The following is a 72089-nucleotide window of genomic DNA, read 5'->3' as shown; positions in this document are numbered from 1 at the left end:
AGAGGAATGAAGATTAGCCGAAGTAAAACAGAATATATGTGCATGAATGAGAGGGGTGGTGGGGGAAGAATGAGGCTACAGGGAGAAGAGATTGCAATGGTAGAGGACTTTAAATACTTGGGGTCAACCGTCCAGAGCAATGGTGAGTGTGGTCAGGAAGTGAAGAAACGGGTCCAAGCAGGTTGGAACGGGGGGAGGAAGGTGTCAGGTGTGTTATGTGACAGAAGAGTCTCTGCTAGGATGAAGGGCAAAGTTTATAAAACAGTGGTGAGGCCAGCCATGATGTATGGATTAGAGACAGTGGCACTGAAGAGACAACAGGAAGCAGAGCTGGAGGTGGCGGAAATGAAGATGTTGAGGTTCGCTCTTGGAGTGACCAGGTTGGATAAAATTAGAAATGAGCTCATCAGAGGGACAGCCAAGGTTCGATGTTTTGGAGACAAAGTTAGAGAGAGCAGACTTCAATGGTTTGGACACGTCCAGAGGAGAGAGAGTGAGTATATTGGTAGAAGGATGATGAAGATGGAGCTGCCAGGCAAGAGAGCTAGAGGAAGACCAAAGAGAAGGTTGATGGATGTCGTGAGGGAAGACATGATGGCAGTTGGTGTTCGAGAGGAGGATGCAGGAGATAGGCTCTCATGGAAAGGATGACGCGCTGTGGCGACCCCTAACGGGACAAGCCGAAAGGAAAAGAAGAAGATACTAACGAGGAGTCTTTTGCCCTATCTTCACCTACTGTCAAGCACATGTCAATGCACCTCAACGCCTCGGCAATTCCAGCGTGCAAGGCGGTTTTGCTGGTCCTGCTAACAGTTTCGGTCGTGGAGTGGTTGTTCTGTTCACCAAACACACGTAAGGTCCCTGTTTGGAAACAAGGCTGATGGGTTTTTTTGTTTTCCCGCAAAGAGAATCAAAGAGAATCGGGGAATCAAACCCTGTTCTTCCACATGACAGGCGGAGATACTGTCCACTATACTAACGAGCAGTCTCTTGCCCTACCTCCACCTCGTGTCAAGCACACATCAATGAACCTGCATGCATCGGAAATGCCAGCGAGGCGGTTGGCTGGTCCTGCTCACACATGGCACGAAAGCAACCGTTTCAGTCGTGTCGTGGTTGTTACGTTCGCCAAACACGCGTAAGGTCCCTCTTTGGAAACGAGGCTGATGTGCTTTTTTGTTTTCCCACAAAGAAGAGCCCCACGAAAAGCTGCATAGCACTGGAGGTCAACTCCCCGTCTGGGAATCGAACCATGGTCTTCCGCGTGACAGGCAGAGATACTGTCCACAAAACTAACGAGGAGTCTTTTGCACTACCTTCACCTAGTGTCAAGCACACGTCAATGCACTGAACGCATCGGCAATGCCAGCTTGCGAGGCGCTTTGCTGGTCCTGCTAACAGATAGAACGAGAGCAACAGTTTCAGTCGTGGAGTGGTTGTTATGTTCGCCAAACACGCGTAAGGTTCCTGTTTGGAAACAAGGCTTTGCGGCTTTTTTGTTTTCCCGCAAAGAGCCCCACCAAAAGCTAAAGAGCACATGAACTCAACTCCCTGTCTGGTCCACTATACTAACAAGGAGTCTATTACCTTATATTCACTGATTGTCGAGCACGTCACTGCACCTGAACGCATCGGCAATGCCAGCGAGGCGATTTGCTGGTCCTGCTAACATATAGCATGAGAGCAATTCAGGGATACTTACATATTATTTGACGTGAACAAATGAGCGGGATTACTTTGATAAAAGAAAGCGTAAACCCTCCAAGTCTGTGTGTGTGTAATTTATGGCATTTTCTTACATGGATTGTCTTTGTGTATTAAGAACATAACTCTTGTTATGGTTGTTATTGTTTTGTTATGACTAGCATCAGCATCAGGGGTTGAGGTCACTAGCAGAGGGGTTATTGAGGGTCTGGGTGACCCCATGGTGGCAGTGAAGAGGTGGTGCTGGTCTTGGAGAACATGGAGGAGGAGGAAGATGTGGTGCTCTTATTGGGGGAGAAGGAAGAGAATGGAACAGGAAGCAGCAATAACCCGACCGGTAGAGATGCCATGTGTAAGGCTGCCGTACTGGGTAGGCAATTGTATTACGTAGTGTATACAGCAAAAATGATGAAATCACGGTGACTGGTCATTCGAAGTTTTTTTTTCCATGCGCAATATGTTGGAAATTTTCTGCATGAAGATCAAAGCCCAAATGGTGGAAAACAGGGAACGTTCCCATACCCGGAGTCAAACCCAGGTCTCATGGGTGAAATGCAGGAATCCTGACAACTTGGCCATCTGGGACATGCCTTCGTTGTGTTTTTTTCCCCCAAGGTCAATCGCAAGTTTTCTGCATGAACAGCAAAATGGTGGAATCCTGGTCAGGGTCGCAGGGTGCTGGAGCCTATCCCTGCTGACTTCAGGCGAAAGGCGGACGACACCCTGAACTGGTCACCAGTCAGTCGCAGGGCACATATTGACACGGACAACCATTCGCACGCACATTCACACCATTACAGTGTGAGCTGAATCCACGCTGCCCACACCAAAGTCAGGCGAGCGTACCTCTAGACCATCAGTGACTTGGTGGAACACTGGGTAAAAAATACTCTCATACTGGGAGTCGGACCTGGTTCCCTGGGTGATCCATGCCATAATACTGGAACTGAGGTAGTTATCATACGAGGTGACAAAGTCTAAATAGTAGAGAGCAGAAGCGATTCAAGGAACATTCCTAAAATTGTAGTCAAACCCGGGCTGCCAGGGTGAAAACCAGGAATCCTGACCACAAGACCATATAGTGGTGTGACTTCAACTTTTTATTTTAAAAATTCTTCACTTTCTTTCAAGCCCAATTTTTCGTAAGACCATGAAGCCAAAACAAAATAATTCAGGTTACATTCCCATACCGCGAGTAGGAGACCAGTGAAAACCATCCAATCCTGTTGGTGTCTCTACCACTTATTCATTCCAAAATTCTAATTATTTTTTTCAAGTGCAAAGTATTGGACATTTTTTGCATGACGATCAAAGCCCACATGGTGGAATTTAGGGGACATTCCCATACCATGAGTCAAAACCAGGACACCTGGGTGAAAACCACAAATGCTGACCGCTTACCCATATGGGACAGTCCTTTGTTTTTCTTTCCAAAATATTGAATGTTTCCCCAAGCGCACACTTAGATTTTATATATATATATATATAGGTACCTCTCAATAAATTAGAATATAGTTGAAAAGGTTTTCTTCAGTACTCATACAGTGATTAAACGCTGAAGTACTTTTCAGAGGGCAAATTCCAGCCTAATTTCTTCATTAAAAATCACTATTTCTTGAATGAATTCACTATTTCGTTTGATGTTATATTTGAGTTTCTCAATATGGGGAATTTTTTTTATTTGCTATGTGCTGCAATCATTAAAATAATACATATTTTAAATATGAACTACTTCACTCTGAGTGCGTGCAGTGTGCAGTTCATCTCTATAATTTCACTTTTTGAATTGAACTACCTAATAAAAGATTTACACTATTCACGTGTGAGCATGATTGACATGAACTCGTGAATGCCAGTGATGTGTGCGAGAATGTGATTGACATGCTCGCGTGAACGCATTTGAGTAGTGTTGATGAGAGCATTTGAGTAGTGTAAATGAGAGCATTTGACTAGTGTAAATGAGAGCATTTGATTAGTGTAAATGAGAGCATTTGAGTAGTGTAAATGAGAGCATTTGAGTCGTATCAATGAGAGCATTTGAGTCATCAATGAGAGCATTTGAGTAGTGTTAATGAGAGCAAGACTAGTGCGTATGAGAGTGTTTGAGTAGTCCTTATGAGAGCCTTTCAGTAGTTTGTGTGTGTGTGAAAGCATTTGAATAGTTAGTGTGAGAGTTAATCCTGAATAATGTCCCTAACGGCCCTTCATACTCAAGGCATTCAGCTCGCTATGCTTGGTGCCGAGCTGCCACACTCTGCTGTTCCACACCACACTTCTCGCTGGGAACAGACAACACATCAATAATAGAAACGGGGGTTTCATTTCTCTGTGGCTCATTGGTTTATGGGTATGATTCTCGTTTTGGGTTTGAGAGGTTCTGGACGAGCCCTCCTTCAAAACATTGTTTGTAATCTATCTGCTGCATTTTTAACTACCTTGTCGTACGGTGGCCCATGTGACAAGATATGAGGTCATGAGGTCCTCAGTGTGCTTTGTTGTTCTTGGGGTATGATTCTCACTTGGGGTGTGTTAGATAAATTGTAGAAGTTATCATTTATTTGCTTAGCTTGCATTAGTATAATGGACAATTTTAGATGTCTCGCCTTCAAAAAGAAGACTCAGCATCATCCGATGGAAGGGCGCCTGGACCAAGGACATGATCGGATGTGGTCGGGTCGTGACAGGTGTTGGTTCAATATTATGTGTTGTGTCTTATTACTTAGAATACTATGTCTGGGAAAAACCCTCTTATTATCAAATATTTTGTGTTGTGTCTTATTGCTTAGAACATTATGATTTGTAAATCCCTCCTATTTCAAATAAAAGCAGGAGCGAGGGGGGGGATTGTTTAGAGCGTGTTGAGAGGCTGTGATCTGAACAATCTCCCATCCAACCTCCTCATGAGAAAAAGAAACCAGCGTCTTCATTCCTTTTGTGTCTATTTTTTATAATGTTCGGTAAGATAAATCCAACATTAAATTGGTCCTTCGAGCCGGATGTCAACACACCCGAGGATTCCAGTTGTGGAGCCGACTTCCAGTTAAGAGACCGTGGCCACGGCAAGTAAGAACCTTTACGGGACTGGTCTTCGTCCTCCTCAACTGGGATCTGAAGGTTGACGACAATCCACAGGATTGAAGACGAGTGGTGAGTTAAATTTTAAAAAAATTTTTGGGGAAAAAAGGATTAAAGAGTGAGTGAATTGCGCGATGAAGAAGTCTGCGGCAGAACAAACCTTGTGTAATACTAGTCACTGGCAAGTGGTCAAGATGGACGACGGAATCCGATAAAATCCGTGGGGACGGCGGGGTCCTGTAGGTACTTAAATTCCGTATTTCTGTGTTTCCCTGTTTCCGTGTTTTCGTGTGTTTATAAAAACTTTATTAATATCGTGTGTATGTGTAAAAGTATGAATGTATAAGACGGGATTGTAAGTGACAACTGAGTTTGGAAGCAAAGGCAAGAATTCGCCGCCCCAATTAGGGTAGAAGCTTGAGAATTACCAAAACTCAGACATTTATTGTCACCCTGTCATTTTTGAATAAAGTCAGTATTTAGGTCACTCTAGGTGCAAATGAACTGACTTCCAAATTCACAAAAATGGGAATAAATAACAGTAAACCGGATCAAAAAATAGACCTAACGTGTAAAGATTGGAAATATGTTCAACTACAAAACCATTCCAAAATAGAACATTTAAACACGAAGATAACCAAATACGGTTTCGCTGGCCAGCTAAATTCGCAAAAAATAGTTCAACTTCAAAACGAAATAAAGTGTCGACACAAAAATGATATATCACAAATACAAAAAGATGGATTTGACGACTTACTCTTCTGGTTAAACTGGACTAATGAGGATGTGAAAAAGGCCGTAGCCGGCATCACACCTTATCAAAAACAGTTTAAAAAATGCTTTACATGCGAATTCGAAAGAACACATTAACAGATGGGTAGATAAACATTGGATAAACCTAGCAACTGGCCCTCTGGAGGAATATGTTAATCATGCCCTCCACGCAGAAAGAGTGTTAGACAAAAAACAAAAAGAGAAGATAGATGTCTTCCTCGACGAAGAAGCAGAAATATACTATCAAGGCAGAGAGAGAGATAATTTTAGAGGACACGGCAGAGACCGTGGGAGAGTAAGATATGGTAGAAATCGAAATTATTATGATAATACCATCTGTTGGTGCTGTGGAAACAAAGGCCACATTGCACGTGAATGCCCTAAAAAAGAAAAAAAAGAAAAATAAAAGAGAATACGGACAAACTACTGCATGACTAGGCCAGCCTGCTTCCCAACTCAACAAATCCTCTTGTGTAAACATTACAGAGAATGAGGAGGTGGATTTCAATTTACAGGACATTCTGAGTTTGGACACTGAAAAACCTGAAATAACCTTGTAGAATGCCCATTTTCGAAGTCCCGAAGTGCCCTGTGAATTTGTTGGGAAGAGACGGCTTATTCCAACTAGGACTTGTACTCAAACATGAATTAAACATAAATTAAAAAGAGAGGACCTCGATGTAACACTGGAAAACAGAGAAAGTACATTCTATTACACAATCGATATCCCAGACAAACCATAGTTAAACATGGGAAAGGCCCTGTTGTCTGCAGCCTTGCAGCTTATCACAAAAATAGAAGATAAAAAAGAATGTGATGAGCTGCAGTAATACAGAGAGCAGCATGCGTACCAATCCCACGCACATTGTTAAATTCATTAAGACCAGACGCTACTGTGTTTACAGTAGTAGACATAAGTAATGCATTCTTTACAGTACCAATAGAAAATAACAGTCAATTTTGGTTTGCATTCACATTTGAGAAAAAAAAAATATATATGTATATACTTTTACTAGATTACCGCAAGGTTACTGTGAAAGTCTAACTAATTATTCACAAGTTATGACAACACGCATGTCTTCTGGCATCTACAGATGGAGAGACATGCAAGGATTCATTGACTTTACTGCATCATCTAACAGAAGAGGGACATAAAGTTAACAAAAAATTAATTGCAATGATGTAAAAGACAAGTTAAATATCTAGGCCATAATTTAAGTATAGGAGGAAAGACTATATTAGAAGACAGGAGAGCTATAGTCTTAAAAAATCCTAAACCACAGACGAAGAAACATATAATAATCATTTTTAGGTCTGACAAATTATTGTAGAGCATGGATTCCAAACTATGCAGAAATTGTTGCACCATTGTCAAAATTAATGTATAAAAACAACCTTAAAATGACATCACCTGTTTAATGGAGTACAGAGGCAGAAAAGGCCTTCTGTGACATTAAACAACATTTGGTGTCCAGTGCTGCGCTAGGCCTTCCAAATTTAATGATAAAACATTCATTCAAATGGTAGATTGTAAAAGCTATTGCATGACCTCCATACTTACACAACAATACGGTGATAAACTAAAACCAATAGCTTATTTTTCAACTAGAGAGCAGTTCACCCTTAAGGTCCCACATACAGTGTCTGCTCTCACAACCTTAAATCCAGCCACACTAATACCCTTGATGAAGGCACGCAGCATGATTGACAGGAATTGGCTGAACAAGCTGCTGAATTAGTAGCATTAATCGAGGCATGCAAACTAATGAAAAATAAAGATGGTACAATCTATACTGATAGCCAATATGAGTATTCCACAACAAGACCGTAATTATTGTGAAAAACAAAGTGCAAAACTACAAAATGAAATTTACAGTAGCAAAGAAAAAAAAAAAAAAAGGGATGGTGGCACAGATAGATTGACACTTTACAGCCCTAAAAAATAGCAGAAAGAAACACGTGGGTTCATTTAACACACTGTAAAAGAGTCATTTCAGCTGAGTACTCAAACAGGGAAGGTGAGCAAAAGTCTGATAACGGAGCGGGAGCAGATGTGTAGATTCTGAAAACGCTTGCTGGTCAGTGAAGAAAAAAGACACCAACCCTTTTAGTGAGAACTCAGCAGAAAGGCACACCCACGTTGGTTATGAAATTCGCTAAGTTGTTACGTAGCAACTTTGGCTACTATGATGTTGGTTTTGTTTTTGTGGTACATGGGACGTCCCACCCTCAATGATAAAACCCATTTTTTAGATAGAAAATCACCTACCAACTGGACCAATATGACAAACCCAATAATAAAAAAAAAAATTTCAAATCATTAACTCGTATCAAAAGGAGTACAGCTGATGATCAAAATTGTGGACATGGCCTCCAAACGCGGCAAAATGTTTAATATTTTGTGCCCCCCAAAATCAAGCTGCTTTAATCATAATTCCATATGCGGCTCTCACCAATGATGCTCAAGAGAATGGGCAGAATTGGGGATTTGGATATGACTGGTATGCAACTATAGGCTTTGGATGGGAACACCTCATTGGTGAAACAAGTTATGATTGGTCCAGTTGGTCAAAAAGAAAAAAAAAAAAAAAAAAAAAAAAAAACAGCAAAAGAACATAGAAAGAAGTTTAACCTAAGCAAAACGGCTTGTGTTATATTGTGTATTGTATATTGTGTACTGTGTTATAGGAACAGTGTTAAACCAAAAATGCCATTGAAAACTTCAAAGAAAGGTGGACAAATTTTAATTTAATTTTAACAACATAACTACTGATGATTGGTTTCTTGTAAATCATGGGATCCTATATATCCCGTAAAAGAAGCAGATAAACACAAACCGATGTTTTATACTTTAGTAGCACCAAATAATTTCACTTGTATAAACATGATTAATAAAGGAAAAAAAATTAGGACCACTGAACGACACACAGTGTAAAGTAATCTTAAAAGTCAAACCAAATTTTGTGCCAGTGTCACGGAGCGACATCTGGTGGTGGTGCGGAGATGATAGACTGTTTGATAGTTTACCTAAAGATATATCTAGTTTATGCGCTATTATCACTTTGATATTGCATGTGTCAGTATACCCTATGCCTGTTCAAGATTTAATGGAAAGGGCACCAATGTTTTTGTCCAATCTAAAAACATATACAAAAAAGAGATTTGTCATGGCAGGGGCAAAATAATCCAACATACATCGATGCCAGGTGTTCCTCGTGGGGGTTCCTAATCAATACAAATTGGGTGACCAGGTTGCAGGAGGATTTGAGTCTTTCATATGCTGGTGGTGTACGATTAATAAAAATGTTGATGGGATAAACTACATCCACTTCAATGTACAGAGATTAGGAAATTGGACTCAGAGTGGGTTGAAAGCTGTCCACGAGCAGCTCAAGGACGTTCCAAAGACCGCATAGCTGTCGACATGCTCCTCGCAAGAGAGGGAGGTGTTTGCGGTATGTTTGGAGAACAAACAATACTGCTTCAGATGGCAGCTTGACCAGAGCCATCGATGGTCTACGGACCCTCAATCAACACTCCTTGTGGGACAGCTCGGATGGACGTTTTTGGTAAATATAAAACCCTAATTTCACCAATATTGATATCAATTGCTGTTTTTGCAGCCATTCTGACATTATGTGGATGTTGTTGTATCCCATGCATTCTGGCATTAATCAGTAAATTAATCACCACAGCCATAACCCCCATGGAGAAATCGTATGGAGCTGATGTATACTGTATGATGATAATGATGATTATGATGATAATGATGATTTTGCTTTACCTGATTTGTTACCTGATACAGATGATTACAATGTTTAAACTACAACATTCATATATGACAAGTTTACTCTGAGTGTAAATGTATTTGTTTCATAAAAATGATTCTACAGTTAAAAATCGAAATGAAGTGACTGTAAGATGATATGAGAATTTGTGCAAATACATGATAAACAGGAGGGAAATGTTAGATAAATTGTAGAAGTTATCATTTATTTGCTTAGCTTGCATTAGTATAATGGACAATTTTAGATGTCTCGCCTTCAAAAAGAAGACTCAGCATCATCCGATGGAAGGGCGCCTGGACCAAGGACGTGATCGGATGTGGTCGGGTCGTGACAGGTGTTGGTTCAATATTATGTGTTGTGTCTTATTACTTAGAATACTATGTCTGGGAAAAACCCTCTTATTATCAAATATTTTGTGTTGTGTCTTATTGCTTAGAACATTATGATTTGTAAATCCCTCCTATTTTAAATAAAAGCAGGAGCGAGGGGGGGGGATTGTTTAGAGCGTGTTGAGAGGCTGTGATCTGAACAATCTCCCATCCGCCCTCCTCATGAGAAAAAGAAACCAGCGTCTTCATTCCTTTTGTGTCTATTTTTTATAATGTTGGGTAAGATAAATCCAACAGGGTGTGAGCGGTTCCTCGTGGAAAAGGCCTCATTTTCAGTGCCGTCACACAGTGGCCCATGTTACAAGTAATGTCGTCTATTGTGCATTCTGTGGCTCGTTGGTCTAGAGGTATGATTCTTGCTTCGGGTGTGAGCGGTCCCAGGTTCAGTTCCTGGATGAGCCCACCTAAGGAAGCATCTGTGGTGGATGAGTATGCTGCAATACATAAAGTGTGTCCTCTCAAGGTGGCCTGTGTAACAAGTAAAGGGGTCATTGAGGATTCATGTTTTGGTTGATGGGTATGATTCTTGCTTAGAGAAGCTCAATAGTGTATTTTAAGATCTGTAGTTATCGGCTTCCTTGTCATATGGTTACCCATGTGACAAGTTATGAAGTCATCTGCTCTTCTGTGTGGGTTATTGGTCTCGGGCTATACTTCTCACGAAGAGCAGGACTGCAAGAGGTCCCGGGGTTGAAATCCCCTTACAAGCTCTCTTTCGAAATGTCAATGGCCAGGCATCCTTTGCATTTGAAACTCCCATTGTCACACAATGGCCAGTATGACAAGGGATCATGTTTTTAATTTCTATGTGCCTTGTTGTTCTTGCGGTATGCTTCTCGATTAGCTGTGGGTGTGAGAGGTCCAATTTTCAAGTCCCAGAAGAGCCCTTTTTTAAAAGTTGACCAGCAAGAGTTATTACTGCTTTGCCTCTGGTACTCTAAATTTCCTGAATCTCAGAGTGAAAGAGGCTTAATAATAAATAAATAATAATAATTGCAAAATGTGACTGCCAGACTCACATCTAACTGGTTTATGGGGTTGTTTTACTTTCTGAGCAACTGGGTACTGGGTTGGTGCCAGTGGTGTGTGTGGTTTCTCCTGTTGGTCTCGGCAGAGGTATGATGGGTAAAATGGAACCTGGAATACTTCTTGTACCACCACGACTCTGGGTCTACTTTCCAAAACCCGGATGAACCCTTTGTTTGAAGTCAACTCATAAAAATGTAGTACTGTTAAGGCCTCTTTACCCAACAAAACTCTTGACTGGTGACTACTTGTCTTTTTAGTGAAGGTTAACTGGGCACCTACAGATGATGTCAAGTAAGGAGCGGTATCTGTCTTTTTCCTGGACAGTTTCCTCCAAAGCCTTTTTGTCCTCTTGACTTTCCTTCGGGCGGCACGGTAACGACTGGTTAGAACGTTTGCCTCACAGTTCTGAGGTCCAGGGTTCAATCCCCGGCCCCGCCTGTGTGGTTTGCATGTTCTCCCCGTGCCTGCGTGGGTTTTCTCTGGGCACTCCGGTTTCCTCCCACATCCCAAAAACATGCATGGTAGATTAATTAACAACTCCAAATTGCACGTAGGTGTGAATGGTTGTTTGTTTGTATGTGCCCTGCGATTAGCTGGCAACCAGTTCAGGGTGCACCCCGCCTCCTGCCCGATGATAGGTGGGATAGGCTCCAACATGCCCGCGACCCTAGTGAGGAGAAGCGGCTTGGAAAATGGATGGATGGCTGGATGGACTTTCCTTTGTTACTTCCTGGATCCTCGCCTCCAGTTCCGTTCTGGCCCAGTCGCTCTGCTGCAGCCGAGTATGCAATGCTTGCTCCAGGGACGCCTCCAGGTGGGCACAAAAGTCCTGGAAGATGTGGAACAATTTGTGATAGTATGAGGAAAAGAGGGTCAGACCTGAGTTTGTTGCTGGTGCTTTGGCGAGGGCACCCTGCACAGCCATAAGGGTGGTATTCCACCGTGGAGAACAACCACAAAGACCTTTAGACTCACCACTTCTGCTCGTCTCCTGAGCAGGAAACAATGCTTTGAGACGAGACTTCAACTAATTTTACTCCCCCACCAAAGTCTCACCATTCTGTCCAGGCTAGCGTCCTTCTCGCTGTTTTGGCTGGGGAGTTGCTTCAGTGCATCTGTCATTTCCATGGTCTTGAATCAGATATGGAAAAAAAAAAATACTCACATCTTGTTGGGTTGGTTGTATGGTGGTATCTTGTCGATCAGTGCAATTAATGTTGAGGCCAATGTTTTCATAGGCGGCGGTGCTAAATAATCTTTTTCTTTGTTGACAATAAACAGCACCCATTGCTTTACCTGGAATTGAGTTCCAGTTTTTCCACATCCCAGCACTACATGGTCTCCCGTAGCTTGTCCTTCAGCTTCTGCTCCAGCACCGACACCTCCGAGCCACCAGAAGTGCTCTCCTGTGTGACCCGGGCCTCGAGATGGCGACAAGCCGCGCAGAACAGCTGGTCTGCAGCGGCACACTCGCCTCGCATGTCGGACAGTGTTCTGGAAGGCGCAGCAGAGCCATTAATGGTAGAGCTAGTATTCATTTCCCTGTACCTTTACCCAGAACCCAACGAGGCGAGAAGTAACTTTAACTGTCTTCTTTGTGCTAATTTTGTGGAAACTCTATGAAAGGGAATAGCGACTATAGATGCTATTTGTTAGCCTGTCCATGGCGTTTTGAATTGTGTGCTTGCATTAAGATAGCATAAACAAAGTTGTCTAATTGTTTTAAATACACAAAGTGTAATCCTCTTAGTTTAATGTTTAGTCTGACAGTAAACTTCAACTGAAAGTGGCATTAATAGCTTGAAGCCTCTTTTTTGGATGACTTGCTTGCTATTTGCCAACTTGCTTCTTATTGTGGAGTGAATTGATTTAAGTTCACCGCCACCATACAGAGCTCAAATCTCAAGTCTGCACTTGCAAGTCAAAGCCAAATAATTGGCCTCATGATGACTTGCATCTTGAAAAGAAAAGCTTTCACAAAGAGCACCAACAACTGAAAAGAAAATCCACTGAGTGAAATGGGTTAGTGAGGGGTTCTGGGTGCTTTTTGTTTACTGCGCACTCACCTTTCAGCGAAGGTCCTGAGTTGCGTGAAGGCGTTCCTCAAGGAAGCGGCTTGGCGCCACAAGCTTCTGACGCAAGCCTGCTCCCAACTCAGGCGGGAAGACGACGTCTGTGAAGGGGTGAGCGTATGCGTGTGTGTGTGGAGGGGGTGGGAGAGATGTTAGCCAGAGATGGCACCTCTCATGTTATTGTGATTCCAAACAGACGCTGTCCTGGAAGTGCGCTGGCACACACACAAGTCATCGGATTTCCCTGAGTAAACACAAGTCCGACGTTTACGGCAACGAAGGGGTCCTCTTTCTCCCGCCCCTCGCCACTTGTAATGTTTCCACATGAAAAAACAATGGGTGAGAGATAAAGCAAGAGTGAATGTTGGCTATTAATTGATTGCTAAGGTGAACACTTGAGAAATCCTAGGACATGTTGTAGTTTGTCCTATACTAACTTTCAAGTTTAGGCTTTTCACATTTATCTACTAGATAGGTTACTTGTTTCCAATTCAAAGCATGTACCAAAATTAGCTTTTTTTAACTTTTTTTGTTTTGTTTACCCTGCTACTGGTCTGTTTTCTTTGAAGTACACACTCTGCCTCGTGCTGTAAACTAATTCAATAATAAATATCCATCCATTTTCTGAGCCGCTTCTCCTCACTAGGGTCGCGGGCGTGCTGGAGCCTATCCCAGCTGTCATCGGGCAGGAGGCGGGGTACACCCTGAACTGGTTGCCAGCCAATCGCAGGGCACATACAAACAAACAACCATTCACACTCACAGTCATGCCTACAGGCAATTTAGAGTCTCCAATTAATGCATGTTTTTAGGATGTGGGAGGAAACCGGAGTGCCCGGAGAAAACCCATGCAGGCACGGGGAGAACATGCAAACTCCACACAGGTGGGGACGGGGATTGAACCCCGCACCTCAGAAGTGTGAGGCTGACGCTCTAACCAGTCGGCCACCGTGCCGCCCAATAACAAATATTTATCCTCACAAGGGTCGCGGGAATCTTGAAATGTAATATAAATGAAATATTAACTCGATTGTATTTATTTCTTTAAAATTATTATTATTTTTTTAATCAAAATTGTCCAAAATAAGATTATATTGTAAAAAAAGCTAATAATAAATATAGTTCATTGTATATCTTTTTATCTCAAATGATTAAAATTCCTAAAATGCAATTGATCTTCTCCTTGAAAAATGTATGTGAAATATGTATTACGATTTATGACATTTTTATTATTTTTTGTTTTTGAAATATATATATAGATATATATATATGTCTTGAAAACTTATTACATAATTTATTATATTTTTATTTTTAAATTTTTAAATCCTCCAAATGTAATTAGTTTAGGCGGCACGGTGGACGACTGGTTAGATAGTCAGCCTCACAGTTCTGAGGACCCGGGTTCAATCCCCGGACCCACCTGTGTGGAGTTTGCATGTTCTCCCCGTGCCTGCGTGGGTTTTCTCCGGGCACTCCGGTTTCCTCCCACATCCCAAAAACATGCATTAATTGGAGACTCTAAATTGACCGTAGGCATGACTGTGAGAGCGAATGGTTGTTTGTTCCTATGTGCCCTGCGATTGGCTGGCAACCAGTTCAGGGTGTACCCCGCCTCCTGCCCGATGACAGCTGGGATAGGCTCCAGCACGCCCGCGACCCAAGTGAGGAGAAGCGGCTCAGAAAATGGATGGATGGATGTAATTAGTTTAAAAATTGAAATATTACTCATATTTAACTGCATATATTTCTTAATTTGTATTAGTATATTTTGAGTATTTTTTGAAGATAAAAAGTCTGTAAACATGTTGGCCTTTAAAGAGTTAAAATTCATCAAATACAATAAAACTTAAGCTTGAAAGATTTAATATTTTTGATATTTTAGGTATTGATATATATATATATATTTATTTATATAATTTATGAAATTTATATTAGTAATAAATATTTATTTTAATTTTTTTTATAAAATACTCTCCAAATAAACTCTCCTTACATTTAAAATTTTTTTATTTTATGTCATAATGCAGATTTTATTCCATTATTGTATTTATATTTTTCATATTCATTTTTGTGCTTTGTTTAATAAAAAACTATGGCGTTATGTTATGTAAGCCTATAATGGCCATTAAAGTGTTAAATGTCCTCAAATATAATGAATCTTCATCTTGAAATATACATGTATTCCTTATATTTTATTATTAGATCCAAAGCTGGTAATGATTATTTGCTAAAAACAATAAAGTTTATCATTTTGAACATTAAATATCTTGTCTTTGTAGTGTCTTCAATTTTATGTAGGTCAAACATGATTTGCAAATCATTGTATTCTGTTTTTATTCATGTTTAACACTACGTCCCAACTTCATTGGAATTGGGGTTGTATTTTTTTGGTCGTCACCCTTGGTTTTCACCCAGACAGCCCGGGTTTGACTCCTGGTATGGGAACATCCCCTGAATGCTTTCATTTTGGCCTGATTTGATGATAACTTCAAAATTTGAAAATACAGAATTTCAAAAAGACTAAGTTGAAGCAAGACCAGCGAGTCCATGTGTTCCCTATGGTCTAGCGGCAAGGTGAGTGCTTTTCACTGGTCTACTACTCCTGGTATGTATCCTGAATTACTTTGTTTTGGCCTGATCGTCCTGCGAAATTTAAAATAAAAAAAAAATCCTGCTTGAAAGAAAGTATAGAATTTTTTTTTTAAATGTTGAGGAAACAGTTACATGAATCCCATATAGTCTAACGGTTTGGATTTGTGTTTCTCACCCCGGTGGCCCTGGTTTTTGGAAAGAAAAACAAAGGACTGTCCCATATGGGTAAGCAGTCAGCATTTGTGGTTTTCACCCAGGTGTCCTGGTTTTGACTCCTGGTATGGGAATGTCCCCTAAATTCCACCATTTGGGCTTTGATCTTCATGCAAAAAAAATCCAATACTTTGCACTTGAAAAAAATAGTTAGAATTTTGGAATGAATAAGTGGTAGAGACGCCAACAGGATTGGATGGTTTTCACTGGTCTCCTACTTGCGGTATGGGAATGTAACCTGAATTATTTTTTTTGGCTTCATGGTCTTACAAAAAATTGGGCTTGAAAGAAAGTGAAGAATTTTTAAAATAAAAAGTTGAAGTCACACCACTATATGGTCTTGTGGTCAGGATTCCTGGTTTTCACCCTGGCAGCCCGGGTTTGACTACCATTTTGGGAAAGTTCCTTGAATCGCTTCGGCTCTCTGCCATTTAGACTTTGTCACCTCGTATGGTAACTACCTCAGTTCCAGTATTATGGCATGGATCACCCAGAGAACCAGGTCCGACTCCCAGTATGTTCTAGTGGTACGCTCGCCTGACTTTGGTGTGGGCAGCGTGGGTTCAGCTCACACTGTGATGGTGTGAAAGTGCGTGCGAATGGTTGTCCGTGTCTATATGTGCCCTGCGACTGAGTGGTGACCAGTTCAGGGTGTAGTCCGCCTTTCGCCTGAAGTCAGCAGGGATAGGCTCCAGCACCCTGCGACCCTAACCAGGATTCCACCAATTTGGCTGTTCATGCAGAAAACTTGCAATTGACCTTGGGGGAAAAAAACACAACAAAGGCGTGGCCAAGTGGTCAGGATTCCTGGATTTCACGCATGAGGCCTGGGTTTGACTCTGGGTATGGGAACGTTCCCTGTATTCCACCATTTGGGCTTTGATCTTCATGCAGAAAATTTCCAACATGTTGCGCATGGAAAAATAAACTTCTAATGAGCGGTCACCGTGATTTAATCATTTTTGCTGGATACACTCCGTAATACAATTGCCTACTCAGTACGGCAGCCTTACACATTACACACGGCATCTCTACCGGTCGGGTTATTGCTGCTTCCTGTTCCATTCTCTTCCTTCTCCCCCAATAAGAGCACCGCATCTTCCTCCTCTTCCATGTTCTCCAAGACCAGCACCACCTCTTCACTGCCACCATGGGGTCACCCAGTCCCTCAATAACCCCTCTGCTAGTGACCTCAACCCCTGATGCTGCTGCTAGTCATAACAAAACAATAACAACCATAACAAGAGTTATGTTCTTAATACACAAAGGCAATCCATGGAAGAAAATACCATAAATTACACACACACAGACTTGGAGGGTTTACGCTTTCTTTTATCAAAGTAATCCCGCTCATTTGTTCACGTCAAATAATATGTAAGTATCCCTGAATTGCTCTCGTGCTATATGTTAGCAGGACCAGCAAACCGCCTCGCTGGCATTGCCGATGCGTTCAGGTGCAGTGACGTGCTCGACAATCAGTGAATATAAGGTAATAGACTCCTTTTTAGTAAAGTGGACCGGACAGGGAGTTGAGTTCATGTGCTCTTTAGCTTTTGGTGAGGCTATTCTTTGCGGGAAAACAATTAAAAGCCGAACATTATGTTTCCAAACAGGTACCTTACGCGTATTTGGCGAACATAACAACCACTACATAACTGAAACTGGTGCTCTCATGCTATCCGTTAACAGGACGAGCAAAGCGCCTCGCTAACTGGCATTGCCGATGCGTTCAGTGCATTGACGGGTGCTTGACACTATGTGAAAGTAGGGTGAAAGACTCCTTGTTAGTTTAGTGGACAGTATCTCTACCTGTCACGCGGAAGACTGGGGTTCGATTCCCTAACGGGGAGTTAACCTTCTGTGCATTTCAGCTTTTCGTGTGGCTCTTCTTTGTGGGAAAACAAAAAAGCAGATCAGCCTCGTTTCCAAAGAGGGACCTTACGCGTGTTTGGTGAACACAACAACCACTACACGACTGAAACGGTTGCTATCGTGCCATGTGTGAGAAGGACCAGCCAACCTCCTCGCTTGCTGGCATTGCCGATGCATTCAGGTTCATTGACGTGTGCTTGACACTAGGTGAAGGTAGGTCATAAGACTCCTCATGAGTATAGTGGACAGTATCTCCGCCTGTCACGCGGAAGACCGGGGTTCGATTCCCTGACGGGGAGTTGAGTTCATATTCTCTTCAACTTTTGTTGGGGCTCTTTGCGGGCAAACAAAAAAGCCTATCAGCTTTGTTTCCAAACAGGGACCTTGCACGTGTTTGGTGAACAGAACAACCACTCCACGACTGAAACTGTTAGCAGGACCAGCAAAACCGCCTTGCACGCTGGCATTGCCGACGCGTTGAGGTGCATTGACATGTGCTTGACAGTAGGTGAAGATAGGGCAAAAGACTCCTCGTTATTATAGTGGACAGTATCTCTGCCTGTCACGCGGAACACCGGCGTTCTATTCCCCGACGGGGAGTTGACCTCCTGTGCTTTTCGTGGGGCTCTTCTTTGTGGGAAAACAAAAAAGCCCATCACCCTCGTTTCCAAAGTGAGAGCTTACGCGTGTTTGCCGAACATAACAACCACTCCACGACTGAAACTGTTGCTCTCGTGCAATCAGTGAGCAGGACAAGCAAACCGCCTCGTTAGCTATTGCTGCGTTCAGTGCATTGACGTGTCCTAGACACAAGGTGAAGGTAGGTGAAAAGACTCCTCGTTAGTATAGTGGACAGTATCTCCGCCAGTCACGTAGCAGTCCGGGGTTCGTTTCCCTGATGGGGAGTTGAGTTCACATTCTCTTTAGCTTTTGGTGGGGCTCTTCTTTGCGCGAAAACAAAAAAGCCCATAATTATGTTTCCAAACAAGGACCTAACATGGATTTGGCGAACATAACAACCACTACACGACTGAAACTGGTGCTCTCATGCTATCCGTTAGCAGGACTAGCAAACCGCCTCGCTAGCTGGCATTGCCGATGCGTTCAGTGCATTGACGTGTGCTTGACACTAGGTGGAGGTAGGGCAAGAGACTCCTCGTTAGTATAGTGGACAGTATCTCCGCCTGTCACGTGGAAGCCCGGGTTTCGATTCTCCGACTGGAAGTTTAGTTCTTGTGGTCTTTAGCTTTTGGTGGGGCTCTTCTTTGTAGATTTTGTTTTTTCCAGTAAGAAGTGAATAGAGGAAAGGGTCACTACCCGTGGGCCTCACCCAATGAGTTGACAAGTCTTAATTGCACAATATTTCTCACTAAGAGTAAGATGTTAAATGATAGCAAGTCCACAACATCCGATGACCAGACATACGATAACAGAGAACGAGCTCCATATAGCAGAGGATGGTTTCGACCCATCAACCTCTGGGTTATGGGCCCAGCACTCTTCCAATGAGCCACTCTGCTCGCTAGCCATTGTAATTGGTATGTACTCTTTTACCGTCTGACAAATGTCAGGCAGCCGCCAGCAACAGGGCTGTTCGTGTTGTCTCATGGCTGGATCATGCTACAAGACACATTTGGTCCTTCCCGATGACACTATATCAGACTACTGCATTCAAATCTTGACATTTCTCGGGCAGACACTACTCGACATTTATTCCGATAGCACCCTATGCCGTCTTTTACTATCCCGGCTTTATCTTGTCAAATCAAACACTGTCCGAGAGTTGGAAGCAGAAAACGTGTCACCGGTCAACGCGACGGGACACACTCGTTACGATGGTGACGACAACAACAATGCGCCGCGTCAATGTCTTGTTTCTGTGTGTGCCTGTGCGTGTGAGTGACTGTGGGGGGACAAAATGTGGAAAAACCTGTTCGTCACTGGTGCTCGGGAGAGAACGTTCATTGAAGGATTGCTTGTGGTATGTTCACGTACTTTTCATAAGATACGGCTCACAAGCAGGCAACAAAACGTTATGTACCCTAGCAAGCGCAAGCACATACGGTTGCACGTAAACATGACGGCGTTCCGTCGAATCATGCCCTAAAGTTTCGGTAAACATTGGTTTGTGCGTGAGAAGAAATGTTAACAGCGCGCAGGTTTGTTGACAACGGGAGGTGATGCGCCGGTCAGAATACGCAATCATGGTCTCTGTCAAGTTGCGCTGTCGGAGAGTTGTTGATATGTCACACTACACGGAAGATATAAAAAAAGAATCCAATTTGGCAGACTTCATTTTGGCGTCGCAGGGCCAAATCATTTGCCGTGGCTTATGTCACACTACAAGAAGTTTTGTCACCATACTTCCCGTTCGGTCGGGCTTACATTTATCAAAAAATTCCCCGTCCAAAAATGGGGTTTGCAGGTAGTGTGGCTGAGCGGTCCAAGGTGCTGGATTTAAGCTCCTGTCTTTCAGGAGGCGTGGGTTAAAATCCCGCCACTTCCTTTTCAATATCGTTAATATCCTACCATTTTGTCATTGGCTCCGACAAGGCGTTTGGGACAATACGTATTTTTGGCCACAAAAAGGTCGAGCTGTTTGCCGTTCTGTTTGGACTGTTTGCTTGTCGCCGTAAAATATTAGCTCCCCTGAAAGTGTTTGCCTTCATGTCATTACCTTTGTCTTTCACGCTGAACTGTCGTGCCACCTTTATGGGTACTGACACAGTGATTTTAAATTGACAGAACAATGAATAAAGGACAAAAAAATGTTGTCAGTACAAAGTGAATTGAGGAAAGGGTCACTTCTCGTGGGTCTCAGCCAATGAGTTAACAAGTCTTAATTGCACAATATTTCTCACAAAGAGTAAGACGTTAAATGATAGCAGTTCCACAACATCCTATGAGCAGACATATGACAACAGAGAACGAGCTCCAGATAGCAGAGGATGGTTTCAATCCATCGAGCGCTGGATTATGGGACCACCAAGCTTCCGCTGAACCACTCTGCTCTCTAGTCATTGTAGTTGGTATGTGCAACAGGGCTGTTCGGGTTCTCATGGCTGGCTCAGGCGACAAGACACATTTGGTCTTTCCCGATGACACTATGTCAGACTACTGCCATCAAACCTTGCCGTTTCTGGGGCAGACAGTGGCAACACGACTCGACATTTATTCCGATAGCACCCGATAGCTTGAGGTATGTTCACGTACTTTTCATACAATACGGCTCGCAAGCAGGCAACAAAATGTTATGTACCCTAGCAAGCGCAAGCACATACAGTTGTACGTAAACATGCCGGCATTCCGTGGAATCATGCCCTAAAGCTTCAGTAAAAATTTGTTTGTGGGTGAGAATAAATGTTAACAACGGCGCGCAAGTATGTTGACAACGGCAAGTACGGGAGGCGATGCGCCGGTCACAATACGCAATCCTACTGGTCTCCGTCAAGTTGCGCTGTCGGAGAGTTGTTGTTGATATGTCACACTGCACGGAAGATATCCCCAAAAAAATTCCAATTTGCCAGACTTCATTGGCGTCGTAGGGCCAAATCGTTTGTCGTGCCTGATGTCACACTACAAGAAGTTTTGTCATTCCCGACATATGTCGGGACCCGATCTGGGAAATCGGCTGCGATAGGTAATCAGTGCGTGAATGTGTGTGCATGTGCATGTTTGTGGGGTGTCAGAGTTCAGGTGGGCAAAGGACAGAAGAGGAAGAAGGGGCAGAGCGGGGAGAGAGTTCAGATTCCTGAGAGGCCTTATGAATAAAACTGGGTCAGCTAGTCCTGGGCCGGAGACTCCGCAGTCTCCTGCCTGATGGCACAGATTTAAGAGGCTGTGTGATGGTTGGGTGGCATCCCCCGTGGTGTGGTGTGGGTTTATAGTCCGTAATGGTCTGAATACCACGCCACAGACTCCTGGTGTCACTGCTGTCACTGAAGCGGTGGGCGATCTTCCTGGAGTACTCCCTCTTGGCCTCCTTGATGCCACGGGACAAATTGGCCCTGGCTGTCCTCAGGCCCTCCTCATTCCCAAATCTAAAAGCCGTGTTGCGGACCTTCAGTAGTCTGTAGACCTCCCCCAACAGCCATGACTTCTGATAAGCACGGACAGTGATGGACTTCGTGGTGGTGACATCATCCATGCGCTTGCTGATGTGGGCAGTAAAAGTCTCTCTTTACCCCGAACTGCAAAGATTTTCGACTTAATTTGTCTCTTGTTTTCATTTCACTTTTTATAACAAACAAGTTATATGCAAAGGTTAGCTAACTATGCGTCCGTCCGTCTATTTATCTATTCATGAGCAATCAAATCTATCCATCTCTCTGCCCACCTATCTTTAAGGAAAGATAGACCCTCCAAACCCTGTTTGTAGTGTAGACATAAAGATATGTGCAAAAGTTAAAAAGCCCAGACTCCTTCATAGAGGATTGTATAGGAAAACAAACTATTATTAAAATGAAGTTTAGTAATTGGGTGAGTAATGATTTATCCGTGCTCTGTTTGGGACGATAAATTGAAATAGGTAAATTGGTTTGTTTTGCGAGCAAACCCGGATTGTCCATAACGAACACCATGTTCAAGCATAAGGGTGTCCACACGTGCACTTGGCACCAGGACACCCTAGGTCGCAGTTCGATGATCGACTTTGTGGTCGTGTCATCGGACTTGCGGCCGCATGTCTTGGACACTCGGGTAAAGAGAGGGGCAGAGCTGTCAACTGATCACCACCTGGTGGTGAGTTGGCTCCGATGGTGGGGGAAGATGCCGGTCCGACGTGGCAGGCCCAAACGTATTGTGAGGCTCTGCTGGGAACGTCTGGCGGAATCCCCTGTCAGAATGAGTTTCAACTCCCACCTCCGACAGAACTTTGCCCATGTTCCGGGGAAGGCGGGGGACATCGAGTCCGAGTGGACCATGTTCCGCGCCTCCATTGCTGAGGCGGCCGACCGCAGTTGTAGCCGTAAGGTGGTCGGTGCCTGTCGTGGCGGCAATCCCCGAACCCGTTGGTGGACACCAATGGTGAGGGATGCCGTCAAGCTGAAGAAGGAGTCCTATCGGGCGTTTTTGGCCTGTGGGACTCCTGAGGCAGTTGATGGGTACCGGCTGGCCAAGCGGAATGCGGCTTTGGAGGTCGTTGAAGCAAAAACTCGGGCATGGGAGGAGTTCGGTGAGGCCATGGAGAAAGACTTCCGGACGACGTCGAGGAAATTCTGGTCCACCACCGACGTCTCAGGAGGGGAAAGCAGTGCACCATCAACACTGTGTATAGTGGGGATGGGGCGCTGCTGACCTCGACTCGGGACGTTGTGAGCCGGAGGGGAGAATACTTCGAAGATCTCCTCAATTCCACCGACACGCCTTCCAATGAGGGAGCAGAGTCTGGGTTCTCTGAGGCGGGCTCTCCTATCTCTGGGGTTGAGGTCACCGAGGTGGTTAAAAAGCTCCTCGGTGGCAGGGGTATTCTGACACCAGCAAACAATGAAGTTAGAATTCTTCAATATGCAGATGACACAAATTTGTTAGTCAGGGATGTAGAGAGTCTAAAAATGGCTCTCCATGAACTGAATGTTTACTGCCAGGCCTCTGGCGCAAAGATAAATACTAATAAGACGACGATGGCTGTGTTTGGTGCGTCGCAGGCTACTCCGAGCACCTGGGGTTTTCATGAGGCCGGGAACAGCTACAAAGTTCTGGGAGTCTTGTTGGGTAAGCTTGCGGAGGTATGTAATAGGAAAACATGGGAGAACATTTTGAATAAAATAGAAAGTCAACTTAACGTATGGAGGTTGAGAAATCTAACCCTGAAAGGTAAAGTCCTCGTGATAAACGCTTTGTGTATTTCAAAGTTGGTACATGCCCTGACTGTTACTGATTTGCCTGGTGACATTTTGAGTAAGCTAAAGGCAATTTTCAGCCATTTCTTGTGGAAGAGAGAAAAGGGTCTGGTGAGTCATGCTACGTTGATAGGGGATCATGGAGCAGGTGGTTTGGGGTTGATTGACATATACACGAAGAAGAAATCTTTAAGGCTAAAAATCATCAAAAAATATTTGGACTCTTCCTTCACAGCCCCGTGGAAGGACTTTGTTATACCCACCCTGCGGGGGTTGGGGCATTTTGGTGACTATAACTTATGTCAAATGTTGCCGAGGTCATTGTTCTCCGCCCTCGATCCCTTTGAGAGGGAGGTTCTGGAGGGATGGTGGTCACTCAGGCCATGGGTGAGTGCAGAGCCAAAGTCGCTGCAACAATCGCTGAAAGTTCCGCTGAGGTTCAACCCCGATCTCATGGGCGGAGGGCCAGGGAGTGGGGAGAGAATGTTCAGCGATACCTTTGAGAGGGCAGGAATAAGTACGATTGGGGATTTATTAGATGGGAGCGGGAACTATGACATTGTCAGGGTTCGGACTCTGTTTCGGTCGCGGGGAGTCCTCTTCCGCAGAGCGGTTGTTTTGCGCTTGGCTGGAAGAATCAGGGAATCCATACTCCGGAATTGGGGGTCTTTTCTGGAGGGTTCATCCTCTGGAGGGGACCCGGGGGCGGAGCGGGATGTCGGTTTTGTGCTGGTCGACGGGACAAGGTTTTTTGGTTTGTCGGAGTGTAGCACAAAACGAATTTACAGGATTTTGATCGTCGGAGCGTTCCGGAGACCTGCAGTGGAACGCACATGGGCACGGACGTTCCCTGCACTGACCATTACATCCATCTGGGCCAACATGTTCAATTGGTATACCGCACCAAAGGTCAATAATACTGACTTCAAATTACGACACAGAATCATAATGTCGGGTTTTTCCTTTTTGGTTTCGTCTCATCATCTTTCTCGTCATCAGTATCATTGCAGGCCATCAATAGACCAGCAATCCGGTTACTTCTGGCCATTGCTCGTCACACGGTCATTGTCACGAGGAATATCTACTTGCATGACAAGGGCACCGGCAATCATTGGGCGATCTTCAAGGCTCAAGTTGAATCCCACTTCACTCTCCTACATGCCCGCTCTGCCAGCCGTTTTGTGGACTGTATGGCAAAAAACAATGGCCTTGTGAGAGTTTCGCCGACTGGTCACCTCATTTTATTTTTAGTATTGATTACATGTACATATTGTAAACAATGAATTTTTTGATAATAAAAAAAAAAACACAAAAAAACGCCCGATCTCTGAAGCTAAGCAGGGGCACGCCTGGTTAGTACTTGGATGGGAGACTGCCTGGGAATACCAGGTGCTGTAAGCTTTGTCCCTTTAGATTCTCGTGGAATTGTTTTCTTATCGGTGGTTGACCTAAATTATAATGCAATCATTCTCTCTCATGACTTAGTGACAATTGTGCAAAATGCGCAGAGACTTCAAGAAATTTAAGCAGTATAAAGTGACTCATAGTGCGATCATCTGGAACAGTGTCAATTGTGTAAATGGTGCAGATACTTCTCAAGCACATGAGTGGCCAGTATTGGTCAACAACAGATATGCAAATAGCGCAGAGTGGCGAGACTACTCCAGTGAATGCACGAATAATGTATAATTGTTACGAATAATGTATAATTGTTACAATCGAATTGTGACAGTTTAAGAAGTTAATGGCAAGCGGGACGAAGGTGTTGGAATGTCTGCTAGTTTTAGTTTTTCATTGCAAAGACTCAAAAAGGCCGAGCAAAGGATGTAATTCCTGCATCTTCTGAGAAAGCACGGCCTGCCACAGGAGCTGCTGAGGCAGTTCTACACAGCGGTCATCGAATCAGTCCTGTGTTCTTCCATCACAGTCTGGTATGGTGCTGCAACAAAAAAGGACAAACTCCGACTGCAACGGACAATCAAAACTGCTGAAAGGATTGTCGGTACCCCCGTACCCACCCTTGAGGACCTGCACGCTTCCAGAACCAAGACAAGAGCGTGCAAAATCCTCTTGGACCCTCCGCATCCCGGTCACCAGCTCTTCCAGCTCCTTGCCTCAGTAGGTGCTACCGATCAATGCAAACAAGAACGAGCAGACATTCCAACAGTCTTCCAAATGTTTTTATGGCATTCACGAGACTCAAAACCTTTTTAAGGTCTTGAAACACCTTTAAAAGTATACAAACCCATTTAAACACAATATATCGCAAGAGCGTAAGAGTAATAGATACAATGGTAATGGCTGCAAAAACAGCAATTTATATCAATATTGGTGAAATTAGGGTTTTGTATTTACCAAAAACGTCCATCCAGCTGTCCCACAAGGAGTGTTGATTGAGGGTCCGTAGACCATCGATGGCTCTGGTCAAGCTGCCATCTGAAGCAGTATTGTTTGTTCTCCAAACATACCGCAAACACCTCCCTCTCTTGCGAGGAGCATGTCGACAGCTATGCGGTTTTGGAACGTCCTTGAACTGGTCATGCACAGCTTCCAACCCACTCTAAATCCAATTTCCTAATCTCTGTACATTGAAGTGGATATAGTTTATCCCATCAACATTTTTATTAATCGTACACCACCAGCATATGAAGTATTCAAATCCTCCTGCAACTTGGTCAGCTAATTTGTATTGATTAGGCACCCCACCAGGAACACCTATGGCGTCGATGTATGTTTTATGTTGGATAATTTTGTCTCTGCCAGGATAAATCTCTTTTTTGTCTATGTTCTAGATTGGACAAAACATTGGTGCCCTTTCCATTAAATCTTGAACAGGCATAGGGTATACTGACACATGCAATATCAAAGTGATAATAGCGCACAATTCAGATATATCTTTAGGTAATCTATCAAACAGTCTATCATCTCCGCACCACCACCAGATGTCGCTCCGTGATACTGGCACAAAATTTGGTCCGACCTTTAAGGTTACTTTACACTGTGTGTCGTTCAGTGGTCCTAATTTTTTTGCCTTTACTAATCATGTTTATAAATGTGAAATTATTTAGTGCTACTAAAATAGAAAACATCGGTTTGTGTTTACCTGCTTCTGTTACGGGATATATAGGATCCCATGATTTACACCTCTTAGTTGGTACAGTAGCGTTCATTAATGGAATAATACAATCTTGTGATAATTTTTCTTTTCTGTGCTAATGTAAATTTCATTTTATAGTTTTGCACTTTGTTTTTCCCAATAATTGCGTTCTTGTTGTGGAATACTCATATTGGCTATCAGTATAGATTGTACCATCTTTATTTATCATTAGTTTGCATGCCTCGGTTAATGCTACTAATTCAGCAGCTTGTTCAGCCAATTCCTGACAATCATGCTGCATGCCTTCATCAAGTAAGTTTATTAGTGTAGCTGGATTTAAGGTTGTGCATCGCTCGACAGTCAAATGTGGTTGTGACAGGAAGATGGCCATGCAAGATAAATGTCTTGCAGGTGATAAAAACGCCATATTCGTTTGCAATAGGAGAGCAGACACTGTACGTGAGACCTTAAGAGTTAATGGATGAAATAACACAATTTTTCAAATAAATGCAGGAGCGACGGGAGAGATTGTTGAGAGCGTGATGAGAGGCTGTGATCTGAACAATCTCCCATACGCCCTCCTCATGAGAAAAAGAAACCAGCGTCTTCATTCCTTTTGTGTCTATCATTGCAATTTATTTTTGTTAACTTTATGTCCCTCTTCTGCGAGATGATGCAGTAAGGCCAATGAATCTTTGCATGTCTCTCCATCTGGAGATGCCAGAAGACATGCGTGTTGTCATAACTTGTGAGTAAATGGTTGGACTTTCACAGTAACCTTGCGGTAATCTAGTAAATGTATATTTTTTGCCCTCAAATGTAAATGCAAACCAAAATTGACTGTTCTTTTCTATTGGTACAGAAAAGAATGCATTACTTATGTCCACTACTGTAAACACAGTAGCGTCTGGTCTTAATGAATTTAACAATGTGTGTGGATCTGGTACGCATGCTGCTCTCTGTATTACTGCAGTATTTACTGCCTGTAAATCTCCAACCCACTGAAGGTGGGGCCTTTTTTACAGGGAAAAATGGGTGTGTTATATGGTGATTCTGGACACTCCACTATAACTCCTGCCTTAATTAGTGCTTCAATTACCGGTTTGATTCCTTCATGTGCATCTGGTTTTAATGGATATTGACGAATCCCTGGTCTATATTCTGTTTTGGGTCTAATTTGTACTGGTAAAGCCCCTTTAATAAGGCCTACATCAAATGGTCCTGTGGACCATAATTCTTTTGGAACTTTTTTTCAATATTTCTTCATCAATTTCAGTGAGGATCATTTGGTCTAATCAAACAGGATGCATGTGTTTCCCTTCATCACCCTGTATTGTCCAAAACATCGCCTTCCTAATTAGACCAGTTGACGCACTGTATTCCAGTTTGTTTTCTATTTGCTGCCAATCATCTGTCTCCTGTCCTTGTTTTACTAATGTTCCCATATGTTTCCACTGTGACTCATAATCTTTGCACAATGAAATATGTGGGACACTTGTATTTTTATACAGTTCCTTTAATTTGTCTGGTAAAATAATTCCTGCCGCGACTTTTGCTTCATTGTCTGAGTACAGATAATCTACAGTAATTTTATCAGGTGTCGCATGTCGTAACTTTTTTTCATATCCTGGGTCTGGCCCTGGTGTGTTTTTGTACCACAGAGTTATATGCAGCTCATCACCTTTTTTATTATCTTCTACTTCTGTGATAAGCTGCAAGGCTGCAGACAACACATTCACACAATACTAGTAACGTTTTTACAAACACACGAAAACACGGAAACACAGAAACAGAATTTAAGTACGTACAGGACTCCGCCGTCCCCACGGAATTTGTCGGACTCTGCCGTCCCTCTACCACTTGCCAGTGACTAGTATTACACAAGGTTTATTCTGCCGCAGACTTCTTCGTCGCGCAATTCACTCACTCTTTAATCCTTTTTCCTAAAAAAAATTTAACTCACAAAAATCGTCTTCAATCCTGTGGATTGTCGTCAGCCTTCAGATCCCAGTTGAGGAGAACGGAGACCAGTCCCGTAAAGGGTCTTACTTGCCGTGGCCACGGTCTCTTAACTGGAAGTCGGCTGCACAACTGGAATCCTCGGGTGTGTTTACATCCGGCTCGAAGGACCAATTTAATGTTGGATTTATCTTACCCAACATTATAAAAAATAGACACAAAAGGAATGAAGACGCTGGTTTCTTTTTCTCATGAGGAGGGCGTATGGGAGATTGTTCAGATGACAGCCTCTCTTCTTCTTCTTCTTCTTTTCCTTTCGGCTTGTCCCGTTAGGGGTCGCCACAGCGCGTCATCCTTTTCCATGAGAGCCTATCTCCTGCATCCTCCTCTCGAACACCAACTGCCATCATGTCTTCCCTCACGACATCCATCAACCTTCTCTTTGGTCTTCCTCTAGCTCTCTTGCCTGGCAGCTCCATCGTCATCATCCTTCTACCAATATACTCACTCTCTCTCCTCTGGACGTGTCCAAACCATTGAAGTCTGCTCTCTCTAACCTTGTCTCCAAAACATCGAACCTTGGCTGTCCCTCTGATAAGCTCATTTCTAATTTTATCCAACCTGGTCACTCCGAGAGCGAACATCAACATCTTCATTTCCGCCACCTCCAGCTCTGCTTCCTGTTTTCTCTTCAGTGCCACTGTCTCTAATCCATACATCATGGCTGGCCTCACCACTGTTTTATAAACTTTGCCCTTCATCCTAGCAGAGACTCTTCTGTCACATAACACACCTGACACCTTCCTCCACCCGTTCCAACCTGCTTGGACCCGTTTCTTCACTTCCTGACCACACTCACCATTGCTCTGGACGGTTGACCCCAAGTATTTAAAGTCCTCTACCCTTGCCATCTCTTCTCCCTGTAGCCTCATTCTTCCCCCACCACCCCTCTCATTCATGCACATATATTCTGTTTTACTTCGGCTAATCTTCATTCCTCTTCTTTCCAGTGCATGCCTCCATCTTTCTAACTGTTCCTCCAGCTGCTCCCTGCTTTCACTGCAGATCACAATGTCATCTGCAAACATCATGGTCCACGGGGATTCCAGTCTAACCTCATCTGTCAGCCTATCCATCACCACTGCAAAAAGGAAGGGGCTCAGGGCTGATCCCTGATGCAGTCCCACGTCCACCTTAAATTCTTCTGTCACACCGACAGCACACCTCACCGCTGTTCTGCTGCCCTCGTACATGTCCTGTATTATTCTAACATACTTCTCTGCCACTCCAGACTTCCGCATGCAGTACCACAGTTCCTCTCTGGGTACTCTGTCATAGGCTTTCTCTAGATCTACAAAGACACAATGTAGCTCCTTCTGACCTTCTCTGTACTTTTCCATCAACATCCTCAAGGCAAATAATGCATCTGTGGTACTCTTTCTAGGCATGAAACCATACTGTTGCTCGCAAATACTCACTTCTGTCCTGAGTCTAGCCTCCACTACTCTTTCCCATAACTTCATTGTGTGGCTCATCAACTTTATTCCTCTATAGTTGCCACAGCTCTGCACATCACCTTTGTTCTTAAAAATGGGCACCAGTACACTTTTCCTCCATTCCTCAGGCATCTTCTCACGCACTAGAATTCTATTGAACAAGCTGGTCAAAAACTCCACAGCCACCTCTCCTAGATGCTTCCATACCTCCACAGGAATGTCATCAGGACCAACTGCCTTTCCATTTTTCAGTCTCTTTAATGCCTTTCTAACTTCCCCCTTACTAATCATTGCCACTTCCTGGTCCACCACACTTGCCTCTTCTACTCTCCCTTCTCTCTCATTTTCCTCATTCATCAACTCCTCGAAGTATTCTTTCCATCTACCTAGCACACTGCTGGCACCAGTCAACATATTTCCATCTCTATCCTTAATCACCCTAACCTGCTGCACATCCTTCCCATCTCTATCCCTCTGATGACAGCCTCTCATCACGCTCTAAACAATCTCTCCCGTCGCTCCTGCATTTATTTTAAAATAGGGAGGTTTCTAAGTTTACAAGACATAACGTACTAAGCTACAAGACACAACACACTAAGGGTAGGGTTTCAAGGTGAAAACATGGGACCAACACCTGCCACCTCCCGGCCACGTCCTTCTCTCTGATGATTCCTGCTGAGTCATCTTCTTGAAGGCGAGACATCTCCCCTTCTCAAAATCGTCCATAATACTAATGCAAGCTAAGCAAATAAATGATAACTTCTAAAATATATTTAACAGATACTGTCATGGAAAGAGCTGACTGTGTTGACAGTGTTGCATGAGTTAGCGTAACGCAGACATTTAAGGTGAATGTAACAAATACAGCACTCCTGCCGTGACCCGGACAATCCTTTTAGGGATTGTCTCGATTAATAATTGTTTACTCCACCATAAGTCCCTGCTGGTCTAGTGGTTAGGATTCGGTACTCTCATCGCCGTGGCACGGGTTCGATTCCCGGTCAGGGAATGTTAATCCTTAAACCTATTTTGTCATGTGTTGCTCAGCATTGACTGTGATTTGCATTCACCTGGGTTTTATCCTCTCTTACTGCAGCCCGATGGGGGGCACAATCCAGTGCAAACTGTCGGCTCTTCCCAAGCCCGGATAAATGCAGAGGGTTGTGTCACGAAGGGCGTCTGTCTTAAAACTTGAGAGTGAGAGATGTCAGTGTTCATTCAAAGAATTCCATACTGGATCGATCGTGGCCAGGGTTAGCAACGTCCGAAATTCAGCAACTGTGGGTCGAAGATGGGTTTAACTTTTATTACCATGGTGTAGATGGGAAGAGGAATGGAGGGGTTATTTTAAAGTAAGAGTTAGCTGAGAATTTCTTGGAGGTGAACCAAGTTGCCATAGCTTAGTGGTGTACATGTGCACCTTATGTGTGAAAGGTCCCTGGTTCAAAACTTAGTATGAGCAAGACCTGGTTATTGTTATTATTATTTTTTAAATTAATCTGCCTTGAAAAACACCTTCGACAAAATACTTCTCCCCATCGGGAATCAAATCTTGAGCTCCTGCTCGGACACCGTGAATAGTTCTGCCAGTGAAGTGGGAATCAGGATCGAGAGGCTGCGTGTGAAGATTCTCAACTTGTGTGTGCGTGTGTGTGTGTGCGCCTGCGTGTGTGTGTGTGTGTATCTTGAAAACTGTGTTCCAATGTCTCAAAAATAAATGCGCTGATCTACAAACGCACCATCAACAATACACAAGCAGAATTGAATATTTACAAATGATAAGTTATGATAAATGCACACACAACAACAACAAACAAAAAAACACGTGTAAATTGCAGATATGTTTGTGGATTTGAAAAACATGTATGTAAGTCACAGATGTATTTGTGTCAAAGATTTTGACACTAATCTCTCCCTATAGTTTTTCATGGCAGATAAAAAGGAAAAAAGAATAACTATCAAGCCTTGTTTCCACACAGTTTCAAACCAGTGACCTTTCGCATGTGAGGCAAACGTGATAACCGCTACACTATGGAAACTGATGCTGTCTAACTGCCCCAACAGTACTTTTTGGAGCTGCCAGCCAGGAACCCTAAGGGGGGGGGGGGTTGGGAGACTGCATTTGACATTTTGGACGGTAAATTGTGGCATAAACAATCATTGATTCATTCATTCATCTTCCGTCCCGCTTCTCCTCACTAGCCTTTGAAAAGTCTGAGGCGCTCCCTTCAGGCCAGAGGGCACGCGAAGAAATTCAAACAGCCACCGCGGTTTTGGGCACATCCTCCGAGCGCACAGGCCCATGTCTCTCTAACCCTTCCCAGCATCACCCCGAAGTGTCGCCAAAGCTGCAACAGCTGCAGAAACGTGCGTACGCCAGCCGTGAAGTTGGCGTGAGGCACCGCACGCTCATTTCACTCTTGATACATCTGAAATTTGCCGTGAAAAAGAACGTATGCCACGTTTTTGTGCAAACGTTTTCTGGATTTGACCGTACGCCATGTTTCAGTCGGAAATCCACGCAAGTTTTTGTAGATGAGACCCCTGATGACTTGTTTCTCCTGAATGTGTAGATGGTAGTCGTGACTCTGTTTCTTTTGTCCTTGTTGCTTATTTTTAGTTTTAGGATTTATTTATTTTTTTTAGATTATTGATTCCGCCATGATTTATGGTACAAAACAGTGAAATGCACTTTTGTTTTGTTTTTTCCATCAGGTCACGTGAAACTTGCCGCCGTCTGGCAGCTCCCCTTAGCATGTGGTAGCCCAGTCCGCCTTTGGTCTTAACTGCAGCGACAGTTTTCATAGTGTAGTGGTTATCAAGTTTGCCTTACATGCAAAAGGTTCTCGGTTCGAAACCGGGTGGAAACAGCTTATTTTGTCTGTGGTTTGCCGGTCCCGTTATACGTATCAACAGATGCAAAACTATGATTTTTCCAATACGACTTCTCAGATGTTCCAAATGTCAGCGATATGGACACAAGGGAGACAGAGTTGTCCAAAAGGTGGAGGAGAAATGCTGTCATTGAGAAGGACAACACAGGGTGACATTTGGGTGTGGATGCAACGTAAGAAAGACGAAATCAGTCCGGTTAAAGTGGTCAATAAAATCAGTGAAGAGGGTCCAAAATGAAAAGCAGAGTGAGAATATTGCCATGTCAACAGAAAATGTGATTCTCTTTATGGCGTACGTCATAAATTGTGTGGACTGCAATTTCCACACAATTTAAACAGAAAACAGAAAGGAAAGCATGATTTCTGTTTCAGCATTATAAATAAAGCTATTTTGTCTCGTGAAGGGCACCGCGTCACTTTCGACGTAGAAAATTTAGGAGAAAGCGACAACAAACCTTTTATCTGTCTTGTAATCTGAAGGTTGCTTCAGGAATTAGATGAGTTCACGATAGCCAGAGGTCTTTTGTCAAACCAAAACACACACAAATGATACAGGTAGTGAATTTTATAGAAAACTTCATGAGCTCTACCAGGGGGAATCTACAAGGAAACAAGGCAGGAAAAAGCAAACGAAGGACAAACATTGGTAGGAAGAGGCTGAGCTTGTGATGTGAGGGTGGAATGATCGTGTATTGACAATGCATATAGCTGGGGGTTCCTGTTCTTGTTAATCTAAACACAAATATGCACTAATCTGTACTTTCAGTCGACCACAAGCTGGACTTACTTTGCATGGAACAGAATTTACACAGGCTGGTTGATTTCCCGGATGTTTGGCCGGTCTGGTCTGCACGGGGAACAGGTGGATTTGGCAGAAAAGGAAGGGGAAAAATGGAGAGCAGGGAAAAAAAATGATCCCAGGCAGGAGCCCGTATGTCGCTATTCGCAAGACGTTCAGAGCGGACGTGCGCTGCCCGCTTCCTTCATGACGGAGTTTGCCTGGGCACCCGAAAGGGTAGCTCGGAGCGCTGGCAGGATGCCCTACGGCGGGGAAGGGTCCCATGTGTCCTCGCCACCTCATGGTGCGAGGTGGGGCTTCCTGGCTAAGCCAGTCTTCAGTAAGTTCGTCGCACGAGAGCCAGCAAACAGCGGGTTCCTCACCTTCTTGGTGATCAAGCCAGTGTCCCCCCCAAAAAAGTCTTTGTTGATGAGACACTTCAAGCTGGCTTGGGGTGAAAGTTAATTAATTTAGCATTCGACTGAGAAACCAGTGTCCGTATCGCAGCTTTGATGAGCTACTTGGGACTGGCTGGTAATTCATTTAGCGTCCGTGTGCGAAGTTAAATCTAGCATCCCCGTGGCTGTCTGTCTCGGCGGGGGAGCGGAGACAGCGATGTAGCTGGTTTGGGGGGTCAGTGCCTTCGGGCGAGAGCATGTCCATTACATTGGTGTCATTACTTTACATGTTGGCAACACACAACAACTACATGGATAGAGCTCTTGACGGTAACTTAATAAGAAATTGCACTTGCAGTGATCTTCTAAAGTACCAACTCCTTTCAGCTGGGATGAGAGATGTACATTTTTGCGTGAAGGCTACCAAGTTCTTCTTAAACCTGTTGGTTTTCAACTTTCAGTTCTGCTATTTTTCAATGCAAAGATCATGGCAGTTAATGTCAGCATGGTTTAGGTTCAAGGACAGTATCAGAATGTTTCCTTTAAACACTTTTAAAATGTAAAACATGATTTTAAATAATTACCTGGTACTGGGGGAATATTCACACAGTTGGACATGTCAAGAGGTGCTGAAGGTGCATCGGCTCTCTTCTTCTGGGTCCCCCTCCTCTCTTGTCTTTTGTATCTTGCATACTACAGACTGTTTTTTGTTTAGCATTGCAGTGATTTTGACCCAGTTGCCAAAACCTCCCCAACAACTTAAGCTGCATTCTTCCAAGCCACGCTGCTGGGAGACGGCCACTAAGAGGACGCCTGGCGTACGTCAAGTGGACCTTAACCTAATTAGCAGCTTCCCGTCAAATCTTGATTCCCGTCTTCAAAAGACTCCTTTTCTTCTTTTGAAGATAGCGACCAAAAGGTTGGGTGACCCTCTCTCCAAGAAGACCAAGCTGGAACAGATCGACAACGGAACGCAAATACAGCAATGAACTATTTGCCTAATATTCAAACATGCACGCAAGGCGACACCCACTGGCGTTTGAGAGTACTGCAACCCGTGGACTTCCATTCAGGGTTGTTTTTTCTTGTTAATTGAAGCTGTCTGTTTTGAGGTTACAAACTATGCACGAAATATTCCAAATGTATGCCTTGATGTCTGTATCAGTGTGCCAACTTTACAGGTCCTCGGTGAGACTTCATCTTGATTTGGAACCAAACAGCATGACGTGATTGAACAATAATCAGTTGATCTGCCAAGACTAAAGTTTAAACAATCATTCTTGATGCTTGATCTATGAGTAGGAGTACAAAGCTTGGAGTGTTTTAGATTAATGTATGATTCTTAAACCCATTTTATGGGTCAAAATTGTAGACAAGATTCAAGCTGATGTGTGCGGTCTTCTCCAGGTTTCTCTGTCCCTCTTGGACACGCCTCCTGGGCATTTACCCTTTGCTCCCACGCTCTCTCACCCTCGTCTTCCTTCTTGGCTCTTCCTAACATCTCCAGCTACGGATTGGCCTTCGACCAGCCCCCTTCCCCGCTTCCTTTGTTTCGTTGTCCCCCGGTGGCGCAACCACGTGCTCGAGCGACGGCCTGACAAGCCGGCGGCGCGGTTCAATCGAAAAAGCCGGCCATGCTGCTTCTATCATTTTTTTTAGCTTGAGCTGTTGGCGGAGGCTCCGGGAAATCATGGCCTGCATCCGTACCTAGTACACCCGCAGTTGAGAGCAAGATCGAAGCCCACAGCAAGCTCACTAAGCAGGAAAGTTATAGGCGGGCGCATCCCAACGGGACAACAATTGTTCTTCTTCCGCCGCTTTTGTTTTTGTTTTAGTTTTCTGCCTCGTTTTTCTTCTACCAAACCTGCTCCGTTTTACTTCCGAGATGCGAGGAGAGGGACCACTCCGGGACCAACCGATCCCCGGTCATGAGTAGACGCTGCAATCGACACACAAGATTAGTGCCTTATAATGTTGGGGAAATTACTAGTGTCACACAAAATTCCAACTTTGCTCTCTCTGTCACGGACGGCAATGCCGTAAGGGCAGATCCCAAAAAAGAGACTCTAGGTAAGAGGTCCGAAAAATGTTAATTAAATGACAGAGCATGTGTTGGCGAGACATAACGAAGCTAAAGGGACTCACAACCAGAGAGAATAAAAAAACAGATAACGCAGGGAGACACGACAAAAGGTCCGTGTGGTATATCCATCCATCCATCCATTTTCTGAGCCGTTTCTCCTCACTAGGGTCGCGGGCATGCTGGAGCCTATCCCAGTTATCATTGGGCAGGAGGTGGGGTACACCCTGAACTGGTTTCCACCCAATCGCAGGACACATACAAACAAACAACCATTCGCACTCACAGTCACGCCTACGGGCAATTTAGAGTCTCCAATTAATGCATGTTTTTTCGATGTGGGAGGAAACCAGGGTGCCCGGAGAAAACCCACGCAGGCACGGGAGAACATGCAAACTCCACACAGGCGGGGCCGGGGATTGAACCCAGGCCCTCAGAACTGTGACCGTGTGGTATAATCGTATGGAACCTAAATTTGGACAGCGGTCAGAATGGCGGCAAACACGGGGCAAAAACGAATGAATATTCCGACGCCCACACACTGTCACTGTGCCCCCTAAAAAGGCTGATAATTACAATGCATGACAGGTGCGTCACCGATGTCAACGCCCACCTTCGCTCACCCAGACACTGCAACACAAAGAAAAACAATTTGAAACACAGGGCCATGGCAGTATCCCCCCCTCGAAGGACGCCCCCTGGCGGACCACCCGGCTTCTGTGGGTGGAGAGAGTGGAAGCCCTGGAGCAGGGACGGGTCTAAAATCCAAGAGCAGGATACCCAGGAACGCTCCTCAGGGCCGTAATCCTCCCAGTCGACCAAATACTGCACACCCCTGCCCCTTCTTCTGGAATCCAATATGTCACCCACCGTGTACACTGGCTCGCCATCAACCACCCGCGGAGGAGGAGGAGGCACCGCTGGAGGACACAGAGGGCTGGAGGAAACCGGTTTGAGCAAGGAGACATGGAATACAGGGTGAACTTTCATGGCGGGAGGGAGCCGAAGTTTAACTGCCACCGGATTAACAACAGAGACAATTTCGAAAGGACCAATATACCGAGGACCCAGTTTTTTAGAACCCCCGGCCAAATGCAAATCTCGTGTGGACATCCAGACCTTCTCACCAGGACGGTAGGGAGGAGCTGAGATCAGATGACGATCAGCTAACTCCCGGTTGCGAGCCTCAGTACGGGACAAGGCCGCCTTTGCATCCCGCCACACCCGATGAGCCCTTCGGAGATGGACCTGTACAGACGGGACGACCACCTCCCTCTCCTGAGAAGGGAACAACGGCGGCTGATAACCGTATGCAGTCATGAACGGTGACCGTCCAGTGGCAGAGCAAACGAGGGTGTTATGCGCATATTCCACCCAAGGCAGGTGAGAAGACCACGAGGAGGGGTGCTGATGGCAAACACAGCGAAGAGCAGCCTCCACATCTTGATTTGCCCGCTCAGCCTGGCCGTTGGTCTGCGGGTGGAAACCGGACGAACGACTGGAGGAAGCCCCCTGTGCTTTGCAGAACAACCTCCAGACCCGAGAGACAAACTGCGGCCCCCTGTCAGACACCAGATCAGCACGAATACCATGAACTCGGAAGACATGGTCGACAAGGAGATTAGCAGTCTCAAAGGAGGACGGCAGCTTCGGCAGAGCAACGAAATGGGCCATCTTGGAGAATATGTCGACAAGACTCAGGATGACTGAGTTCCCTGCGGACAGCGGAAAGCCCGTGATGAAGTCTAAGGCGACATGGGACCAGGGGTGGGAAGGAATGGGCAGTGGACGAAGAAGACCAGCTGGAGGACGATGGGACATCTTGCTACGGGCACACACGGAGCATGCCGAAACATATTCCTTAACGTCCACCACCTTCTTCTTAACCTCCCACTGAAGCACTCCCACCACCCGGGTCCCAGGTAAAATGGTCTCCACAACAGGCTGAACAGCAGACGGGCCATGCAGCCTAGACAAGGCGTCAGGTTTGCCGTTCATCAACCCAGGGCGGTAAGTGATGATGAAATCGAAACGGGCAAGGAACAGGGCCCAACGTGCTTGATGGGGGTTGAGTCCCTTAGCAGTCCGGAGGTAAGACAGGTTCTTGTGGTCGGTGAAAACTTGAAAAGGTTCCCGAGTCCCCTCCAGCCAGTGCCTCTACTCCTGCAGCGCCAGGACAATGGCCAGCAGCTCTCTATTTCCCACATCGTAATTGGCCTCTGCTGGGCTCAGGCGCCAAGAGAAGAAGGCGCAGGGGTGCAGCCTGTGGTCGACCGGGGACCTCTGGACCAGGACCGCCCCCACACCTGAATCAGATGCGTCCACCTCGACAACAAAAGGAAGGTCAGGATTAGGATGATTTAACACAGGAGCCTTCACAAACAATTGTTTAATATGATCAAAAGTCGCATCTGCCTTAGGGGCCCATACAAATGGTATTTTATTGGAAGTAAGTCTAGTCAGAGGTCCCACCTTAAGGCTGTAATCACGTATAAATCGCCTATAAAAATTAGCAAAACCCAAAAACCTCTGCAACTGCTTCTAGACGTTGGAGTTGGCCAATCAACCACAGCCTGGATCTTAGCTGGATCGGCCCGAAGCTGGCCCTTCTCCACGATGAACCCCAAAAACTGTACCGACTCCGCATGGAACTCACATTTCTCAGCCTTGATGTAAAGACGGTTTTCCATCAAGCGCTGCAACACCATGCGGACATGTTGGCGATGTTCATGTAGATCATGGGAAAAGATTAAGATGTCATCCAAGTACACAAAACAGAATACATTTATCATGTCCCGGAGCACATCATTAATAAGACACTGAAACACTGCGGGTGCATTCGTGAGTCCAAAAGGCATGACCAAATACTCAAAATGACCTAATGGAGGGCGGCACGGTGTACGACTGGTTAGAGCGTCAGCCTCACAGTTCTGAGGACCCGGGTTCAATCCCCGGCTCCGCCTGTGTGGAGTTTGCATGTTCTCCTCATGCCTGCGTGGGTTTTCTCTGGGCACTCCGGTTTCCTCCCACATCCCCAAAACATGCGTGAATTGGAGACTCTAAAATTGCCCGTAGGTGTGACTGTGAGTGCGAATGGTTGTTTGTTTGTATGTGCCCTGCGATTGGCTGGCAACCAGTTCAGGGTGTACCCCGCCTCCTGCCCGATGACAGCTGGGATAGACTCCAGCACGCCCGCAACCCTAGTGAGGAGAAGCGGCTCAGAAAATGGAAGGATGGATGGACCTAATGGAGTATTGAACGCAGTCTTCCACTCATCTCCCTCCTTCATCCTCACCAGGTGATAGGCATTGCGCAGATCTAATTTTGTGAACACCTTTGCAGACTGCAAAGGGGCAAACGCCGACTCCAACAGTGGGAGAGGATACTTATTCTTTATCGTGATGCCGTTGAGACCCAGGAAATCGACACAGGGTCGCAGGGTCCCGTCCTTTTTATCGATAAAGAAAAATCCGGCACCAACTGGCGACAACGAGGGACGAATCAACCCGGCAGCTAGCGAAGTCGAAATATAATTCTTTAATGCCTCTTGCTCTGGCTTGGAACTGTGATACAGCCTCGCACATGGTAGTGGAGCCTCGGGAATCAACTCTATGGAACAGTCGTATGGACGATGCGGAGGCAAAGACTGGGCGCGATCCTTACTGAACACTAGTTGCAAATCATGGTACTCAGCTGGTACATTAGCCAAATCGATGTGCTCGTCAGAACTCAGAACTGTGAGGCTGATGTGCTAACCAGTCATCCACTGTATGTATGTAACTCTCTCACATTGTACAGATTCCAAGTGAATAATTTCGATTGACAAAGTATTGACAGTTTAATTTTTCTTTACCGTTTTGTGTTTTCGATACGCACTTACGACTGATCCGGGGCTGTTCCCTGCAGCATCTGGAAGCACATTAGAGCGTCGGAATGGTGTGACGCAGTAGTTCCGACCCAGTGGATGAACAATTTTGGCGTATCCGAGGACACTTTTGATGATCTCTGCTCTCAGCTGGCTGCTGAAACCTCAGACTGACAATGGCAGGCTGGCCACCCAGCGGTTCATGTACAATAACGAATCAAGCAGAGCCAGAAGAACAGCTGAGCATGGATTTGGAAGACGAAAAGGCAGGTGGAGATGCCTGTTAAAACGCAATGACTGCCACCTGAGCAAAGTGAAGTCTATGGTCGTAACGTGTGTTGCATCAACTGTGTGAACTGAATGGGGATGACTTCCCGATTCAATGGGGAAGCCCCCTTGTTTTAGAAACCTCCAAAAATTGTGCATGAAATATTCCAACGAAGTCATGTAAATTGAGTAAAACTGTTGAACTTTTATAATGCAGCATTGCCCACAACCCTTTTACATTTATATGAATAAAAATTAAGATGAGAAATATTGGTCACAGTATTAGATATTTACAACGTTATATTGAATGTAACTTCACACAGTGCCTGTAAATAAACAGAATACTCTTCAAAATGGGGAATATTTCCTAAACAAGTGAGAGAGAAGTGAACCAACCTGCTCTGTGAAGCACAATTAGAGGCTGCAGAATGAAAACAGCGTCCAGTTGTTGACGTGGATCGTTCTCCTCTTTCGGTCCCCAGTTCCTCCTCGTACTCTGCTGTCCTTCTTGCACACATTTTCACAACACTTTCCATGAGCGGAAACAGAATGCACATTCATTCAAGAGCTGCTATCAACTCCAACTCACGCCAGGCACTCCACACACAGACTGCCTGACTTGAGCTGATGTTCAAGCTTAAATGTCCCTTTGCTCTTTCATCTTTGCTGACATCACAACAGCCAATCACCAGGCACGAGCGACTCTACATCAAAGTACGTCCATAATTTCAACGCTGCAATAATAAAAGTAACATAATAATATTATAAGCACCACACATCTTGCTGTGTTTCTATATTGCATTTTTTTTACATTTACTTTCCATTGTATTAATTTCCCTCGCTGGCCTTGTTGGTGGTGCACCAATGACGTAGGGAAATGACGACACAGAAATGAGGCATTTTTGCGAGCAATGGGCTAAGCGCGGTTGGGAAACGCTAAAAATATTATTTTGCGTAACTGTAGCATTCAAAAGTCATACAATAATTACTGTGTAAATCAAAACAATAATAAAAATTGCTGCAAATGAAAACAACAAGGCTATAAAACAAAACTTATTGAATTTCAAGCAAAAATAAGACAGAGATTATCTAACTGAAGCAAAAAAAATAAAACATTACTTGCTGTGGAAATATTTTTTGCTTGCGATGACGATATTTGCGTGTGCACTCCTCAGCTTTTGGGCAAAAAGAAAAAAGAAAAAAAAAAGCCTCATGAAGGTTTGAGGTTTTCCTTCAATTTGTGCCAGAACAGATTCGGAGTCTGTGAGAACAACAGTGACATCTGGTGGACAAAAGAAGTAACCGGCAACCTACATCACTAAACTGTGTGAAACAAGACTCTCTCGTTATCTTATCAGCAATAAAAGGTCAAATACGATGTTGGTCGTTGTAGTATTTACATAGGTCCGTTTGTGTCCATTTAATTTAATTTAAAATGGGAATGCATTACAATGCTATGTGCAATTGACTTTGGGGAAGATCCTGTAGTATATTTTAATCGTAACACAATCAGAGTTTCTTTGCACAGGACAAATGGTTGGAGACCTGTATTCACACCAACTATCTTTTCTTTGTACTTCTACATCAAAGGACATCCTTTAACCAGTTATATGTATATTGGGGTTTCCTGCTCGTCCCTGACAGAAACCTGTCTGGGGTTTACTCCAGGGGTCGTGGTCTTCAAAGAGGACTGCTTTGCATTATCGCAGCAAAGGGCCCCGGGGGGGGAGATTGACCAGACTAAGAGACGACAGCAGACGAGTAGGGGAATTTCACGCACTCAAAGAGGCACCAGCAGGCGAGTGCGATTCCAAATATGATCATGAGGAGCACCATCCTTCCGGGTGGAGCCAGGGAGGCACGAAAGACACGCTAAGAGAAGGAAAGCTTGATAAACTGAGATCCAGGGGTTTTCGGGGGCTTTTTCGTAGTTCTGGCAATGTAAGCAGCTGTTATGACACTATTCAATAAATTGAATTAGCCCAAACGCCAAGTGTCTCTAAGTCTTCATTCATCCCATGCCCGACGGACGTCGGAGTTCTCCCAGGTGACCTCCGACTCGGAACCACAGGCGAAAAAATCCACCACAAAGTGGCGTCACGAACAGTATTCTTTGCAGCACAGCCGGGCAGAGGCGACGTGGGGCCGCTTCAGATTTCATGCCGGCTAGAAGGTGAGCGTTTTCTCACTGTTTGAATATGGTGGCCGCGCGCCGCTGACGCGAGTGGCTTATGTGCTGTATTGAAACGGCAAGTGGGGACGTTCCTGTGCATCTGTGTCGGCGGGGGTGTTTTGAAGCTTCGTCTAAAATTTGTGCTGGTTATGTACCCGTCGAGGGAATGGCCCTCTAGAATGAATGATTTAGACACGCAGGGATGTCAAAAGAAGTTTTAAAGTGTTAACAGTAGAATGCTCGATTTGGGACGTGCGCTTAGCTTCAGAACGGATGCGTTCACGTGGATGTCTGAGCTCGCATGCTGGCGTGATGTCAAGTCAGGCCGTATATTAGCAAGGCACGTCACCAGATGAGTACCATAGTCCATAGTCGTTAATTACCAATTGAACATAACCTGGCCAGGTTACTATTTAGCAGAATGAGTGTGCAAGTGTAGTCTGAGAGAAGTGACGTCGGTGGGCCATGAGAGGCCGCCAAAAGCGAGCAGACGCGGGGATTGGAGTTAAGTAATTACACGACGCTCTCGGTGGGAAGACGAGGGAAAATCTGAGGCCGGGCGTCATCCAGTGTGAGCAAATTAAGTAACAGACGAGGTGAGCTCTATTTGGGAATGAAAGAGACTCATAGTAGTCCTGGAAAAAGACCTGTGGACTAAGTGTGTGTGATACGAATACTCTGTGTGATACGACTTATTAATTGTGTACACAATATGAAGAAAACCCAAGAACTATAATAAATATAATTATATTAATCTATGAAAGAGCTATAAAGCGCTCTAAAGGGTACCCATTATCTTTATAACAAATACAAGTAAGGTCTAAGTATTGGGTGTATACATAGGCGGGCACGGCGATATTTTGGATGATAAATTAATGTGGCGGACAGCGCGAGTGCCGGGCGGGCGTGATCACGTCAGGATTGCGTCGTGCTGTTCTATTTCCGGGTCAACGGAGCTGGCCAGTGTCCCCAGAGATGCAGGCGAGACACGACCCCGGATGTTTTTGATGGCATAAACGCTTCACGCTAGGAACACAGGCGGTTGAATTGGTGTGGCCGCGCATGTGTTACGGAGCCGTTAAAACCTGAGCGAAGGCGAATCGAGGCGGTTCTGGCTCACTTCGGGCTGCATGCGGCGTTTGAATGAATGGCGGACAAAGTGCTGGTTTGGATGGTTGGTATGAACATGAGGTGAAACTTATCGTTGGACCCTAGCGTGACACCAGGAGCTGAAGAGGGCAGCGAGGAAGTGAAATGGTGGGTAATGCTTGGGTTGTCACGTGAAAATGGCTTATGTGAGGAATGAAAAATGCGCAGGAAAGATTGACGTGTTCCGTTTATGTGCTCCCGTAGTGCCCGGTGATGCCGCGGCATTACGGACCGGGGAAGCTGGCTGTAAGCTGTGTCAGGCGTGGGGAGGCTGAGTCCAGTGTGACCGTTGCCCACCCCAGCGGCAGGCACGCTGTTCACGGGCGGGCAGTTGACCCCGTGAGGTGGCCGTAACTGTTACCCGATAGGGAGAAACGGGCAGGAGACAGTTGTGGATGTAAGGGGGGCCAACTTGCTATGCATTTTGGTGTCCGCCCCGCCCTGGGGAAAACAGTAGCTCGAGGGGGTCATTGCTCAGCGTTAGCGTGCGTGCGAGCGGGGGTGTGGGGGCGGGGGCGCTGACTCACCTCGCCTTGGAGTATAAACTTCAGGCCGAGAATAAGGACGAAGTGGGTTGATAACGATCATGGAAGCGGGTTATTTGTTGCGGGAAGTGAGAATGGCCTCTGTGTGTTGGTACTTGTGTGTTGAGTAATGTTGTTGATTTTCACGACCGCTGGCAGAAGTTAAGGGGAGGATGGCAAACGCGATGGGACACACTCATTACGATGGTGACGACAACAACAATGCGCCGCGCCAATGTCTTGTTTCTGTGTGTGCGTGTGAGTGACTGTGGGGGGACAAAATGAGGAAAAACCTGATCATCACTGGTGCTCGGGAGAGAACGTTCATTGAAGGATTGCTTGAGGTATGTTCACATACTTTTCATACGATACGGCTCGCAAGCAGGCAACAAAATGTTATGTACCCTAGCAAGCGCAAGCACATACGGTTGTACATAAACATGCCGTCGTTCCGTTGAATCATGCCCGAAAGCTTCGGTAAACATTGGTTTGTTCATGAGAATCAATGTTCATAACGGCGCACAAGTATTTTGTCAACGGCAAGCCAGGGAGGTGATGCGCCAGTCACAAAACGCAATCCTGGTCTCCGTCAAGTTGCGCTGCCGGAGAGTTGTCGTTGACATGTCACACTACATGGAAGATATTATTTTTTTTTAATCTAATTTGCCAGACATAATTTTGGCTTCATAGGGCCAAATCGTTTGTCGTGAGTTAATGTCAGGTTCAAACAACCGAGAACATTTAATAAACAATAAACAAGGAAGACAAGAGATGGTTTATATCCTCGCGAGGAGACCGGTTAGAGTTGTTCGCAGTTACAATCTCCTACAGCTCTGAGCACACTCTGCCGATCCCTCTCTTTTTATTTTCTCAGGGCGGTTCCTAGTTACACAGACGCTGCTGCTATCTTGAGATAAGGGCACACACAGCAGCAACGTAAAACAATCACATATATGACTCTGTGCAGATGCAGATGTGTTCTTCATCAACGCTGATTGCTTCAACCTTCGACCGCAAAATGTTCCAGCTGCTATCTTTTGATGAGGGCACAGTCCTCTTCACAGACGTCAACTTTTATGATACAATCAACCTTATACTGCTAAATGCATGCTTTGAAATCGTTTTAGAGAAAACATTAGATAACTAATGTACATTTATTCTTATATTTCCCTCCTGTTTATCACATATTTGCTCAAATTCTCATATCACCATACATCAGTAACTTCAGTTAGATTTTTGAGTGTAAGATCATTTTTATGAAAACACATGCATTTACTCTCAGAGGCAATGTTAATCTTTATTCATAGTCACGTGGATCTGGAAATAAATTCGGCAGGTCATCATGCACGTCATTATCATCATTACTGTCACTACCTTCAGCGTCTTGACCAAGTAAAGGATACATTTGAGCCATTTGGTTCTCCATGGGTGAGATTGTTGTTATCAATCTATTCATGAGAGAATGCAGACAAGGAATACAACAACATCCACACAAGGTAAACATTTCTGCAAAAACAGCTATCGATACCAAAATTGAGGACACCACGGCTTTGCGTTTTCCAAAGGCATTCATCCCGGAGTTCCACATGGAGGTGTCAACACCATTTTACCATTCAGGGTTCGGAGTCGCTCTATGGCCTCGGTGAGACTGCCATCCGTAGCTGTGTTGTTGGGAATGAATGTGCAACGTTGTTCTCCTGAACATAGCACATACTCCTCCTCTCAGCCAACAACATGTCAACAGCTATCCTGTTTTGGAATGCCACAAGTGATGTGGCTGATCGCTGTTCATGTACAGCTTCAAACCCACTCAGTGTCCAATTGCCCAATTTTTGCACGTTGTAATGGATGTAGTTGATTCTGTCTACATTTTTGTTGGTTGTACACCACCAACAGATCGAGGACTCAAATCCTGCAGCTATTTGATACTCGAATTTGTACTCACTTAAAACACCATGGGGAACACCAACGGCGTCAATGTATGTTGGATCATTTTGGGTCTGCCAGTCTTTTCTGACGTCGCCAATGTTCTGGCATGACAGTGGATAGACTAGCTGCTAATTCTTGTTAAGACATGGGATGTGCTGATTCCGGCAACAAGGTTACTTGAGCACAGAGACCTGTTACATTCTTTGGCAATTTATCAAATAGTTTAGCATCTCTACACCACCACAAGATGTCCCCTCTTGGCTACGGCTTGAAGTTAATTTCTACCACTATTGATACTGTAGGAACCTGAATTTTATAATCACCTATTACTTTCGAGGTTCCATGCGTGTTCGTTTTCGTGAAAGAGCTACAATTATAACGACGTGTTAAAAGTCAACCAATTTATACCTGACAGAGGAGTCTATACATTTTACAGAGCTCTGGGTCAGTAGCTACGCTTATCCTAGCCTCAGCAGAGACAGCGCAGACTGAACAAAGCGATCTGTTCTTGCCCCCGACTTATACAATGTTTGAAAGAGGAAGTATGGAATCGCTGTCATCTGATTGGTCCATGGTCCCATTTGACGTCCTCATTGTCCTGCAGAATGATGACCATTCGCTGCTGGCTCCAGGCGCGGTTTGCATCTTATGTCCTCAGTGGCTCCCCGCAGCCACCTCCTCTCCGACATCTGTTCTCCGTGGCCTCCACATGCACCCTGGTGGGAGCTTTCCTGCAATAAACTCCCACACCCTTATCTGATTTCCACTTTATACAATACTGCAATAAACACCCTTGTTTACTCCCAGACCTTTGTGGAAAACATAGGTTTGTGCTTATCAACTCTCGTCACAGGAAACACGCTGTCCCAACTCATACATGTAATTCCAACTCAATCTAATACATGTCCTGTAAGGTACCTCCAATACGTCTCATAACCTTTTCCAGTTATCTGTTTGGTGTTTGCAAACCCCTTTAAATTAGTAATTTGGAGCCTCAATTTAGTCATTGTGTTTGGTGCTATGGTTACCCTAATTGAATTATTATATGCCCATGAGACTATCCAGGGAATGACAGGAATTGGTGTTCCTGGCTGTCCGCTACTATGTCTAACCCTGTGTAAGAGTAAGGGTTGAGTGGTTACTTTATGGTCCGTTTGTTTAACTTTGGGTGATTCCCACAAATACCATACTAACAGAAAAATCTAAATAACAGATAGCGTTGACATCCCACACCCCATAGTTGATTTTAAACACTTAGGGGTCATTCTGGTTGAAATATGCCCTCTACTTTAGTTTGGTGTCTTATAAAATCTTCACTGACTTTCGGGTCTTCCCAGATTCTAAACGTCTGAGACCACCCTATTATCAGACTTTTGCTCAATTCCCTTGTTGGAGTTTTCAACCAAAATGCCTTTTTTACAATGTGTCAAATGAATCCAAGTTGACCTTTCTGCTATCTTTACAGCTGTGGGGGTTATCAACAATACTTGGAATGGGCCTTGCCACTTAGCTGTGTACCACTGTTTCTTTTTTCACACTTCTTACAATCACCTAGTCTCCCGGCTCCACTAGTTTGGCTTCCTGCTGGGAGACAAAAGGATCCTCACCACCTTGTTTTTGTGCTTGTTGTTGTTTTTCTAAGATTTTTCGCATGTCGTCAGCTAAATTAGCTTCATCATTTTTTTCCCCATTGGTTCTTAAATTGAGGTAGTTTATAAGGCCTTCCAAACAATGTTACATAGCCTGTTAGCCCTGAAGTACTTGTTATGTTTATATACAGCTTTACTAATTCTAAACACTGTGTCCACGGCCTTCCTGTTTCTTCAATGCACTTTTTAAGTCTGTTTTTTATTGTTCCATTCATCGTTTCCACTAATCCAGCACTTTGAGGGTGGTAAGCACAATGATTCTTTATAACATTACTCCTATCTTTTTCACAATTTGGTTAACAAAATGGGCACCATTATCACTGTATATTTTTTCAGGAATACCATATCTTGGAATGATCCATCCATCCATCCATTTTCCGAGCCGCTTCTCCTCACTAGGGTCGCGGGCGTGCTGGAGCCTATCCCAGCTGTCATCGGGCAGGAGGCGGGGTACACCCTGAACTGGTTGCCAGCCAATCGCAGGGCACATACAAACAAACAACCATTTGCACTCACAGTCATGCCTACGGGCAATTTAGAGTCATCTTGGAATGATATCCTTACAAAGTGCTTTTGCCACTGTTAATTCATCTGGATGTTTGGTTGGGAAGATTTCTATCCATTTTGCAAAGGCTATGATGACCAAACAATATTTTTTTCCCCTCACTTTGGTTTAATTCTATAAAGTCCATATGCATAATTTGAAACAGGTATTGTGGTGTAGGGAAGCGTCCTCTACGTAGTCTCAAATTACCTTGTGGATTGTGCCTTGCACATGGCAAACATGCCCTATAACATTTTTTTGAATAATAATTAAAACCATAAGTTGTATAATGTTAATGTATCTACCCCACCATCCCTCCTGTTGAGACATGTGTTACACCATGACTCATTATAGCAGCCCATTTGTATAGATTTTTTGGTAGGATAGTTTGATTATTTTTTGTCATACATAGATGTCTTTTGTAATGTGGATAAGAGTTCTGCATGTGTAACCAATTTGCCTGTTGATGATATCATTCCTCTATTCTTCCAATATTGTGCAAAGGTGTGTACTGTGGCAAATGCATATTGACTATCTGTGTAAATAGTAACATCCTTTCCTCTCATTATTTTACACGCTTCTGTTAACGCTGCTAATTCTGCTGCCTGAGCTGAGTAATTTGATGGTAACCGCTCAGCTTTTTTTACAGTGTCTTTAGTCACGACTGCATAACCTGTTTGTGTTTTCCTTAGTTCATTTTTCTTAGATGAGCCATCTACAAATAGGACTTCTCCTTTTTTTAAAGGCTGATCTTTCAGGTCACTTCTGCTTTTGGCTGTTGTTTCTGCAAGTCTTGACAATCATGTTTTATTTCACAAAAAGCTTTTTCTGCTTCATCAATCCACTTTAAGGGTGATGTCATTTTGAGGTCTTCCTCAGACATCATTTTACTCAGGTGCGCAATGATTTCCGCATAATTTGGAACCCAGATTCTACAATAATTTGTTATCTTCTACTGCTAACACGTGTCTGTCCTGCAGCTGCTTCTTTTTATTAAGGCTTGAGTAGGTGGTATCACATTCCATGACCTTTTAAGGATGTGGTCAAAGCCTGGAGGTGTGGGGGCTTTATTGCCTTGTGAAATGTGCATTATAGCACTCCTCCAAGCTGCTCTTGCTTCCAATGAACAAGGGTGCTGTCATCTCAATACAGTTACAGCAAAAATGTATTATTATTATTTTTTTTTTACATGTTTCCATGTCTGGTGATGCCACCAATACATCATCTACATAAAGTAAAATTTGACTTCCTCCTGGTGGTTGAAATTTAGCCATACTAGTGCTAATTACTTGGGAATAAATAGCTGGACTTTCACAGTAGCCTTGTGGCAATCTAGTAAAAGTGTAACTTTATCCTCAAAATGTAAATGCAAACCAAAACTGACTATCCTTATCTATGGGTATAGAAAATAATGCATTGCTGATATCTACTACAGTAAAGACTGTAGCATCTGGCCTGAATGTATTCAACTAAGTGTATTCAACAAAGGTCAGGCACACATGGAGCTTTTTGAATGACTGCATTATTTACCGCTTGTAAGTCTTGCACCATGCGGCATCCTACAGATTTTGGCACTTTCTTTAGTGGGAATATTGGAGTGTTGCATGGCGAGTCATCACATTTTACTATTACCCCAGCAGCAATCAAATCTTCAATTTCTAGTTTGATGCCTTCGTTTGCATCCTGTTTCAATAGATATTGTCTCACACATGGTCTGTATTCAGTTTTCGGCCTGATTTGTCCTGGTAAAGTTCCTTTTATGAACCCAACATCTGAAGGTCCTTTAGACCATAACTTCTCTGACACTTCCTTCAACAAATCTTCCTCATCCTCAGTGAGCATTAAGTCTAATTTTTGCTGAGAATGTAGGTGTATCACTTCTTGTGCCTGAATTGTCCAAAATAGTGCCTTTCTTTCTAATCCTGTTGAGGCACTTATTTCTGTATTGGTTGAAAAGGTAACCCCATCACTTGCTCTCTCACCTTGTTCAACTATTCTCCCTAAGTCTTTCCATTTTTTATGTCTATTTTTGTACAAAAAGATGTGGAGTGGAGTCCACATTCTAAACAGTGCACATTCTAAACAGACCACTAAACATTTAATGTCACTCCTACAACTGCTGTGCTTTCTGTATCAGTGTATAAATAAGTCACAGTGACTCTGGCTGGTGTTATTTTTGCCAATTTTCTCTCATACTCCACATCTGGACCAGGTGTACCTTTGTACCAGAGTGTAATATGCAAATCATTGTCTGACATTTTGTCTTGTAATTTGGGGATCACCTTTGTCCCTTCAGTCATTAATGCTGTTGCTGTTTCTTTTTATCTTTTATTATTTTATTTATTTATTTCAGCATGGAGGACGTGATTTACATACTCCTCCAAGGTGTCTGTAGGCAGGCCAATGTAATGTTTGTTAACCCAGCTGCGAATTCCATCTTTTAAACCTGCATGGAGAGCATTCTTCAACTGCTGTTGAAATGGCTCATTTACATCTCCATCCTCCTGCATGAGTCTTGAATACAGTTGTCATTCTTACTCTGTATTCCTCAAAAGGCTCATCATCCTTTTGTTTAACAGTGTAATTTTCTCTCTGTCTGAAACGCTGGGTTGCTCGGTTAATTAATCCTTGCACCCGGTGTCCCAATTTGCGACTATCATGGGCCAAAATCCAATTTGCATCTCTTGGATACAATGGTCCTCTAATATTATGCCAATCTGGACCCATGGCTGCCATCCACACTTGTTGGATTTCTGGACCATTTAAGTTATATGATCGCCTTAAATTTTCCAGTTCCTCAACAAACTGGTTTATGACTGCTTTATGTGGTGTCAGTCTTTCTAATTTGGAGGCGGTGGTAATTTTGGATAAAGGGGGGCAGTTACACCTCCCCCGTTTTCATTTACTTCAACAACTCTCTCTTCTCCTCGACACTGACCTTGTTTAATCATCCTCCTTTCTATGGAACATAAATTATTTTTCCTTCTCTACACATTCTCTCTTTCTTTTCACATTCTTTTTCCTTTCTTATTTTGTCTACATTCTCTTTTCCATTCTCTGTCTCCCTCTCAAATTCTCATCCAGTATTCTGTTTCCTCAAAACCATTTTCCTTCATTTTCTTAAGGTTTTTTTTTTTTTTTTTTTTAATGATTGATTCCGGCGGCACGGCGGCCGACTTGTGAGTGCGAATGGTTGTTTGTTTGTATGGGCCGTGCGATTGGCTGGCAAAAAGTTCAGGGTGTACCCCGCCTCCTGCCCGATGACAGCTGGGATAGGCTCCAGCACGCCCGCAACCCTCGTGAAGAGAAGCGGCTCAGAAAATGGATGGATGGATGGATGATTGATTCCTGCAACGCGGCTATTTTTTGTGTATTTAACTAACCATTAAAGCCGTGCTCAGTTATCCATGTGTCTAAATATTAAATTTTACAAGGATCCTGTCTTTTTCTTTTTTTTTAATGAACTTCCAATCTTTACAGTGCAGTGTATCCCTGGGTTTTATTTTACTACTTCCTTTCCCCATTTTAGAGAATTTGGTCCAGTTTGTCAACACCTAGGATGTTCTAAAAACTGGTTTCTTATCAGTAGGACAGCAACTAAAATTTTCTGTTGTGGTAATTCTCACTTCAACCTTTTCAGGTGGAGAATTCTAGCCTTTGCATCCACACCAGTCTGCTGTTTACAATACCACAGTTTTATATGAGATAAATACCTAGTGGTATTTTATTCATTTCTCAATCACACAAGCGCTTTATTACTGTGATTTTCACAGAATTTCAGTGTACACAGGACTCCGCCGTCCTTTTTCTACGGAATTTATCTGACTCCGCCGTCCCTCATATACCTGCCATTTACTAGTATTAACAGGGTTTTCCAACACGCAATGACCTCCAGTCATTAACGCACAATGACATCCAGTCATTCACTTCCCCCCTTTAAGGACGTTTAACTCACCACTGTTGTCTTCCCTCCATCGGAATGCCGTCAACCGTCAGATCCCAGCTGGTGGGTCGAGGTCCAGTCCTGGAAAAGGATCTCTAGGCTCTCTCTAGGGAGCCTGCCGTGGCCACGGTCTTTCTGGAGTCCACCACACCCGCTGGAATCCTTAGGTATTTTGGCATCCAGCTCGAAGGACCAGGTTAATCTCAGGTTCAAACAACCTAGAACATTTAATAAACAATAAAGACAAGAGATGGTTTATATACTCGCGAGGAGAACGATTAGAGTTGTTCGCAGTCACAATCTCCTACCGCTCTGAACACACTCTGTCGAACCCTCTCTTTTTTTTTTCCTACGGGCGGTTCCTAGTTACACAGACGTTGCTGCTATCTTGAGATAAGGGCACACACAGCAGCAATGTAAAACAATCACATATATGACTCATTGTGTTCTTAATCAGCGATGATTGCTTCAACCTTTGACCTTCGACCGCAAAATGTTCCAGCCGCTATCTTTTGATGCGGGCACAGTCCTCTTCACAGACAACGTCAACCTTTATGATACAATCAACATTATACTGCTAAATGCATGCTTTGAAAATACTATAAGAGTAAATATGGGATAACAAATGTACATTTATTCTAACACCTCGTTTGCCATCTGCCCTTGCTCTCTGCAAACCAGTGCTCACCTCTTGCGGCCCACCGACAACACAGACTCCTACCCTGCCAGACCGGTCCTCGTTGGAACCCTGCCAATCCCGGATTTAGTTCTCGGAGTTCCTTTGTTCGCTTCCAAGCTGCAATAAACTGTTATTCACAAACTCACCTCCCTGTCCTCTCTGCATCTGGGTCCGACTTGCAACCTGAATCCTAACAGCATAGTCTGGCCCGTCATGGACCCAGGGGACACGGCTCCCTTTCGCCAAACAGTTACCGGACAGAGCATGCTTTTTGGAGCAACACGACCAAGCCCTCACCCTGCTGACTCAAAAGTTACGTGACTTCTCACAAGCTCTCACATCCCTCCAAAATCAATTTGCCTCACTCCAACCTTGCGCAGAGCCGCCTGCTGCAGCATCCACAGCTCCCCCCTCACCCATGTAATGCGTGAACCATACGTACCCGCACCAGCCCCTTACGACGGCAATCTAGGGTCTTGTCGCGCCTTTTTGTTCCAGTGTTCACTTGTGTTTGAACAGCAACCACAGTCGTAGTCTACTGACAACGCTAAAATTGCCTACCTCATCGGCTGTCAGCGCTCTCGTGGACCACGGCGGAATGGAAGAAACGGTCAGCCGTCTGTGCGTCATATTCTTCTTTTTTTGATCACACGGTGCTCGAGAGGGACCGGAACATTTTGGGGCAACATTTTGGCGTACTTTGTGAGTTTTTCGTACGACTTTTTGACTCCAATTTGGGGCATGGTGCCCCAAGTGAACACATTTGAATTGGGGACACCTGGGGACAACCTGGGGAACCCTCATTTTGGGGCACAAGGCACTTAGGGGAACCGCGGCGGGATGGTTTCGTGAAGTACCGGCCGTTGGACACTAGAGACCTCTGCAGACCATCTTTTAACAGCCACCCACTTTTCCGGATACTTTTCCACGCTGCCGGGGGGGGCTTTGGAGGGCTTAATCAGGGGCACTCTTATGCGCTTTGGGGAGCCCTCCGTGTACATTTTGGGGGCACTTCCGGGGCTTTAAGGGGCACTTCAAGGAACTTTGGGGTATTTTGGGATCCATTCTGGGGCATTTTGGGATCCATGCTGGGACTTTGCTGGGACATGCTCTGGGTGACCTCCGGAGCTCTGTAAGGGGTACTTTTTCACATTTTGGGATCCATGCTGGGACTTAGTGCAAGATGCTCTGCGTGACCTCCGGAGCTCCATAAGGGGTACTTTGTTACATTTTGGGACTTTTGTTACAAAAATTGGTACGAGGGTGTTATCATTGTTTCTGCCCTACACTGCCACGAAACAACACGAGGAATATTTGTGAGGATGGCCCAGCGCGCCAACTTGGTGAACTTCGTTCGCAAAGTCTACGCATATGACCTACTTCTGACAAGATGTGACCACCAAACACGTGGTTCCTGTCCTCGGTCGTCCAGTAGCGGTCGGGGAAAATGTGTGTTTTGCAAGCAGAAGGAGTTTGTACTCATTTATCTCAAATAGAGCTTAATATACACAAAACAGTCAAGCTGCATTGGCCAGGAATCAGACCCAGGGCTCCCGCGTGGCAGGCGAGAATTCTACCACTGAACCACCAATGCTTGGTATGGTGGATCTTGCAGTTTGACTACATTCCAATGCTCTTGAACGGGTCGCCAACCGGATGAGCAGACCGCCTGGGGTGAATAAAGACCCGGATCCTTTGTTCCTTCTAAACAACGAAATGTTCTACTGTCAGGATGGCCGAATGTGTCCATTCTGGCATTAATTTCCTTTTTGTGAGTGCGCCTCTGCTGAGGGGGAATTCAGTGCTCACATGGCGAGTGACAATGTGACTCGGAAGGGCGTGATAAAGGCGGAAGCCTCCTCACCCCTCACCGATCTAAGCGCGAGTCGTGCTTACTTATAGGAATAATGTGCTCGTCACAGACTGTCAATAATGACCACCATTTTCACACATAAGGGTTTCCAATTGAGCACTTGAAACCAGGACAACCTAAGGTCGCAGTTCGATGATCTACTGTGGTCGTGTCATCGGACATGCTGCCGCATTTCTTGGACACTGGGGTGAAAAGAGGGGCGCTAGATCGGGTAGGGGTGAGGAGGCTTTTGCCTTTATCACGCCCTTCCGAGTCACATTGTTTCTCGCCATGTGAGCACTGAATTCCCCCTCAGCAGAGGCGCACTCACAAAAAGGAAATTAATGACAGAATGGACACATTGTCTTTATACACTAGACACTGTCAGGAGTGGGATTTGAACCCACACCTCCATAGAGACTGCAACCTGAACACAGCGCCTTGGACCGCTCAGCCATCCTGACAGGAGTACATTGCAGTGTTTATAAGTCACAAAGGGTTCGGGTCTCTATTCACTCCAGGCGGTCTGCTCATCCGGTGGGCGACCCGTTCGAGAACATTAGAATGTAGTCAAAGTGCAAGAGCCCCCATACCAAGGATTGGTGGTTCAGTGGTAGAATTCTTGCCTGCCATGCGGGAGTCCTGGGTCCGATTCCCGGCCAATGCAGCTTGACTCTTTTGTGTATATTCAGCTCTGTTTGAGGTAAATGAGTACAAACTCCTTCTGCTTGCAAAACACACATTTTCCCCAACTGGTACTGGACGACCGAGGACAGGAACCAAGTGTTTGTTGGTCACATCTTGTCAGAAGTGAGTCATATGCGAAGAATTTGCGAACTTAGTTCACCAACTTGGCGCGCTAGGCCATCCTCAAAAATATTCCTTGTGTTGTTTCGTGGCAGTGTAGGGCAGAAACAATGATAACACCCTAGTTGTACCAATTTTTGTTGGACTGGAAAGCCAAGGAGAGGAAATCATACAAGTCTAATCATACAAGAAGCAGAATGTCAACTCGCATACCCGTAGATATTGCAACCTGAATGGAGTTGCTTGGACGGCTCAGCCACTCCGACAGACTTCGATTGTGTTGTTTTTCATTGCATCATAGTTTTCTGATGTTTATATGCATGCCAGTGCCTCTGACTTACTGACTGAATACTCATCTGAAATGTAGGAATCCAAGTCAAGAGCAGGAGAATGAAGACAAAGTCTCTTGACAGAACATGGGCCACTCGTACTTAATGTCCCCTGCTTCCCCCGGGACATGGACAAAGTTTTGCCGGAGGTGGGAGTTGAAGCTCCTTCTGACTAGGGACTCTGCCAGACATTACCAGCACACCCTCACAATACATAATTCTCTTTAATGTCGAACTGACATCTGCCCCCAACATCGAAGCAAACGTGTGTTTTGCAAGCAGAAGGAGTTTGTACTCATTTACCTCAAACAGAGCTGAATATACACAAAAGGGTCAAGCTGCATTGGCCGGGAATCGGACCCGGGCCTCCCGCATGGCCGGCGAGAATTCTACCATGGAACCACCAATGCTTGGTATGGTGGCTCTTGCACTTTGACTACATTTCAATGCTCTCGAACGGGTCGCCCACCGGATGAGCAGACCACCTGGGGTGAATAAAGACCCGGACCCTTTGTTCCTTCTAAACAAAGCAAAGTACTACTGTCAGGATGGCCGAGCGGTCCAAGGCGCTCCACTCCTGACAGTGTCTAGTGTATAAAGACAATGTGTCCATTCTGTCATTAATTTCCTTTTTGTGAGTGCGCCTCTGCTGAGGGGGAATTCAGTACTCACATGGCGAGTGACAATGTGCACAAGAGATAACCAGATAACTAGCAACCCTTAATTGCTCAGTGACTGTTTTTTGTCAACGTCTTTATGTCTCAAAAGTGTTCTCTGTCAATTGACTGTCTGTTGTCGTACTAGAGCGGCTCCAACTACCAGACAAATTCCTTGTTTTTTTTGGACATACATGGCAAATAAAGATGATTCTGTTTCTGAAGAGTTGGTGACCAGGATGTGGACGGTCCAAGAGGATTTTGCATGCTCTTGTCTGAGTTTTGGGAGCGTGCAAGTTCTCAAATTCTCTTGTGTGTTAACTTTTCAAAATCTATGATCTGATCACACATTTGTCGTGTTGAGAATGAGTTTGCATTATCCACAGAAAAAAATTCAAAATAGACCGGCCAACAATTGAAGAATAAAGATGACACGATCCGCTCGGGATATTAAAATATGATATTTTTTAAATATAAAATGTTGCTTTTCAGGTAACAATGCGGCTTACGGCCATACTACCCTGAGAACGCCCGATCTCGTCCGATCTCGGAAGCTAAGCAGCGGCGGGCCTGGTTAGTACTTGGATGGGAGACCGCCTGGGAGTACCAGGTGATGTAAGCTTTTTCACTTTAGATTCTCGTGGAATCGTTTTCTTATCGGTGGTTCATCTCAATTATAATGCAGTCATTCTCTCTCTTATGACTTACCGTCTCTTTATTAGGAGACAGAATCTCCTTTTTCGACAGTAAAATAAAAATAAAATCTATACACACATATATCTATATATTTATTTATATATATATATCTATATATATATATATATATATATATATATATATATATATATATATATATATATACATCACAATTTTATCACATCAGTGCTTTTAATTAGCTCGAGGCTAAGGATACGAAGGTATTGATCTTTAAATGATACGTAATTATTACAGATTATTGTGTGGACCTCAAAGCCACGGTTTATGAACCCGAACCACTTCCGAGGAATACATTACAGTCGAGTGAAAGGCAGTTTTAGTAGGAGTAGATTCGATAGAGTTCAATAAGAATCAGCAGAATCAAAATCAGAAACCTCTATATTTGCCGAGTATGTCAGAAACATAAAAGGAATTTGTCTCCGGTACTTGGAGCCCCTCTCGTGCGACAACGGATCGCCATTTGACAGAAAATACTTTGGAGACATAATCACATTAGACCAAAGTACGGAGAGTCACTGAGCAATGAAAGGCTACCGGTAATGTGGTCATGTCGATGTGGAGGGTCCAAGAGGATTTTGCATGCGCTTGTCTGAGTTTTGGCAGCGTGCAAGTTCTCAAATTCTCTCGTGTGTTAACTTTTCAAAATCTATGATCTGATCACACATTTGTAGTGTTGAGAATGAGTTTGCATCATCCACAGAAAAAAAATAAAAAATAGACCAGCCAACAATTGAAGAATAAAGATGACCCGATCCGCTCGAGATATTTTTAAAATATGATATTTTTTAAATATAAAATGTTGCTTTTCAGTTAACCATTTTGGCTTAAGGTCATACTACCCTGAGAACGCCCGATCTCGGAAGCTAAGCAGGGGCGGGCCTGGTTAGTACTTCGATGGGAGACTGCCTGGGAATACCAGGTGCTGTAAGCTTTTTCACTTTAGATTCTCGTGGAATCGTTTTTTTATCGGTGGTTGACCAAAATTATAATGCAGTCATTCTCTCTCTTATGACTTACCGTCTCTTTATTAGGAGACAGAATCTTCACGTACCTTTTTTAAACATCCCGTTTCTCCTTTTCCGACAGTAAAAAAAAAAAAAATCGACACACATGTATCTCCATATATATATCTATATATCTATCTATATGTATATATTAGTATCACGTGATACGTCACAATTTTATCACATCAGTGCTTTTAATTAGCTCGAGGCTAAGGATACGAAGGTATGGATCTTGAAATGATACGTAATTATTGCACATTATTTTGTGGACCTCAAAGCCACGGTTTATGAACCCGAACCACTTCCGAGGAATACATTACAGTCGAGTGAATGGCAGTATTAGTAGGAGTAGATTAGATAGAGTAAATTCAATCAGAATCAGCAGAATCAAAATCAGAATCCTCGATATTTGCCGAGTATGTCAGAAACATACAAGGAATTTGTCTCCGGTACTTGGAGCCCCTCTCGTGCGACAACGGATAGCCATTTGACAGAAAATACTTTGGAGACATAATCACATTAGACCAAAGTACGGAGAGTCACTGAGCAATGAAAGGTTACCGGTAATGTGGTAAATGTGCAAATTTTGTGTTATTTTTTATTTTTTGACAATTGTGCAAATGATGCAGAGTCCTCTAGCAATTTAGAGCAATTTGAAATGACTGATCGAGCAATAATCAGGTACAGTGACAATTGTGCAAAATGTGCAGAGACTTCGAGAAATTTAAGCAGTATAAAGCGAATCGTAGTGCGATAATCTGGAACAGTGTCCATTGTGCAAATGGTGCAGATACTTCTCAAGCACATGAGTGGCCAGTATTGGTCAACAACAGATATGCAAATTGTGCAGAGTGGCGAGACTACTACTGTAGTAGTCTCAGTGAATGCACTGTAGTCGTCTCAGTGAATGCACGAAAAAAGTATAATTGGCCCGACAGAGATGGGACAACAATCTCAAGACAAATTGGCAGCATGTTACAATGCAATTGTAAGTGAACTGTTTAAGAAGTTAACGGTAAGCGGGACGAAGTTGTTGGAATGTCTGCTAGTTTTAGTTTGCATTGTTCGATAGCACTTGCATGGGGGAAGGAGCTGGAAGAAGACAATTATATATTACTTGTGCATTCACTGGAGTAGTCTCGCCACGCTGCACTATTTGCATATTTGTTGTTGACCAATACTGGCCACTCATGCCAGTAGCATCTGCTCCAATTGCACACTGATTGAAGAGAATCTGCAACATTTGCACAATAAACATTGTCCCAGATTATCGCACAACTCGCTTGAAGTCTCGGCGCCCTTTGCACAATGGTCATTGCACCGGACTTTTGCAATATTAGTCTTTCGAACTGCTCTAAATGCGAGAGGACTCTGCATCTTTTTGCACAAATGTCAAAAAAAAATGTACCGGCATTACCAGATAACTAGCAACCCTTAATTGCTCAGTGACTGTTTTTTGTCAACGTCTTTATGTCTCAAAATTGTTCTCTGTCAATTGACTCTGTCGTACGAGAGCGGCTCCAACTACCAGAGACAAATACCTTGTGTTTTTTGGACATACATGGCAAATAAAGATGATTCTGTTTCTGAAGAGTTGGTGACCAGGATGTGGACGGTCCAAGAGGATTTTGCATGCTCTTGTCTGAGTTTTGGCAGCGTGCAAGTTCTCAAATTCTCTTGTGTGTTAACTTTTCAAAATCTATGATCTGATCACACATTTGTCATGTTGAGAATGAGTTCGCATCATCCACAGAAAAAAATTCAAAATAGACCGGCCAACAATTGAAGAATAAAGATGACGCGATCCGCTCGGGATATTAAAATATGATATTTTTTAAATATAAAATGTTGCTTTTCAGGTAACCATGTGGCTTACGGCCATACTACCCTGAGAAGGCTCGTTGTGTGGTAGAGTGGCTGCAGGCGTGGAGGTTTGGCTCAGCTGCACTCGTTAGTGGAGCATGAGCAGTACAGGCAGCAGGAGCTCTGTGTTCCTCTGGCTACCTGTTACTTGTGTTTTTTGATTGTTTTTTTTGCTTTTTGCTTTTTGTTTTGGGTTTTGTTTTTTTGTTTGTGACCTTTTTCCTCCTCCCAGCTTCCCGCTGTGGAGGAGTGTTTTGTCTTAATTGTTTTTCACCCTTTCAGGTCAAATGGATTGGTTGTTGGTCAGGAAAGGCTCAAGGACACGAAGCAGGTGAACAGGATGGATTCGGGGCGAGGAGAAGGTTTGACGGGTTGCAGTGGTGTGGTGAATAAAAATGTTGTGACAAGAAGGTATGAGAAAGAGTTAACTTTAATTCTTGAAATTGACAATGGTGGTGCCATTACTCCATTAATATTAATTAGGGGAACGGCTGAAGTATGTGGGAGCATTACAGCATGCAGGGTTATTGCAAAGGATAAATATGAAGTGACTGTTAATTCTGTCAATGCAAAGCAGAAACTGCTTGATGGTTTTTGTATTGGGAGTGCCAGAATTCATGGCAGGGAAGTTACCTCTGATGAGCTGGTTGTTTCTTTTATGGGGCTGCCAGCTTATATAGAGGATAATGATATCCTGGAGAAACTACAGGCTTGGGGAGTTTCAGCGGTCTCTGAGGTTAGGAGGAGAATGTGGCCGGGAATGGACATCGCGGACGGCACAAGGTTTGTGAAGGTAAAATTCACCACCACTATACAGTCTCTGCCTTACTCGGCTAGGTTTGTCACAGCGGCAGGTCCGGAGTACTTTCGTGTTATTCATGATCGACAGGTTAAAGTTTGTCGAGGGTGTCTCTCTCCCAGCCATGTGTACAGGGACTGTCCCGAGTTTCTGTGTAGGAAGTGTGGAGTCCAGGGGCATTATGCCCGCGAGTGTCAGGTGCCCAATTCGCAAAGGTGTGCTACATGCAGGCAATATTTTCCCCTTTGTGTTTGTGAAAAGGGGGAATTAGATGGGGGGATGCCTTGTACCCGGGGTGCTGATGCCAAGTCTTCCATCCTCCCTGTTTCGTCTGGATCGGTGGCTGCTGGTCTGGGGGAATCAACTTTGACACGTTTGCTGGTGGAGGCGCCTGTGACGGTGGGGGCTGGAGGTATTGTTCCTCGCCCTACTCCTGAACCGGGGGGAGGGGAGGAAATCCCTATCCCTGATGCCTGGGTGGCAGAGGCTGAACCTGAGATGGGGGTGAGTGCTCAATAAGAGCCCCTGAACAGGAGGAGGTGACTGTTGAATTTAGGCGTACTCCTAGGCCGACGATTAAAAGTCCTAAGCGGAGGAAAGACCAAATACAGTCTGTGTCTTCTATTCAGAAGGGAGGCACCTCACACAACAGTGAGGGGAGGAATCAGACTGGGCTCTCAGGAGGGGATGTTTCGATTGAGCGGCTGGCGCGTTTTCCCGTGTCACAGCTATTCCCCCCTCGTATCACCCGTTCGTCTGCCACCCTAGAACCAGTCCTGGACTCAGATGAAGGCATGGAGATTGATGTGATGGAGCGGAAGAAACGGCAATCTGAAGGGACTGGGAAGGGCGGGCTTAAAAAAAGTAAGTAGACTCGACGTGTCCATCTTTTCGTTTTTTGCTTATGATGAATTTTCTCCTGGTGTCAGCAAATGCCTGTGGTCTTCGTAGTGACCATACAATTCACAACATTATGTGCCACACCAAGTGGGATATTTTGTGCTTGCAAGAAACTTGGTGGGAGGGCGAGCACATTAAGAAAATAGAAAATATGAAGCTTGGTTCGCTTCACGTGGCATTAGGCACATCAAGAGCTTGTGGGGTTGCCATTTTGACGAAATGCGGCCCCTTGGGTTATCCCACTCTAGTGCATGCTGACAATCAGGGGAGATTCATTGTGGTAGAATATGATGGACCGTTGAAGTTCCGATTGATTAACATTTACGCTCCCAATGTGGAGTTAGATAGGAGGGACTTTTTCCTGCATGTATTCTCCTTTGTGACTGATAGAACCTTGTTGATTGGTGAGTTCAATACATATCTCAGCAAACTGGATGTCAGTGTAAATAATGTTTTTAGGACTGATGTTAGCAGGAATTGTCTTTTAGATCTGATGACCGGTAATAATATGGTAGAAATCTGGAGGACTTTAAATCTAAGTCGGCCAGTTTTCTCCAGGGCGCAGGTTGTCCAAAATGAACTGAAGCAATCACGCATCGATCTCTGTTTAACATCAGCCTCTCTTGTGCAGAATCTGGACAGGCCACTGTACACATGGTCGAGTCAGAGTGACCACGCGTTGCTCTCCGTTGAACTGGTACTTGGGGGAAGTCGGAGGACCGGCGGGCTTTGGGTGCTAAACAACTCCCTTCTGAAGGATGATTGCTACGTTTCCAGGGTGAGCGGGCTCCTTGGCTTGGCTAAGATGGAGCTTGAATGTGTTGACAACGTTATAGACTGGTGGGAGAGTTTTAAAACGAGGGTTAAAAAGATAACTATAAGCTACTGTAAAAAGAAAAACTGGTTAGAGAAATTGGAGGAGAGGGCCGTAAGAAATCGGTTACTGGAAATTACGACAGCTGCCGCGCACCGGCAAGGACCAGTAAACCCTGAGCTGTTCTTGCTGAGGAATAAATTGGAGTCAATGGAAATTTAAAAATGTAGAGGTGCGGTCCTTAGGGCGAGGGCGCAATACGCAGTGGAAGGGGAACGCTCCACTGCTTTTTTCTTTGGACTCGAGAAAGCAAAGCAGAGTAAAGCCTATTTTAATTCTTTAGTGTCGGAAAGTTCAAATAAGGTGCTAACGGATGTAGGGGACATTTTGGAGGAAGTGGAGCGTTTTTACGGAGATTTATTTGCATCACAACGCACGTCACGTAATAATGCTCTGGAGGCAGTGGGTGCTTTAAATAAGGCTTTGACCCAAGAGGATATGAAATTGTGTGATGCTCCCATCTCTGAGGCAGAAGTTTTTAGCGCTATATTGTCTTTAAATAAAAACAAAAGCCCGGGGAGGGATGGAATAACTGCTGAATTTTACAAAGCGTTTGTAAGCCAACTCACGCCCATATTGCACAGGGTTTTTACAAGTATGCAGACATTCGATCGGGTTGCCCCGACTTTCAGCGAAGGGATTGTCTCACTGATTTTTAAACAGGGGGACCGTACAAATCTTGGGAATTACAGGCCCATTAGTTTGTTGAACAGTGACTACAAGGTCCTCGCGAAGGTTTTAGCGAATAGGCTTAAAGTGGTGATAGGCAACATTATTTCAGAAACACAAACATATGGTATACCACGCAGGGAAATTGCTGACACAATTTTGACTCTAAAATATTTGATTAAACGGATGAATGACACGCGTGGGATCCATGTATGCATTGATTTTGAGAAAGCATTTGACAGAGTTGAGCACGATTTCTTATGGTTGGTTTTAAAGAAGTTTGGTTTTGGTCAAATCTTCATAGAATGGATTCAGAGGTTATATTTGAGTGCTTTTAGTAGAATCAAAGTTAATGGGTTGCTGACGGGCCCTGTGAGGCTGGGGAGGTCGGTGAGACAGGGATGCCCTTTGTCCTCACTGCTTTACAGCCTTGTGGCGGAACCGCTGGCTGCCCTGCTCAAGCAGAATAATGGAATTAGGGGTATTCTGACACCAGCAAACAATGAAGTTAGAATTATTCAATATGCAGATGACACAAATTTGTTAGTCAGGGATGTAGAGAGTCTTAAAATGGCTCTCCATGAACTGAATGTTTACTGCCAGGCCTCTGGCGCAAAGATAAATACAAATAAGACGACTATGGCTGTGTTTGGTGCGTTGCAGGCTACTCCTAGCACCTGGGGTTTTCGTGAGGCCGAGAACAGCTACAAAGTTCTGGGAGTCTTGTTAGGTAAGCTTGCGGAGGTATGTAATAGGAAAACATGGGAGAACATTTTGAATAAAATAGAAAGTCAACTTAACGTATGGAGGTTGAGAAATCTAACTCTGAAAGGTAAAGTCCTAGTAATAAACGCTTTGTGTATTTCAAAGTTGGTACATGCCCTGACTGTTACTGATTTGCCTGGTGACATTTTGAGTAAGCTAAAGGCAATTTTCAGTCGTTTCATGTGGAAGAGAGAAAAGGGTCTGGTGAGTCATGCTACGCTGATAGGGGATCATGGAGCGGGTGGTTTGGGGTTGATCGACATAGACACGAAGAAGAAATCTTTAAGGCTCAAAATCATCAAGAAATGTTTGGACTTGTCCTTCACAGCCCCGTGGAAGGACTTTGTTATACCCACCCTGCGAGGGTTGGGGAATTATGGTGACTTTAACCTATGTCAAATGTTGCCGAGGTCATTGTTCCCCGCCCAAGATCCTTTTGAGAGGGAGGTTCTGGAGGCGTGGTGGTCGCTCAAGCCATGGGTGAGAGCAGAGCCAAAGTCGCTGCAACAATTGCTGAAAATTCCGCTGAGGTTCAACCCCGATCTCATGGGCGGAGGGCCAGGGAGTGGGGAGAGAATGTTCAGCGATACCTTTGAGAGGGCAGGAATAAGTACTATTGGGGATTTATTAGATGGGAGCGGGAACTATGACATTGTCGGGGTTCGGACTCTGTTCCGGTCGCGGGGAGTCCTCTTCCGCAGAGCGGGTGTTTTGCGCTTGGCTGGAAGAATCAGGGAATCCATACTATGGAATTGGGGGTCTTTTCTGGAGGGTTCATCCTCTGGAGGGGACCCGGGGGCAGATCGGCATGTAGGTTTTGTGCTGGTTGACGGGACAAGGTTTTTTGGTTTGTCGGAGTGTAGCACAAAACGACTTTACAGGGTTTTGATAGCCGGAGTGTTCCGGAGACCTGCAGCGGAACGCACATGGACACGGACATTCCCTGCACTGACCATCACATCCATCTGGGCCAACATGTTCAATTGGTACACCGCACCAAAGGTCAGTAATACTGACTTCAAATTACGACACAGAATCATATTCCCTTGCACAACACTCAATGCAATTTCTCCTAGCGTTTATGGCAGAGACTGTATGGTGTGTAAAGAGGCACCCGAGGACTACGAACATCTTGTCCTCGGGTGCAGAGCCGTCCGTGAGTTCCGTTCTAGGTTGGAGGATCTCCTCGCAAGGAGGCTGGGCCTGAGGCTTCCCCCCCCCCCCCCCCGGTGGCACGTGAGGCTGGTGATCATAATGTCGGGTTTTTCCTTTTTGGTTTCGTCTCATCATCTTTCTCGTCATCAGTATCATTGCAGGCCATCAATAGACCAGCCATCCGGTTACTTCTGGCCATTGCTCGTCACACTGTCATCGTCACGAGGAATATCTACTTGCATGACAAGGGCACCGGCGATCATTGGGCGATCTTCAAGGCTCAAGTTGAATCCCACTTTACTCTCCTACATGCCTTCTCTGCCAGCCGTTTTGTGGACTGTATCGCAAAAAACAATGGCCTTGTGAGAGTTTCACAGACTGGTCACCTCACTTTGTTAAGTTTGATTACATGTACATATTGTAAATAATGAATTTTTTGATAAAAAAAAAAAAAAGAACGCCCGACCTCGTCTGATTTCGGAAGCTAAGCAGGGGCGGTCCTGGTTAGTACTTGGATGGGAGACCGCCTGGGAATACCAGGTGCTGTAAGCTTTTTCACTTTAGATTCTCGTGGAATCGTTTTCTTATCGGTGGTTGACCTCAATTATAATGCAGTCATTCTCTCTCTTATGACTTACCATCTCTTTATTAGGAGACAGAATCTTCACGTACCTTTTTTAAACATCCCGTATCTCCTTTTCCGACAGTAAAAAAAAAAAAAAATCTATACACACATATATCTACATATATATATCTACATAGATATATATATATATATATATATATATATATTAGTATCACGTGATACGTAACGATTTTATCACATCAGTGCTTTTAATTCGCTCGAGGCTAAGGATACGAAGGTATGGATCTTTAAATGATACGTAATTATTGCACATTATTGTGTGGACCTCAAAGCCACGGTTTATGAACCCGAACCACTTCCGAGGAATACATTACAGTCGAGTGAATGGCAGTATTAGAAGGAGTAGATTAGATTGAATAAATTCAATCAGAATCAGCAGAATAAAAATCAGAATCTATATTTGCCGAGTATGTCAGAAACATACAAGGAATTTGTCTCCGGTACTTGGAGCCCCTCTCGTGCGATAACGGATAGCCATTTGACAGAAAATACTTTGGAGACATAATCACATGAGACCAAAGTACGGAGAGTCACTGAGCAATGAAAGGTTACCGGTAATGTGGTCATGTTGATGCAAATTTTGTGTTATTTTTTGACAATTGTGCAAATGATGCAGAGTCCTCTAGCAATTTAGAGCAATTTGAAATGACTGATCGAGCAATAATCTGGTACAGTGACAATTGTGCAAAACGTGCAGAGACTTCGAGAAATTGAAGCAGTATAAAACGAATCGTAGTGCGATAATCTGGAACAGTGTCCATTGTGCAAATGGTGCAGATACTTATCAAGCACATGAGTGGCCAGTATTGGTCAACAACAGTTTGCATTGTTCGATAGCACTTGCCTGGGGGATGGAGCTGGAAGAAGATAATTATATATGACTCGTGCACTCATTGTAGTAGTCTCGCCACGCTGCACTATTTGCATATCTGTTGTTGAACAAGACTGGCCACTCATGACAGTAGCATCTGCTCCAATTGCACACTGATTGAAGAGAATCTGCAACATTTGCACAATAAACATTGTACCAGATTATCGCACTACTCGCTTGAAGTCTCGGCGCCCTTTGCACAATGGTCATTGCACTGGACTATTGCAATATTCGTCTTTCGAACTACTCTAAATGCTAGAGGCCTCTGCATCTTTTTGCACAATTGTCAAAAAAAAATGAACCGGCATTACCAGATAACTAGCAACCCTTAATTGCTCAGTGACTGTTTTTTGTCAACGTCTTTATGTTTCAAAAGTGTTCTCTGTCAATTGACTGTCTGTTGTCGTACGAGAGCGGCTCCAACTACCAGAGACAAATTCCTTGTGTGTTTTTTGGACATACATGGCAAATAAAGATGATTGTTTCTGAAGAGTTGGTGACCAGGATGTGGAGGGTCCAAGAGGATTTTGCATTCTCTTGTCTGAGTTTTGGCAGCGTGCAAGTTCTCAAATTCTCTCGTGTGTCAACTTTTCAAAATCTATGATCTGATCACACATTTGTAGTGTTGAGAATGAGTTCGCATCATCCACACAAAAAAATCCAAAATAGACCAGCCAAAAATTGGAGAATAAAGATGACGCGATCCGCTCGATATTTTTAAAGGAAATATGATATTTTTTAAATATAAAATTTTGCTTTTTCAGGCAACCATGTGGCTTACGGCCATATTACCCTGAGAAAGACCGATATCGGAAGATAAGCAGAGGCGGGCCTGGTTAGTACTTGGCTGGGAGACTGCTTGGGATTACCAGGTGCTGTAAGCTTTTTCACTTGAGATTCTCGTGGAATCGTTTTCTTATCGGTGGTTGACCTCAATTATAATGCAGTCATTCTCTCTTTTATGACTTACCGTCTCTTTATTAGGAGACAGAATCTTCACGTACCTTTTTTAAACATCCCGTTTCTCCTTTTCCGACAGTAAAAAAAATAAAAAATCTATACACACATATATCCACATATATATCTCTATTTATATATATATATATTTGTATCACGTGATACGTCACAATTTTATCACATCAGTGCTTTTAATTAGCTTGAGGCTAAGGATACGAAGGTATGGATCTTTAAATGATACGTAATTATTGCACATTATTTTGTGGACCTCAAAGCCACAGTTTATGAACCCGAACCACTTCCGAGGAATACATTACAGTCGAGTGAAATTCAGTATTAGTAGGAGTAGATTCGATAGAGTAAATTAAATCAGATCAGCAGAATAAAAATCAGAATCCTCGATATTTGCCGAGTATGTCAGAAACATACAAGGAATTTGTCTGCGGTACTTGGAGCCCCTCTCGTGCGACAACGGATAGCCATTTGACAGAAAATACTTTGGAGACATAATCACATGAGACCAAAGTACGGAGAGTCACTGAGCAATGAAAGGTTACCGGTAATGTGGTCATGTCGATGCAAATCTTGTGTTATTTTTTATTTTTTGACAATTGTGCAAATGATGCAGAGTCCTCTAGCAATTTAGAGCAATTTGAAATGACTGATCGAGCAATAATCTGGTACAGTAACAATTGTGCAAAACGTGAAGAGACTTCGAGAAATTTAAGCAGTATAAAGCGAATCGTAGTGCGATAATCTGGAACAGTGTCCATTGTGCAAATGGTGCAGATACTTATCAAGCACATGAGTGGCCAGTATTGGTCAACAACAGTTTGCATTGTTCGATAGCACTTGCCTGGGGGATGGAGCTGGAAGAAGATAATTATATATGACTCGTGCACTCATTGTAGTAGTCTCGCCACGCTGCACTATTTGCATATCTGTTGTTGAACAAGACTGGCCACTCATGACAGTAGCATCTGCTCCAATTGCACACTGATTGAAGAGAATCTGCAACATTTGCACAATAAACATTGTACCAGATTATCGCACTACTCGCTTGAAGTCTCGGCGCCCTTTGCACAATGGTCATTGCACTGGACTATTGCAATATTCGTCTTTCGAACTACTCTAAATGCTAGAGGCCTCTGCATCTTTTTGCACAATTGTCAAAAAAAAATGAACCGGCATTACCAGATAACTAGCAACCCTTAATTGCTCAGTGACTGTTTTTTGTCAACGTCTTTATGTTTCAAAAGTGTTCTCTGTCAATTGACTGTCTGTTGTCGTACGAGAGCGGCTCCAACTACCAGAGACAAATTCCTTGTGTGTTTTTTGGACATACATGGCAAATAAAGATGATTGTTTCTGAAGAGTTGGTGACCAGGATGTGGAGGGTCCAAGAGGATTTTGCATTCTCTTGTCTGAGTTTTGGCAGCGTGCAAGTTCTCAAATTCTCTCGTGTGTCAACTTTTCAAAATCTATGATCTGATCACACATTTGTAGTGTTGAGAATGAGTTCGCATCATCCACACAAAAAAATCCAAAATAGACCAGCCAAAAATTGGAGAATAAAGATGACGCGATCCGCTCGATATTTTTAAACGAAATATGATATTTTTTAAATATAAAATTTTGCTTTTCAGATAACCATGTGGCTTACGGCCATATTACCCTGAGAAAGACTGATATCGGAAGCTAAGCAGGGGCGGGCCTGTTTAGTACTTGGATGGGAGACCGCCTGGGATTACCAGGTGGTGTAAGCTTTTTCACTTGAGATTCTCGTGGAATCGCTTTCTTATCGGTGGTTGACCTAAATTATAATGCAGTCATTCTCTCTCTTATGACTTACCGTCTCTTTATTAGGAGACAGAATCTTCACGTACCTTTTTTAAACATCCCGTTTCTCCTTTTCCGACAGTAAAAAAAAATAAAAATCTATACACACATACAAATATATATATATATATGTATATATATATATATATATATATATATATATATATCACGTGATACGTCACGATTTTATCACATCAGTGCTTTTAATTAGCTCGAGGCTAAGGATACGAAGGTATGGATCTTTAAATGATACGTAATTATTGCACATTATTGTGTGGACCTCAAAGCCACGGTTTATGAACCCAAACCACTTCCGAGGAATACATTACAGTCGAGTGAATGGCAGTATTAGTAGGAGTAGATTAGATAGAGTAAATTCAATCAGAATCAGCAGAATCAAAATCATATGTTTTACCATGCCTGCGCCTAATAATACGGTGCGCCTTATGTATGTGTTAAATACAGAAACAGACCCCGTAAATGAGACTTCGCCTTTTACTATGGTGCGACCTCTGGTCGAGAAAATGCGGTAAATAAAACCAGAATACCTGCGATTGGCTGGCAACCAGTTCAGGGTGTACCCTGCCTCCTGCCCGATGATAGCTGGGATAGTCTCCAGCATGCCCGTGACCCTAGTATCCTCACTAGCGGCTCAGAAAATGGATGGATGGATGGATAAACAGAATACAAAGATTTGCAAATCATGTTCAACCTATATTTAATTGAATACACTCCAAAGACAAGACATTTAATGTTCAAACTGCTAAACTTGATTGTTTTTAGCAAATAATCATTAACTTGGAATTTTATGGCTGCAACACGTTCCAAAAAAGATGGGACAGGGTCATGTTTACCACTTTGTAATATCACCTTTTCTTTTAACAGCATTCAATAAACGTTTGGGAACTGAGGACACTAATTGTTGAAGCTTTGTAGGTGGAATTCTTTCCCATTCTTGCTTGATGTACAGCTTCAGCTGTTCAACAGTCCGGGGTCTCCGTTGTCGTATTTTACGCTTCATAATGCGCCACACATTTTCAATGGGAGACAGGTCTGGGCTGCAGGCACACCAGTCTAGTATCCGCACTCTTTTACTACAAAGCCACGCTGTTGTAACACGTGCAGAATGTGGTTTGGCATTGTCTTGCTGAAATAAGATGGGGCGTCCATGAAAAAGACGTTGCTTGGATGGCAGCATATGTTTCTCCAAAACCTGTATGTACCTTTCAGCATTAATGGTGCCTTCACAGATGTGTAAGTTACCCATGCCATTGGCACTAACACAGCCCCATACCATCACAGATGCTGCCTTTTGAACTTTGCGTCCATAACAGTCCAGATGTTTTTTTTCCTCTCTGGCCCGGAGGACACAACGTCAACAATTTCCAAAAAGAATTTCAAATGTGGACTCGTCAGACCACAGAACACTTTTCCACTTTGCATAAGTCCATCTTATATGAGCTCGGGCCGAGAGAAGCTGGCGGCGTTTCTGGGTGTTGTTGATAAATGGCTTTTGCTTTGCATAGTAGAGTTTCAAGTTGCACTTACGGATGTAGCGTCGAACTGTATTTACTGACATTGATTTTCTGAAGTGCGGCACGGTGGGCGACTGGTTAGAGCGTCAGCCTCACAGTTCTGAGGACCCGGGTTCAATCCCCGGCCCCGCCTGTGTGGAGTTTCCATGTTCTCCCCATGCCTGCGTGGGTTTTCCCCGGGTACTCCGGTTTCCTCCCACATCCCAAAAACATGCATGAATTGGAGACTCTAAATTGCCCGTAGGCATGACTGTGAGTGCGAATGGTTGTTTGTTCCCATGTGCCCTGCGATTGGCTGGCAACCAGTTCAGGGTGTACCCCGCCTCCTGCCCGATGACAGCTGGGATAGGCTCCAGCACGCCCGCGATCCTAGTGAGGAGAAGCGGCTCAGAAAATGGATGGATGGATGGATTTTCTGAAGTGTTCCTGATCCCATGTGGTGATATCCTTTACACATTGATGTCGGTTTTTGATGCAGTGCCGCCTGAGGGATCGAAGGTCACGGGCATTCAATGTTGGTTTTCAGCCTTGTCGCTTACATGCAGTGATTTCTCCAGATTCTCTAAACCGTTTGATGATATTATGGACCGTAGATAATGAAATCCCTAAATTCCTTGCAATTGTACGTTGAGGAACATTGTCCTTAAACTGTTCGACTGTTTTCTCACGCACTTGTTCACAAAAAGGTGAACCTCGCCCCATCTTTGCTTGTGAATGACTGAGCAATTCAGGGAAGCTCATTTTCTACCCAATCATGGCACCCACTTTTTCCCAATTCGCTTGTTCACCTGTGGGATGTTCCAAACAGGTGTTTGATGAGCATTCCTCAACTTACCTCAGTCTTTTTTGCCACCTCTCCCAGCTTTTTTGGAACGTGTTGCAGCCATAAAATTCTAAGTTAATTATTATTTGCTAAAAACAATAAAGTATCAGTTTGAACATTAAATATCTTGTCTTTGTAGTGTATGCAATTAAATATCGGTTGAACACGATTTGCAAATCATTGCATTCTGTTTTTATTTATGTTTAACACAACGTCACAACTTAATTGGAATTGGGGATGTATTTATAGGGTTTGG

At 44.1% G+C, this 72089-nt stretch overlaps 1 protein-coding gene, 5 non-coding genes and 1 pseudogene across 6 annotated transcripts; 5 read left to right on the top strand and 2 right to left on the bottom strand.

The window, feature by feature from the left end:
• Positions 1 to 22664: 22664 nt before the first annotated feature.
• LOC133473527 (uncharacterized) lies at positions 22665 to 65545 on the top strand. The gene is made up of 2 exons (XM_061765201.1): positions 22665 to 24257; positions 65096 to 65545. The coding sequence occupies exons 1-2, from the start codon at positions 23061 to 23063 to the stop codon at positions 65111 to 65113; spliced, it is 1215 nt and encodes a 404-aa protein (XP_061621185.1). The 5' UTR covers positions 22665 to 23060; the 3' UTR covers positions 65114 to 65545.
• Positions 32698 to 32770, top strand: trnav-uac (transfer RNA valine (anticodon UAC)). Its single transcript has one exon. It is a non-coding gene; the product is annotated as a tRNA-Val (tRNA).
• trnag-gcc (transfer RNA glycine (anticodon GCC)) lies at positions 54296 to 54366 on the bottom strand. Its single transcript has one exon. It is a non-coding gene; the product is annotated as a tRNA-Gly (tRNA).
• On the bottom strand, positions 55007 to 55088 carry trnal-cag (transfer RNA leucine (anticodon CAG)). Its single transcript has one exon. It is a non-coding gene; the product is annotated as a tRNA-Leu (tRNA).
• trnag-gcc (transfer RNA glycine (anticodon GCC)) lies at positions 55221 to 55291 on the top strand. Its single transcript has one exon. It is a non-coding gene; the product is annotated as a tRNA-Gly (tRNA).
• On the top strand, positions 56920 to 57038 carry LOC133473532 (5S ribosomal RNA). The gene has a single exon (XR_009787132.1). It is a non-coding gene; the product is annotated as a 5S ribosomal RNA (ribosomal RNA).
• LOC133473533 (5S ribosomal RNA) lies at positions 57956 to 58064 on the top strand (annotated as a pseudogene).
• Positions 65546 to 72089: the final 6544 nt, after the last annotated feature.

Source organism: Phyllopteryx taeniolatus, unplaced genomic scaffold (assembly GCF_024500385.1).
Source record: "Phyllopteryx taeniolatus isolate TA_2022b unplaced genomic scaffold, UOR_Ptae_1.2 contig_28, whole genome shotgun sequence".
Classification (NCBI taxonomy): domain Eukaryota; kingdom Metazoa; phylum Chordata; class Actinopteri; order Syngnathiformes; family Syngnathidae; genus Phyllopteryx; species Phyllopteryx taeniolatus.
Note: the sequence above shows the minus strand (reverse complement) of the source record. Positions and strands in the feature narration are given on the sequence as shown.

Excerpts from the sequence above, each read along its gene's own strand:
- LOC133473527 (XM_061765201.1), top strand. The coding sequence starts at position 23,061 with ATGGCTCTCCATGAACTGAATGTTTACTGCCAGGCCTCTGGCGCAAAG.